This window comes from Danio aesculapii, chromosome 18 (genome assembly GCF_903798145.1).
Source record: "Danio aesculapii chromosome 18, fDanAes4.1, whole genome shotgun sequence".
NCBI lineage: Eukaryota > Metazoa > Chordata > Actinopteri > Cypriniformes > Danionidae > Danio > Danio aesculapii.
This window is the reverse complement of record NC_079452.1, coordinates 16,193,095-16,265,183: the sequence shown is the minus strand read 5'-3', so window position 1 is coordinate 16,265,183 and position 72,089 is coordinate 16,193,095. Positions and strand designations below refer to the sequence as shown.

Below are 72,089 nucleotides of genomic sequence, written 5' to 3'. Positions count from 1 at the left end.
TAGCAAAAACATCATCGTCGCCCTTAAAAATGAAGGACACACGAGGACAGTGTCCCAGCATCCACTTGAAAAACACGTGCTCCTTAAGAGTCAGGTTGTAAAAGGAGTCGTGGAAATCCCAAACAAGAAGGTCTTGGAAATGCTGAGACTCCGACAAAATGAGTTTGTCCAGATTTGGGTCGTCTAAAGACGACCGACCCAGCAGGAAGACGGTTCGTACCTTGAGTCCATCATACTCTCCTTCTCTGCCCCAGGTCTCCCGCACAGCTTGCCGCCTCTCGAAGTGTTTCGGCGTGGATTTGATTGCAAAGAGTAGAAAGATTTGATCATCTTCATTATCCCGCGCACACTTGTCTGGTTGATCGATAACTAGTGGCGAGTCTCGACACTCCATACCTCGAAGGAAGTCTCCGTAGAGCGGAGGGTATGTATTAACATCCTGAATGTTCATCTTTAGCAACTCAAAACTCTCCGGACTGCAGTGAAACTTCTTCCGTGGGTCTGTTGTATTGTCGGCGGCGTCCAGCTGCCTGAGAAAGGAATGGAGTTTTCGGTTCCAAAAGGCGCCGTTTTTGGGGATTCTCTTTCTGAAATCTTTAGAAATAGTCAGCGGTGGAAGTTTGAATGGTGCAACACTTTTGGTTCGTTTCTTGATGGTGCTTATTAAAACTGGTGTTGGCTTTCTGGGAATGGAAGCTGTAACTGATGTGATTTTATCTTTGGCGGTTATTTCCACATCCACTAGTTTGGAATAAAACAAAACAAAGCAAAGGCTGCTAGCTAGTGCCACAATCAAGAATTTCATGTACTTCTTTCCCATTTTACAACTGTGCTAAGAGAAGCTCACACTTGAGATGCAAGAAAGGATGTTGGTCGATACAGGAAATGGTGGGGATTCACACAGCAGAATTAACCTCTCAAGCGCAGCGTTGTCTCTTCATTTGTTCGTCCTCGGGGATCAATGATGGCTGACCTCAACATTTGCTATTCACAGCCATGACAAACATCTTGTTGGATGCTTCATGTAATTACGTTTATTGCATCCCCAGTGGTGTAGAGTTCAGCCGTGAGCCTAACAGATACAAGGAAATAGAGGCTAGTGAAAAAACACACACATGGCATATCACAACATCAGCTAAATCTATCAGAAACCTCGAAAAATATGAGCTATTTGTAGCTAGTTGCTTTTATTTTTAACAAATTTTAACAAGCATTTCACACAGCACTTCAAAAGCACCACTATGATCTGAAGATCTCAAGTGTCTGTTGTTTGCGTGTGGAAAAGCATTGGTTGTGTGAAACTTTAATTTCAGTTCTCAAAAACAAAAACCAAGTGTGAATTTTGTTCTAATCTACTCATTTACGAAACAGCATGCTTTTATTTCTTCAGAGGGACACATAAACATGCTGAAAATGAAAACACTGAAAAGGTTTAAAATAATTTAAATTGGATTATTCACCCAAAAACTCCCTTCGGTTTTAAACCTTTTCTTCTTTCTTCTGTTGAACACAAAAGATGATATTTTGAATGCTATTTGCAGGCAATCATTGATTTCTTCAATGGGGGAAAAAATCCTATGAAAGTCAATGGGTACCAGCGATCAGCATTTTACTAAATATCTTTAAAAAAAAAAACAAAAAAAAAAAAGAAACAACTGGTTGACAAAGTGAAGAGTAAATGATAAGAACATTTTCATTTTTGGCTGAACCATGCTTTTAATCTTAAAATCATCTTTAGAGTTATGGCCAGGACAAAGGTTTAACACAACACAAGAATGAGTAAATAAAAGCAAAACAGCATTTTATAGGGGACCTTTTATGCCCCTTTTAATAAGATGTCAAATAAGTCTCTGATAAGGGTGTATGTTAAGTTTCAGCTCAAAATACCCCACAAATAATGGTTCATAACACTTTTAGGCTTCGATCCTAATTGCACCATTTTGGTGACTGTCGCTTTAAATTCAAATGATTTTGTGTTCTTTTAAAAAGAGGGCGGAGCTACAAATGCCTGTGTCAGCATAGTGGCAGATTCAAAAACCAGACTAACGTCTTATGCTAATGAGGGAGTGATCACTAGTGGGCGGGGCTTTCCCCCTCTGATGACATATATAAAGGGAGAATGTCAAAGTGTTTCTGCAGACTGTTTTTATCAAGTGTGATTATAAAAAAATAAAATATTTTTTACGATTAGAGGCTGGTTATATTCACAGTCTGACTACGTTTACATGCACATCACTAATCGAATTATTTGCCTTAATCGGAATAAGACAATAATATGATTAAGGTGTTTACAGGAGTTGTTTTTGAATGTTCCTTTTATGATCCCGTTTTACATGCTATCAGCTTGTTAAGGGTGACGTCATGTGAAGTGGCTTCTGAGTCCAAGCGCTATATCAAACTGTATGGGGAGACTCAACAAATGATTATAATAAACATTTACAAAAGCGATGTATTACTTAAAAAAAATTAAATAAAATCATGATCACTATGCCTTATATCCAATGGCCAGAAAGTGATTCATTTTTAATAAATTGTTAAAATATTGGTGTCTCTGATGCAACAAGTCCAGAGACTCTAGTACGCCATGATTTTATATACAATTTACATTAATGTGTAATATGACCAAAAAGGGGTCATAAACAAATATTCTCAATTCAAATCAGTAGCGGCTTGGACGCAGAAACAGTATTCCATACTTCATGACTGTCGCAAAATATGGCGAAAAGTCCTTGACAGTAATAGTTTAAGGCTTTTGCATGTCTTCACTTTAATGATGCAACTAAAACATCCACATACTCCACATCTCCTAATCTGATTTCTGTTTAGCTCGATTATGACCTTAATCAGATTATTAAAAATAATGATAAATTTAAAATCTGTTTACATGGTAGACTCTTAATCAGAGTATTGTCTTAATCGTATTAAAATCACATTATACTCACTGACTACATTAACATGGATGTCCGTAATCGAATTATTTGCCTTAACCTGAATAAGACAATAATATGATGGTGTTTACAGGAGTTGCTTTTTGAATGTTCCTTTCATGATGCCGTTTTACATGTTATAGCACATAATTCGATTAACATCACCACACTATCCACATTTGCTCTGAAGTTTCGTGTAATTTCGGGTGTTTCATTTTTAATGTCGACTTGAACTGCAGTTCAGCAATTTCACGTTCATTCAGGAACATTTCATGCATGCCTCTCGTGACAAACGTATTGCAAATGAGTATGAACTGCTGGATGAGTGTTGTTTTAATTAAATTTGGCCCGTTTCCACTGAGTGGTACAGTTCGGTACGCTTTTATGGCCGTTTCCACTGTCAAAAGGCGTACAGACAGTACCGTACCACTTTTTTGGCACCATTTCGAAAGGGTACCAAAACACAAGAAAGGGTACCTAAGGGCAGAGCTAGACGCGCAGCTGAACGCTATTGGTTTACAGAGATACCACGAGCCATGGTCGACTCTGGCTCAAACAAACCTTGTCGTCGTCTTAATGAACAGCCACAAAGCCAAAAAGAAGAGCAGATTTACCCTGTGCTACGTAGTTTTTTTATGAGCCAGTTTGAGCGCGAGCGTTTTCGCCTTCTTGCTTGCGCTCCCCGCGCGTCTATATCTGAAATAACAAACTTCTTGAGCTGATGATAATAACGTGTGCTTGATTATTGACGTGCTTTTGAAACCCGATCCTGTCAGACACTGACAAACCTGGGAGTGACACGCGAAAAAACAAAGGAGAAGCCAGAAAAAAAAGGAGCACATTATTTTTTCAGCACACACGAACAAACTGCCATGTTTACCTATTATCATCATCACCTTTTGGACTATTATGAACTCAGAATCATGGAATAATTTTCTAACAAGAGGCTAGACGTGCTGCTGAAGATTAAAAACATTTAATCATGAGAGGTTTGCTCTGACTGTAGGCTATATTTCGTGTTGTTTTGAACCTAAATAAGGACTAAATGTATGCTGTGTGTAGTTTTTTTATAAGTGGTAACATACCGGAGACTGTAAGGGTCTGTATGTGTTCATATGTTGCATTTATTTTATATAATTGCAGACGTTACAGTAGGCTATTTCACATATCATTGATCTGCAGTTATGATCAAATTATGTGAAAAGTTAGTAATAAACATTTCTACACAAGTATTTATGTGTATGAAGCATCTGTTTTGGGAGAAGAGCTTCTCATATGATGTGTGAACGACCTGTACAGCTTTACTGTGACAATTGAGCGAGAATGACGTCGACTGAAACTTTCTGTCGTACACAACGCCCACCAAGAATACCATTGGTACCCTTTTAGCAGTGGAAACGCAGTGTTTACATGTCTGAACTGCACTTCAATAATACTATTAAAATCGGCATACTCTATGTGTCTTAATTCCATTTCTGTTTAGTTTGATTAGGACCTTAATCGGATTAAATAGGGTATATGTCGAACGTCACGTGACCAGTCAACCTGTCTTTATTTGATACTGGTGCAAAAATTCACAAAGTGTTATGAATGTTATAAAGTGAATATGTAGATCCATATGGCAGACTAGGTAACGTTATAGCATTAGCTAGTTAACGTAGTGACATTGTACAGCATTTCAATTCCGCTAGCTTACATACCTTCATAATCCATGTAATGATGAAGCATACAATTTAAATCCTTTGTCCAATTTGGTGGCCGGACATTTAGATGATAATGAGCATATCCGGTGGACATCTGTGATGCTTAACTTTAGTAGCTCCTGGAGGCTTCTTGTATAAAACAACGCCATATTAGCTGAGAGTGAAAAAGTGTTCTACCCAGGTTGACTAGAACGCAAAAGTTGCGCATGTACCCTATTATATAACATATATAAAACACTACTTACTACTCACTACTGTCAATAACAAACCGATGGCGCATATGAACTGGCGATGAGCGGAAGTGTTCTCCCCAGGGATCCGGTTTGGTCACGTGACGTTCGACATATACCCTATTAATTAAAAAAGTTTCTTAATCGTTGTCTTAATCGTATTAAAATCATATTACTGTTGTCCATGTAAATGTACTTGCTATGTTTACATGGACGTCAGTAATCGAATTATTTGCCTTATCGAAGTTTGCCACTTACATTTTCATTCAGGAACATTTCATGCATGGCCCCTGTGACAAATTGATGTATTGGATGAGAGTATGAACTGGTGGAAGAGTGCTGCTTTAATGGAATTTCATACCACACACCATATTGGAAGAAAAACAATTTTCGCATTTCGCAGGTGTCTGTGGTCCTTCACGGACTCTGTAGGTGCAGAGAATAGTGTCAAACAGCTGTGTGCAGTGAAAAATCCTACTTGACAGTAATAGTTTGATTGTGGTGTTTACATGTCTGTACTGCACTTCAATAATGCGACTAAAATCGGCATACTCCACATCTTAATTCAATTTCTGTTTAGTTTATGACCTTAACCGGATTAAATTAATCTGTTAACACGGTAGACTCTTAATCAGAGTACTGTATTAATTGTATTAAAATCTGAATATTGGTGTCCATGTAAACGTACTCAGTGTTGCCTCACAACGGTGTTTAAACTCCTTATAAAGTGATTTTTGCATAATAGCTCCCATTTAAATAAGACTGGAGCGCAGATGGAGTTTTGTACTATTTAATGTTTACATACATTAGCAGACTTTAATTTTTGAATGTGGATCTAAAATTAAACAACCTCTTAATTATTGGGGAAAAAAAAGGTCTCTGGTGACTAATTAGACAGCGCATGCTCTAGACTGAAGTACATTTCTCTCCCGTGGGAGTAAACTGAACTCAGGGACACGCAATACAATCAATCAGAACAGAGATAAAGTGAACACATGATCTGTGTAGAAACTCCTTACGCATTTTTTTATGCTAGGTGGATTAATTATTAATGTGCAGCTTATGTTTAAGTTTTACCCATTGATACTCTATTTAAAGTACACAGCAAATACAACATTAGTAGTAAATTGATTCCGGCTATAAAATTATTATTATTTTTTTTAAGTAAGCTGACTAGGGCTTTATTTATAAAATTCAATTACAGAATTGGTTTAAATTCAGGTTCTTTAAAAGAGGTGTTTTTTTCCCCAATGGAAATTATGTCTGCAAATTGTATAATAGCCTACTGTATATACACATTTCTAGTAATTAATTCTGTGTTTTTTTTAAGTAAACTATTTATTGAACAAGTGAATAGCATTTGTTGTAAACTAATGTCTGATTTCTGCTTTTTTCCCCCTTTTAAACACTTTTATAAATATTTAACCCCATCCCACCCACTCCATCCATCCATACATACACATAGCCAGTGTCCTTGTAAAACATATAACAGATGACAGAGTGAAAAAAATGTAATTAAATAAAAAAAGATTCTTAAGTAATAATAATAATAATAATAATAATAATAATAATAATAATAATAATAAAACAGCATGGGGCAAAGTAAATTAAATAAGTAAATAAAGAGACAAATAAAATAGTTACATTAGTTAGTTACACCAACAATAATGTGCTACCTACTTCTTGGTTATTGTAAGTTTAGTTGTGCTGAGGTTGGACCAATGAGTCTAGTTTAGGGCATGACAATACCGGAGTAAAACTGCACAAGTGAAAGCTAACTCGGACCATATATTGATTTCTTATATAATCACTTCAAGAAAAGTTAAATCATTTTAAAATACTTTAACAGTGGCCTCCAAAATGCAGTGAATTCTAATATAGTTATTTTTTTCTAGAAAGTTTTCCCCAAAATTGTCACAACTGAAACACAATAATATACAATTTATTAAAAAGAGTAAACCAATGTAATAAGAGTGATTATACCTACCTTATAAATGGTTTGCTTTTTTAAATAGACTTTCACAGGTGTAAAAACACTAACAATTAAATTTAACAATTTTTACAATTCCAATGTATTTGATTTGTTGTGTTTTGAAGATGATTTCAATTTCATGTTTTCATGTGTTCAATGAAACTTTGAACACCCTCAAAATATCTTGGTTGATAATTCAATATAATTTATTTTTAACAAAATGTCACATGATGGTAAAGTTTGGGTAGTGACCACAAAATTTAATCTGCCACAGCTGAATTAGAAATAATTGTGCTAAAAAAAAAAAACCTTTGCTGCTCAAATGCAGCAACCACATTTACCAGATGGGCATCTGACAGTACATATCTGATAAGAATGCCTACAGCCATTCTACACTGCCTTAAAGCAAGAGGCATGCACATATGCGATCGTTTCAGAAAAGTTAAATAACATACTAAATAAAATGAGTGATATGCTTGATAACATGACTTGGCATCCCGTTAAAACAATACAGTGCTCAGCATATATGAGTACACCCCCACAAATCTCTCATTTAAATGACCATTTTCTATAGGATGCTTTACAATATTATATTTGTGCATATACATTAGTTTAGTCAGTACTGAAGCCAAAACTAGAGCTAATCTAACAAAATAACTTACAAGGATGGTTTAAAAATTAGTAGCCCAAATTTATGTTATTAAAAAAATATTAAATAAACTCTTCAAAATTAGCACAAAAAAACTTAAATAAAAAAGAGAAAAACTAAATATACACAATTTTGTTGAAATGTTTTTGCAATATTTTGCATGAATTTAAATGTATTATCTTTCCATCTCTAAAGAGGTTTGGTGACTAAAATATTATTTTAATAAATATATCTGTTTAATAAATCGGTTTTGTTCAAATGCACTGAAATATAGTACCCATATTCACTGAGAAATGGATAAAAATATTCATTTTCAAAATGGGGTGTACTCATTTATGCCGAGTAATGCGATACTACTATTATTATTATTATTTTTATTATTATTATTATTATTATTATTATTATTATTATATATAGTTGAAGTCAGAATTATTAGGTCCCCTTTGAATTTTTTCTTTTTTAAATATTTCCCAAATGATGTTTAACAGAGCAAGGAAATTTTCACAGTATGTCTGATAATATTTTTTTCTTCTGGAGAAAGTCTTTTGTTTTATTTCGGCTAAAATAAAAGCGGTCTAAAAATTTATTTCAAACTATTTTAAGGTCAAAATTATTAGCCCCTTTAAGCAATTTTTTTTTAAATAGTCGACAGAACAAACCATCGTTATACAATAACTTGCCTAATTACCCTAACCTGCCTAGTTAACCTTATTAAGCCTTTAAATGTCACTTTAAGCTGTATAGAAGGGTCTTGAAAAATATTTAGTCTAATATCATTTACTGTCATCATGGCAAAGATAAAATAAATCAGTTATCAGAAATGAGTTATTAAAACTATTATATTTAGAAATGTGTTGAAGGAAAAAATAAATAAATAAATCTCTGTTAAACAAAAATTGGGCAAAAAAAATAAACAGCCCCCCTGACTTCAACTGTATACACGCACATTAAAGCCTTTAATTTAAAAAGATTACTCTTCTTTAGGGAGGGGCAGATTTAGTGATTTGGGGACCCCAAGCAATTCCAGCGATGGGGCCCAAAAGTTTGTACTTTATTCTTAATTGATTTAGTAATATGACTCAATCTGCTTTTCTCTATTTTGTCTTAATGCAAAATAATAACAAGATGTAAAGCAGCTTGTAAAACTTTAAATGATTTGTTTAATCATTTCACAACTAAAATAATAAACTAGTTTTAATTAAATGTTTGTAATTGTATTATGTTTTTAAAACTAAATCTTTACCTAATTTGACTACTGGACTGCTCCATGATTGAGGGTGGGGGACACATTTGCGCAGAATTAATAAAAATGTAACTTATTTTTGTAGACTCTCGTCATACAAAATATTAAATAAATGTTAAATATTAAATAAATGTTATAAAATTTATACTTCTAGGTATTTTTTAGGGAGGCCTTAGATTTCCTGGAGCCCAAATCCGCCCGTGTCTTTAGTCACTAGAACATCTTCACCACAATTTTTGGCAGTGATAATTTATACACTTTTGAGACTAAAGCTCAAAGACACTAATCAGAACATCATTCACAAACACAATTTTGAACTGAAATAAATGTATATATATTTGACTAATACTTTCTTAAATGCAGAAATATTTTGAATAAAACATTTAAAGAGAATAAACAGTGACATTCCTTAAAGTTACATATAAATTAAGAGATTTGAACACCTTTACCTCAAAAAGACTGAACCATGTACTCTATGTACTGTAGCTATGAGAAAGCACACCGGAGTAATTCCTGATCAAAAATGTCGAGGTGTGGTTAAAACCAGTCTCAGCTAATACAGCAAGAAATACAGCCTTGATAGTCACATGAAAACATGGCACAAGAGTTCAGATGCAAAAACCTCCAAGTGCCATCTGTAATTTTCTGACAAGGAGCGTTTTATAAAGCCTCTTATGTTTATGTTCAGTTATTTCATGTTGAATGCAATGAAAATAACTCATTATTTACCATAACATTTACATTTCTGAACCAAGACAGAGAAGCCTGAGACAAATTAAAGAATTTTAGATGGCAACTCTTCATATATATGGTGTACTATTACCCACCCAACCCGGCCATGCTGTTTTATCATTTTACCTGAACGTTTCAGCGACACATCATTCATTGCTGTGGTCGGGAATCTTAATCAAATTAAGATGAGTTTAAAAAAACATTTGGTATACAGTTAAAGGGGATGCGAATACACGTAAATTAGGGAAGTTTAATCAGCAAAACAAGTGAGTATACCGAGGGTATACGCAACTATTGATCCTCAGAAATCGTAATACCCAAATGGCTAGTGGAAAAAAGTAGGCATACTGATTATATGTGCCCGACTATTATACTATAGCCCCGACTACACCACTGATATATACATACTGTACACACACATACATACATATATATACACACACCCCATGCTTAAAAATAAAATATGTTTGATCATCTTTTCCCTCTCTCTCAAACATACTTATTCAAAATACAATTGTAGGTTTCAATAGATGGGAGGATCTTAGTAAACTCAATTGAAAACTCAATTTTGAATGTGGAACAGTTTGCACCAATTCCGTATAGCCACCCATATAATGAAAATAGAAAAGTAGTGAGGTTTACCATATCTATCTATCTATCTATCTATATCTATATATATATATATATATATATATATATATATATATATATATATATATATAATTAAAAAGTAAAAAAAAAGTCTAGATATTAGCAAAAAGCAAAAGGAAAGCTGACTGCTGTATATTCAGTCCACAGCCCTTTGAACGACTTAGACCACTGCATTTCTGAGAAGGTCTGAGGTTTCAAAATAGAAAGAAAGAAAAAAACAGCAGCCCACCAGGTTTAGACACATCCTTTTAGCTCATAACCTAAACATATCTACAACATACACACAAACTAGTTTATAAACGGCGCTTATTAAAGTATTTTCAGGCAAAATAAACTTACACAACCAACAAAATACCCGTTAACTAGATTTATAAAACCTAAATGTGAAGTGAATAAGCAGTTTATTACGTTATTAATACCACTATATCCATCTTATCTGGATAGTAACAATGTTAGATATCTGAACACGTGAACTAGAATGTATCATTAACAGCACGTTTAAAGGTAACTTTAATTTACACCACGCGTCTATATTAAAAGCATTAAACAGTACAGTGAGGAAAAACGAAGTATGACTTACCTTGTGAGCATCTATAAACATTTTTAGTAAAAACTAATCGCTTTCCTTGACGAGAGGGAAGCGCGTTGTAGCCAGCAGCGCCTCCACCGCCGTTTGCTGTTTCCTACTGTCAGCAGACTCAAGTGATCAAACGCGACGCGGCCTCACCCCTTTTTCCATCAGCAACACCTTTCTGACTGTGATTGGTGCTTATCAACCAACACACCTGTGCAATCACCAAAGTCATAAAGCGTGTGCGTAAGCCAATACAAGCGTTTGGAGGTTTCAACATTTAAAACTAACCAAAATAGCAGTATTTACACACCAGTTTTCCTGCTGAAATGAGTGAGAGTGCAGACATTATGGCTCCTGATCGCAAGATTACCTAATAGACACACCATCACTTTCCCAAATTATTTGCATTAGCATTTCAAAGATATTTTTATATTTTTATAAAGACATTTTTATATTTTTAATCCTCAATAATATAATTTCAGAATAGTATTTAGCAATTTCTAATCAGGAAATCGTATTATTAGCCAATGACTATCGATTGTTCAATCAATTAAATATTTATAATGTTGTTTTAGCCATACTTTATTCAGAGTAGCATGGTAAACAACGTTGTCACTGTTCAAAAATGAACGAATGTGCGAATATAAAACAACTTTACTTCAATGTTAAGTTACAATATTTTAAGTTATTATTATTTTATGTAATCTCTAAGTATTTGACTATTTAATTCGCCTCTATTTTGATGTCTTGCACCATTTCCATTTGCACTGTAAACTGATGGGTAAGAGCTCGTCTTAGTCCTCCACTGTGGTGAGGAAGTGGTTGTTTTGGGGAAGGAAAAAGTGCTGCGTGTGGACGTCTCGTCTGTAGGTTATTTAGTGAACGTAAGCATGTGCCTTGACAACTTTCAGCATTATTCATAAAACAAATCTGTGGTGCGAGGATTTTAAAGCAATTTAAGCAGGGGTGAATTACAGACGGGTTTAGGGGGTATATGCATACGGACTTTAAGTTTCATTCAGCCAGCCCCAGGGCTTCCGGTTAATTGTCATCCCATAAAAAATCGCAGCGTTTAAGATCTGATTTCTTCATGAAACAGCAATCTTCTGGCTGAGATGCTAAATAAAGTGGGTATCAGACCAAACAAGAAGCACTGCGTTAAATTATATTTTTCCGCACAATGACTTTAAAATATGGAAATGATTTTTATCCCAGTATTTTCAGTGGAATTTATGCGCTAGCATGCTGCTAATGACAGTGCCTGCGCTTAAGCTGTCTTGCTCTCTTGTCTTGTCTATTTTATTATGCTTTTTACAACCAAATGGGTGCTCAAGTCTATTTAACTGATTATATTTGAGTTACATTACAACATCGATGCTTAAAAATATTACTAAGTAAATAATTGATAATATAAATATACATTTGACCACCCCTATATGGTATAATATACCATTGTTAATGCATAATCGCGTCAATTAATCTAAACCGATAGACATGGTGTTCACAAAACATTTTCTCTTGTAAAGTAAAATTAGATGCGTTGTTTGTATATAGTTTGACCTACAGTAACCTCTGAGATGGCTAATCCAGCCTGATTTCACAAGGAAACGTTACTATTTCACGTTTAGTGGCTAATTCGTTCCGTTCAGTTCAGTCGTACGCAAATGTAGCTATGATTTTAAAAAGGAGGCGGGGCACCAAACCCCGCCCCTAAACCCAACCGTCATTGGGGGATGAGGAAATTGTACTAAATTGTACAAATTCATACGAATTAGCCTCTAAATCAAAAAGTTACAAATTGCTGTGAGATTTTGTTGGCTAATCACAGGATATTGTTGGTCAGAATACACAAACTATCCCACAAAACTGTGAAAAATTAAATATGTATTGACCCCCCTAATTAATATTTGATCCCCCCTGAAGGACATGAAAACATCAATGGGGGGTCGGTCCCCTAAATAATAGTTTGTAGTCTGACCTACAGTAACCTCTACAATGGCTAATCCAGCCTGATTTTACAAGGAAACGTAACTATTTTACGTTTTGCCAGTTTAGTGGCTAATTTGTACGAGTTCAGGCATACAAAAATGTCGCTATGATTTTAAAGAGCCCATATTATGGGTTTTTGAAAATGCCCTTCCATGTAGTGTGTAACACAGCTCTAAGTGAAGTGAAATATCCAGCTAAGGCTTAAATCTGTAAGTGTACAGTGTTTAAAACTATTGATTCATCTATAAAAGAGTCGACTCATAGTGCTTCAAACGAGTCGTCTTGATAACGAGTCATTAGGTGTTTCGCGATGACGCAGCCACGAAACACAAGCCTCGCCAGTAGTTACGCGCGCAAACCAGGGAGATTTGAAACCTGCGGCCCCGCCCACTAACACAGAAAAAACACTAGACAAACACACAGACGCCGCCGGTCCAATGAAGTCACGCTGTGCTCAGATGGATAATATTGACAGTCTCTACCCAAAGATGAAACTGTGAAGAGTCAGTGGTTGAGGTTTATTCACTAGTGTAAGTAAGTGCGATTAAAATTGTTGCCTTGTTTACTCTAGCTTGCAAATTATGTATTTATTGTGTTTTGTTACTTGTTAACCTGGTACAGTACACGCGGTTACTCTTTATATTCTCTTATCACATGTAAGCCACGTTGAAAACGCGACGCGTGCCGCTTTGTTTACGGATTTAACGTTAAAGGCTTTTGTGAGCTCGCGTTCCACTGCCGTTTGTCGTTGCTATGGCGATCGTAAGCTAGGAGACAGGAGACTCGCGTCGCTTTCCCTAGTTCTGAGGAGCGTTGTGTGTGTGAGAGAGAGAGAGAGAGAGAGAGAGAGAGAGAGAGACTCGCGTCGCTTTCCCTAGTTTTTCTGAGGAGCGTTGTGTGTGTGTGTGTGTGAGAGAGAGAGAGAGAGAGAGAGACTCGCGTCGCTTTCCCTAGTTCTTCTGAGGAGCGTTGTGTGTGTGTGTGAGAGAGGGAGAGGGAGAGGCTAGGAGACTCGCGTCGCTTTCCCTAGTTCTTCTGAGGAGCGTTGTGTGTGTGTGTGTGAGAGAGAGAGAGAGAGAGAGAGTGAGACTCGCGTCACTTTCCCTAGTTTTTCTGAGGAGCGTTGTGTGTGTGTGTGTGTGTGAGAGAGAGAGAGACAGAGAGACTCGCGTCGCTTCCCCCAGTTCTTCTGAGGAGGGTTGTGTGTGTGTGTGTGAAAAAAGCCTTACACTATGAAGCGCGTGTGCACTGTGACTACTTTTATATAGTTGATTACCAGCTGGGCATTTCACTCTGTCTCGTGCTGAAGCCTGTCACTGTCGACCAATCGCAGCAGGCTGTCATCGGTCCAATCAGCGCAGATAAGCTTCGCGCTGAGGAGGGGGTTGGGAACAAATGAATCGCTGAACGATTCATATGGGAGTCGTTGGGACAATTAGGTAAAAATAAATGCAGATTATAAGACCATCAAAGTGTTTTATGACCTTGCATGCATATTAGACTGTTGTTGGAGACCCTTACAACCTAAATATGACCCTATTTCATGTATAATATGGGCTCTTTAAAAAGGAGGCGTGGCACCGAACCCCGCCCCTAAACCCAACTGTCATTGAGGGATGAGGAAATCGTACTAAATCGTACAAATGAGATCGTACAAATTCATACGAATTCACCACTAAAGCAAAAAGTTATGAATTGCAGTGAGATTGTGTTGGCTAATCACAGGATATTGTAGGTCAGAATGCACAATGTATCTCAAAAATTAAATATGTTGCATTAATAAAATAGATGTCATTTAATTTGATTCACTGAAGCATGTATTACACAAAATATTACAGAAAAAAGTTGACCCCGTGATCGTTAATGTATAATTCGCACCCTAAATTTAAGCAAACATGAAAGTAAATACGATACCTGGCAAAAGTCTTGTTGTTGATCCCAGTTATAAGAGCAACAAATAATAACTTGACTTCTAGTTGATCATTTGGAAAAGTGGCAGAAGGCAGGTTTTTCTGATGAATCATCTGCTGAACTGCATCCCATTCATCACAAATACTGCAAAGACCTACTGGAACCCGTATGGACCCAAGATTGTCACAGAAATCAGTCAAGTCAGTATTGGGGTGTGCGAGAGATCTGCAGAGTGAATGGCAACATCAACAGCAAAGAAGCTCAAGGTGGTTCAGGATTGGCCAGCCCAGTCACTAGACTTGAACATTATTGAGCATGTCTGGGGTAAGATGGAGGGGAGTCCTGCAAGAACGCTTTCTTTGCCATTCCAGTTGACTTTATTAAAAGTTATTTGAGTCATTGCAGAGATGTATGGAAACTGCCTTATGGCTTGCTTTAAAAACTGAGAAGGAAATGACCCCAGAAACCAAGAATAGCTTATTTGGATAAAAACAAACCACAAATAGCCTACTGCAGAATTATAAACATTGTGCACATATATCACTTTGTATGGAAGAAGATGCAAGTCCTGCCTTCCAGTTAAAAGAGCCAATTGCTAACTGCTATAGTCACTTTGGTGCATCTACAATCAGGTGTCTTGAGTTATCGCTACATTTTGAACTTCTTCATGGCATGAATATGAATGGAGTTCTAACATACTATAAATTCTTTCTCATGTCTTTATGGGCCACTTTATTAGGTACACCTGTCCAACTGCTCATTAATGCAAATTCCTAATCAGCCAATCACATGGCAGCAACTCAATGCATTTAGGCACGTAGATATGGTCAAGACGATCTGCTGCAGTTCAAACCGAGCATCAGAATGGAGAAGAAAGGTGATTTAAGTGACTTTGATGGTGGCATGGTTGTTGGTGCCAGACGGGCTGGTAGTATTTTAGAAACTGCTGATCTACTGGGATTGTCACACACAACCATCTCTAGGGTTTATAGAAAATAGTCAGAAAAAGAGAAAATATCCAGTGAGCGGCAGTTCTGTGGTTGCAAATGCCTTGTTGATGCCAGAGGTCAGAGGAGAATGGCCAGGCTGGTTCCAGCTGATAGAAAGGCAACAGTAACTCAAATAACCACTCGTTACAACCGAGGTCTGCAGAAGAGCATCTCTGAACACACAACACGTCCAACCTTGAGGCGGATGGGCTACAGCAGCAGAAAACCACACTGGGTGCCACTCCTGTCAGCTAAGAACTGGAAACTGAAGCTACAGTTGACACAGGCTCACCAAAGTTGGACAATAGAAGATTGGAAAAATGTTGCCTGGTCTGATGAGTCTCGATTTCTGCTGAAACATTCGCATGGTAGTGTCAGAATTTGGTGTCAACTACATGAAAGCATAAATCCATCCTGCCTTGTATCGACGGTTCAGACTGGTGCAGGTGTTGTAATGGTGTGGGGGATATTTTCTTTGCACACTTTGGCCCAATTAGAATAATCTCAGACTGGTTTCTTGAACATGACAATGAGTTCACTGTACTCAAATGGCCTCCACAGTCACCAGATCTCAATCCAATAGAGCACCTTTGGGATGTGGTGGAACGCGAGATTCGCATTATGGATGTGCTGCCGACAAATCTGCAGCAACTGTGTGACGCTATCATGTCAATATCAATATGGACCAAAATTTCAGAGGAATATTTCCAGTACCTTGAATCTATGCCACAAAGGATTAAGTTCTGAAGACAAAAGGGTGTCCAACCCGGAACTAAAAAGGTGTACCTTATAAAGTGGCCATTGAGTGTGTACAGTATGTATGTATGTGTGTATATATATATATATATATATATATATATATATATATATATATATATATGTATATATATATGTGTGTGTGTGTGTGTGTGTGTGTGTATGGGAAGTTTGTGATTTATAGCGCTCAAAGCTCAATTCAGGGAGTTTTTTTTTTTGCAGAATTTGCTATTTAGAGCCAACAAGCCATTGTCGGGCACTACAATGAGCTTTCTCCTAGTTTTGTGACATTGCCAACCTTAAAATTTACAAAATTCCTGCCCCAGGCCTGATTCATGAGCTTGTAGTAGTGAATGGGAACAAGTCAGAGCTCATAGAATATTTCTGAGGGAGGGGCTTTGAACAGAGATGTCAACAGACCATTTTCAGGAGAATGGAAACTGTGATGGAGAATAAAGGTGTGAAATGATAATGCAATTTTTTTAAATAACCACTGATTAGAGCGCACCACATGTCATCATGTTGAATAATTCAAGGCTAATAGTTGCTTCACAAACAATGCTGAGTACTGTGTAACTACTGCTACAGGGTGAAATGCAACAGTCATAACAAATGTCAGAGTTAAGTACAGCTTAAAGTGACAGTCCACCCAAAAATAAACCCAAAAGAAGATATTTGGAAGCCGGTAAGAATTGACTTCCATAGTATTGGCTTCTCCTTGTACTTATGTTATCTGTTTTTTTTTTTTTTTTCAAAATAAAATTAAATGACACAGGAAGAAGTATTGAACACATGAAGAAAAGGAGGTGTAGAAAGGCATGGAAAGCTTAATGAGCAGCTGAAATCGCTTAGTAGTTCTTCAGCAACCCTCTGCTCTTCCTCATTGTAAAAGAATATTTGCTGCTTCAGTCCAACATCTACATTGTCAGGATGATGAAGATGAATCCAGGGTGGACATTTCAGTAAGACAATGATTCAAAACACAGCCAAGGAAACTCTTAAATTCTTTCAGAGAAAGAAAATCAAGCTGTAGAATGGCCCAGCCAATCACCTGATCTGAATCCAACAGAGAATCCAAATTAAGATCGGATTTGATAGACGAAACCCACAGAACCATCAAGATGTTTACACTCTGTTGAAGTCCCTTGATGTATGTGTTTAGAACTACTTGAGGATAAGTGAATAGTAAATATTAATTTTGGGGGGAACTATACCGTTCAGGTCCTCACAGAGCCTAAGAAATATACACATTGGAAGTTACACCCTAGAATATCAGCTTTTTAATGCTATATTTGATCATAGGACATAACCATTTTGCAATTGGGACAGTTCGTTTTAGATTATGTTGCAGATTTGAAAAAAAAAAGCAATTTAATTTTCAGTGTACAAGTGAGTTTTTGGGATTTAAGGATTATATACAGGAATAGATGACTTGCTTGTGCCCAAAAAATCACACAATTCCATACTATAGTAGTATGTGCTTCTTCATATTACTTGAAAACAGTACGTCAATCTTTCACTGAGATCCTGAAGTGCACATTTAGTGGATACTTTACAATACCATAAGGTCATGGCAGAGGATTTACACATAATCATGTTTACAATGACAACATGGACAACAGCAACTCAGGAAACACAGGTGATCAGGCACTGCATACCAAAATACCTGCCCTGAGGCACTGCAAATATGGGTGCCAATTATATTCAGACTTTCCTTGAACAGGACTTTAATAATAGAGTAGACCAGCAACAGAAAGAGCTCTGAAAACACATCCCACCCTGCTTCAATAGCTCGCAAAACACCCCGATGAGAGACTAATCCAAAACTTCAATATTACCTACTGCCCTATTATTACTGGTGAAACAACATTACAACGCACACATTGTGTGTGTGGGCTGGGTGTGTGAAGGTATGCAAACTATTTGCCATTTTATTGTCCCATGTCTACCACAAAAGATACATAGTTTTTCTTCTTCCCTAAGACATTTTTCACAGTATTTCCAATATTTTTTTCTTCTGGAGAAAGCCATATTTATTTTATTTCAGCTAGAATAAACGCAATTTAAATGTTTTAAATCCATTTTAAGGTCAATTTTATCAGCCCCCGTAAGCAATATTTTTTCAATTGTCTACAGAACAAACTATCATTATACAATGACTTGCTTAATAACCCGAATTTGCCTAATTAAAGTTAAGTCTTTAAATGTCACTTTAAGCTGAATACTAGTCTTAAAAATATCTAGTAAAATATTATACACAGTCATCATGGCAAAGATAAAAGAAATCAGTTATTAAAACTATTATGTTTAGAAATGTGTTTTAAAATATATCTCCGTTAAACAGAAATTGGGGAAAAAAAAAACTGGGGGGCTAATTATTATGACTTCAATAATAGCCCACTTTAAATCAGGGTTTCTGCAGACTTCACATCATATTTAAGACGTTTAAAGACCTTTTTAAGAGCATTATGAATGAAACTTCAGACTTATACAGAACCAAACACTAGGGATTTTGCCTGGTTGGTCCCACAAGATATTATTTTTTTAAATCACACTACCTGACAAAAGTCTTGTCGCTTATCCAAGTTTTAAGAATAACAAATAATAACTTGTCTTTTAGTTGATCATTTGGAATCAGAAGTGGCTTATATGAAAGGCAAAGTCCTCTAGATTATACTTATTTTACCCAAATAAAATACGATCATGCCTTGATTTTTAATTATTTAATTAGGACAGTAAGGTCTGACTTTGCTTAGACAAAAGTCTTGTCACTTAACAGAAATAATGTCCAGTATAGAATATAAAGTCATGCTGCAGTGGAAAAAGAATGAATATTGTGTATGACTCCCTTGAGCTTGGAGGACTGCATCCATACATCTCTGCAATGACTCTAATAACTTATTAATAAAGTCATCTGGAATGGCAAAGAAAGCGTTCTTGCAGGACTCCCAGAGTTCATCAAGATTCTTTGGATTCAACTTCAATGCCTTCTCCATCTTACCCCAAACATGCTCAATAATGTTCATGTCTTGTGACTGGGCTGGCCAATCCTGAAGCACCTTGATCTTCTTTGCTTTCAGGAACTTTGATGTGGAGGCTGAAGTATGAGGAGCGTTATCCTGCTGAAGAATTTGCCGTCTCCTGTGGTTTGTAATGTAATGGGCAGCACAAATGTATTGATACCTCAGGAAGTTGATGTTGCGTTCCACTCTGCAGACCTCTCGCACACCCCCATACTGAATGTAACCCCAAACCATGATTTTTCCTTCACCAAACTTGACTGATTCTGTAAGAATCTTGGGTACATGCGGGTTCCAATAGGTCTTCTGTAGTGTTTGTGAAGATTGGGATGCAGTTCAACAGATGATTCATCAGAAAAATCTACATTCTGCCACTTTTCCAAATGATCAACTAGAAGTCAAGATATTATTTGTTGCTCTTAAGATTGGGATTGACGACAAGACTTTTGTCGGGTAGTGTATATTTACAGTACTCACCCCATGCCAAACTTTTTAATTTGTTATTTCTAAGCCACATATTTTAAATAATGTGTCAAAACAAGCAAATACTAGTTACATACACATTTTTTCCCAACATAACTTTTCTTTAAAAAAACGAATTAATAAATAAAGCCAAATATTTTGGTAAATAGAGTTATAAATATATTTTTAGATGGATTGTTAGTGATTGGATTGGGTAGCTTTGCATGGACATAGGAAAATTGAGACCTGTTTAATGATTTAAGACCTACAATACATTATTTCAGTTAATTTAAGACTTTTTAAGGTCTTAATTTTAGTTTTTGATATTTAAGACATTTTAAGATGCCGCGGAAACCCTGTTAAATTTTCATTTGTGATCTGAATGTGAACAAAATTCCAACCAGAATAACACACACACATTAAAAAAACATAAGACATGGCCAATCCTAGTTTAAATCAGAAATGAACAATTCTAACATGTCAAATTGTGTAATTACAAATAAACGACAATAAATTAATACCAAAAGTAATTGTAATATATAATAATTATCAAATCAAAAGTAATTTTACTCCATCAAATAGTCATTTTTAGGAGGCAATGAAATCACAATATAGTCTGAATCAGTCTTTCTTTTACTCTCTTATGTCAAAATACAAAAAAAAAAAAACGAACAGCATTTCAAATCATATTTCGAGATTAGTCCATGCACAAATCAGCAAGCAAAAATATGCAGGGATACAAGATTTGGTATTTAAAATATATCTCCACTAAAGAGGTTAATAGATTGAACAAAGGGTTGTTTGTGCTCAGGAGTACAGGTGCTCTACGTCAGCCAGAGCACAAGGCACTTCTGAAAGTAGGCGTGCACAGCACACCAAATATTAATGTAGTTGGTTTTACGTCTCGTGCACAAACTCCCCCAAATCAAATCAAATCCCATTTAAACACCCAGCCTTTCTTTATTTAGTGTTCTTTAAGGGGTCTGGTGGTGCGGCTGTGTCCATGTTTGAGCAGCATGCCATGTAAGAGAGAGATTTGTTTGAGGTAAAGTGTGGAAATTAAGGCACTGAGAGTCGAGTGGCTGGTAAATGAGAGAGATGGTGATAGTCGGCCCAAAAAAAAAAAAAAGCAGAAGCGAAAGGGAGGTTTTAGCGAAGGCCGTTTTCTTCGTCCTGTATGTTCTTCTTGATACGAAGCAGCATGGTTGTAAGCCACTGATCCAACCGTGAGATGGTGTCGTACTCCTTCACCTGAGTGAAATTATAGTGAAAGCGAAAATGATTGACAGCATTAATCAATTTAATTGATGTGATGGATATTTTAAATAGGCGTGGTGTGTTGAAAGAACTTGTTTCTGCTGAAACTGCTCTAATAAGACTCTCGCATGACACATTCAATGGTCAACTGAAATGAGTGTTAATTTTGTTCTTTTAATTTTTATCAAATTAATTTAACCTCTCCCAATATTTTATTTTATGTTTAGTCATGTTTCAGCCGAGTAAAAGTCTGGGAATTTTAGTCAATGAAAACTCATAATGGTTAAACAGGTTATCACAATTATTCTGCAGCAAATTATACATGCTATTTAATTTAGTGAAGCTACAAACAAAGATATTTGGATGGTCACGTTTTTAAAATAGCATATTTTTCACTCATTTTTCAAACAATGCAGTTTTTAGTTGCAAAAATTTCAATCTCTTTACGTAATTGTCAAATTGGTCACACTTTACAATAAGGTTTTATTAGCTAATGTTTTCACTAACATGAACTAATTATGAAAAACACTTGTACAGCATTCATTAATCATAGTTTAAGTTTTACTACTACATTATTAACATGCAAATTCATGCTTGATAACATTAATGCACTTAGCATGAATTAACAATGAACAACTGTATTTTCACCAACTGACATATACAATACTGTAATAAATGTATTGTTCATGTTAGTAATTGCATTAATGGCTCATTTCTACTGACTGGTACAGTACGGTATGGGTCACCTTTATCAGGCTTGCGTAACCAACACCTGGAATTTATGAATGGCTGTATTTAAATTTGTCATGTTTCGTCAGATGCAAACATCCAAATTGCGTATCACTGTAAATCTCGTCACAAAGCATGTTATTAGGACACGGGGGTTACAATCTAACCTGCACACCTAATGTTCAAGCTCGTAATATATATATTTTATTTGTTAATTAATAACTACCTTATGTGGAACTCTGAATCTGCGTCTCATTTCAGAGTCTGCTACTGTCCACTGGAGGTTGCATTTTGGTTGCGGTTGCGTACTTTGAGAGCCCTCATGCCTGAATGAATGAAAATTGCCGTTTTCCACCGAGGCAACCCAAGGTGCTGAAATATAACTGGCTAAACTGGCATTGGGCGGGTTACAAGAACCAAAACAAAGACAAGGTTCCGGCATGTAACACACATTTAAAGCAGAATATCTGACTTCAGCATTGTTTTCTGATAAACAAGAATGCTCATTTAGCATGTTTCTTAAATATCTGCAAACATATTTTGGTATTTTTATGCTCTAGAAGAGTCAAAAACGTACAGCCCCTTTAACTAATACAACCTTATTGTAAAGTGTTCACAAGGTACACTAACCTTTTCAATCTATTTTCCTGATTTATATTATTATTATTTTAATACCAATGAACACACTCTGTTCGTAATATTAATTTAAACGATTACAAAAATGTTTTATATTAAAGTAACAATCATTTGCGTATAAAAAATTGATTCAGCATCCAATACTGCATTTATTTATTAGGTTTTATTAAAGGTCCAGTGAAGTGCTTTGAAATGCGCATTTTCATTCGATGTTTGACGTAATCTCAATTGAAACACGAAGAGAGAGCGGGATATAGTGTAGCCCCTCCCCTTTTTTCAAAACAGCCAATAGTGTTTTGTTTTATCACCGCTCTGGCAGTGAGAGTGGTTAAACTCAAGCACATCAAATGAAAAGCAAATGAGAAGCATCTTGAAGGGAGCAGGGCATGTCAGATACTAGAGAGCATTTGACTGGTTATGATTTGATGAAAAACTGAAGTATGAAGTACAAAACTGTTGATCCATTTAGGTGGAAGAGACAAACTACACGTTTATTTCAGTTTTACATCTTCTAAACATGAATTTTGTCCCTGTTTTTGTTTGCACTGGCTAATAGAAAACTAACAATACTGACACTAACATCTAAAAAACTTTATTTTATGGGACCTTTAAGGGTTGTGTGAAGAAACACAGAATTGCTGTCTGACACTATCACATAATCAAAATGGAAGCGGAGATTATTAAACCGGTTTCCAGATCATCACTGAAGCCAGGATACTGCAAGAACACTTTACAATATGGAATCCGTAGTTAATGTTTTTGTATTTATTCACATGAACAAACAATGAACAATAGATTTATTAAAGTATTTATTCATGTTTGTTCATGTTAACTCACGGTGCATTAACTGATGTTAACAAGCACAGCGTTGGATTATAATAATGCATTAGTAAATGTTGAACTATGTATGGGGATTGTTCACTGTTTGCTCATTCATGTAAGTAAATACATTATCTGGGTGTCCCATATTGTAAAGTGGTACAGATAAAGCAAGAACACATTAATGCTTTTTAAGAGAACAAGAGGAAATGAGGAGGATTTAAACTCTTGAAATCTGGCAACCGTAAATATGAATAGGAGCAGTTTTGTTCAAATTGCTTCTAGTTTTATTGTGTTTTTTCTTCCAAGTATTTTTTTTATCAAAGATACTGTCTGTTGTGTAGTGTTTAACAAATATTTGGGAGAGGGGCCTTATATGACTACAATATAATCCTTTTTTAAGTCATAAAAAGTCTTGTATTAACCCCCGGTAACACTCCAGGGCTTTTCCAACGAGTTCCACTATAGTAGATTAAAGTTGACAGGTTGTGTCTGTCACCCCCTCTAAGTTATGGAAAAAATTTTGACAGATCTATGAATATTTTTTTCTGCAATGTGCACTAGCACAGAGGTTGAGAAAAAAAAAAAAAAAAGAAAATGGCAAAAAATTCTTACAGCATCTGTGTACGCATCCACATTCTGCTCCTCAAAGGCGTCTAAAAGTTTCTGTTAAAAACAAACAAGAACCAAAAAATTAGGCACATAATTCATCCATCATCCTTCCATCAGGACTACAGTGTGCTCCTGTTATAAAACTATGGAGCCAGATCAGTCTCAAAAATAATGCATTTACAAAATAAAATTCATACATGCACAGCACAATTCACATTTACAAAATCTAATTTGAAAGTTCAAAATATAATTCATAAACACAAATCTAATTCGTAAATACACAAATCCAAATCGTAAATTCAAAACACGATTTGTAAATATCCAAATCGCATATTCAAAACATGATTTATAAACACACAAATCTAATTAATAAATTCAAAACACGATTCGTAAATATCCAAATCGTAAATTCAAAACACGATTCGTAAATACACAAATTCAATTCGTAAATTCAAAACACGATTCGTAAATACACAAATCCAATTTTTGTAAATTCAAATCACGATTCATAAATACACAAATCCTATTCGTAAATTCAAAACACGATTCGTAAATACACAAATCCAATTCGTAAACACACAAATCCAATTCGTAAACTCAAATCACGATTTATAAATACACAAATCCTATTCGTAAATTCAAAACACGATTCGTAAATACATAAATCCAATACTTAAATTCAAAACACAGTTCGTAAATACACAAATCCAATTCGTAAATTCAAAACACGGTTCGTAAATACACAAATCCCATTCGTAAATATGCAAATCGTAAATTGAAAAAACGATTCATAAATACACAAATCCAAATCGTAAATTTAAAACACGATTTGCAAATATCCAAACCGTATATTCAAAACAACATTTGTAAATATCCAAATTGTATTCAAAACACGATTTGTAGATATCTAAATCGTAAATTCAACACGATTTGTAAATATCCAAATCAAAAATTCAAAACACGATTCATAAATACACAAATCGAATTCGTAAATTCAAAATACGATTCATGAATACACAAATCCAATTTGTAAGTTCAAAACACGATTCATAAATACGCAAATCCAACTTAGAAATTCAAAACACGATTCATAAATACACAAATCCAATTAATATCTTATAATAAAAACTATATAAAAATGAATAAATATACAAATCGTAAATTAAAAACACAATTTATAAATACACAAATCCAAATTGTTCACGAATTGTGGGTTTTATATATAGATTGTGTTATAAATGTACAAATTGAATTTTGTAAATGTGAATTGTGCTGTGCATGTAAAAATTTTATTTTGTAAATGTATTATTTTTGAGACTGATCTGGCTCCATACAAAACACACGTCAAATTTACAATACTGCAACATTTCTTTTATACAAATTGGATTTAAATTAACAACATTACATCTGAGCTCTCTTTCAGCAGAATATTTTACATATCATTGCATTATGGTACACACACCAACTTAGACATGCATATTCAAGCATACAAAAATGCTTTGATCTTAAAGTAAAATGACATGTAAACATTACTGACGCCCAAAATGACTATTATAAAGGCTGCGACAGAAAATTTGTTTACTGATTTATTTTGTCTGTGCACTGTGTTGTGCCAGGCGTGACATTTAAAAGCTTCAAATAAACTCAAAAGCAGTTTTTAGTTCAAGCAGATACCAGAGCGGTTTAAAATACTTTCGTCTTGCTTTCCGCAGGCACACAACATTCATTTTACATACTGTACTGTTCCCTCAACAATAAAATTTGCAAAGTCATGCAAGGTTCAGTAATTGAGTATGGCGAGTCGGAGTGCAATAACTCTTAAGGTTTATTGTTAGATATTAAATGCAAGCTAAACATTATACATGTATCACAGTGAAATATAGCAGTAAAAGGGACTTCAAGGGAGTCGATGGATAAAATTGTAATAATTAGTATGTTCGGAAAAGCATTTCAATTTCAGCTTTATTCAATTCAGATCAATTCAAGTGTGTTTGTATACCGCTTTTTACAATAATTATTGTTTCAAAGCAACTTTACAAACGGTGCACATTATTGCATTACAATCAGATTAAGTTCTTATATATAAACATAGTTAACCTGCAATTTTATAGCATATAGGTTAGTGTTTCTCAACCACGTCCCTGGAGGACCACCAGCACTGCACATTTGTCCTGTCTCCTTAACCAAACAAACCTGATTCAGACCTGTAGCTCATTAGCAGAGACTGAAAAACCTGTAATGGGTGTGACAGACAAAGGAAACATTTAAAACATGTAGAGCTGGTGGTCCTCCAGGAACATGGTTGAGAAACACTGATATAGGTGATGTCAATGTGTACATGTTTAATGAAGTGTATTTGTGTATTTAGTGTATGAGATGTACTGGAAGTCCTTTATAGGTCAGTGTTTCTCAATCACGTCCCTGGTAGACCACCAGCACTGGACATTTGTCCTGTCTCCTTAACCAAACAAACCTGATTCAGACCAGTAGCTCATTAGCAGAGACTGAAAGACCTGTAATGGGTGTGACAGACAAAGGAAACATTTAAAACATGTAGAGCTGGTGGTCCTCCAGGAACATGGTTGAGAAACACTGATTTAGGTGATGTCAATGTGTACATGTTTAATGATGTGTATTTTTGTATTTAGTGTATGAGATGTACTGGAAGTCCTTTATGTAATATCTAACCATTTTTAGTGCAAAATTTGTGTACTACTATTAGATTAATTGAAGGAATAATTATGGAATAATTTAATATACATTCATATAATTTTCAATACAAACAAACAATTTTATAAAACATTTAAAAATAAAATTAAAAAGTACATCAAATTAACCAATAATTAAAACTTTAAAAATATTAATGTGCATAAATGAAATTCGTTATATTTACAGTGTCCTAAAATGTGATTCCACTTTTAAATAAGCTAGCTTTATCATAGAAATATAAATCCACTATTACGGTGGTTGCTACACTGTAAGATACTATGGCTGCAAAATTTATTGTTTCAGCATTGATATCGCAATGTGCACATCTGCAATCGACCCATCACAAGAAATGCAATGTTGAGTATGTTATAGTTATAGTAGTAGTATAGTATAGTAGTTATAGCTGAGTAGGAGCTACAGAACACACTTGATTTTAGTGTCACTGCTACATTTAGCCATAATAGAGTGAAGGCTTTTAATTGCATGTGTTTTTAAGGCCTGTGACTGAGCATTTCAAGAGAGTTTAGAACATTTGTGCACAAAAAATATGATGTTTGAAGGTGTAACAAAGATTAATTGTATTTAATTATTCATATTCATATGATTTATGCATTCATGAATTCATTAATAACATTATGGATATAAAGTCCCAAAGTGTAGGTTAAACCGTTATAAGAAATCCTTTGTACCTGTATCAGTGGGTTTATTTAATAAGAGTCTATCTTAATTACCATTATAAATTTTGTAACTGTTGTATTTTGTATTGTTTTTATTGCTTGTTTTTAGTGAATGTCTGCAGCAATATGGCGATGCCCATAACAAATTTCCTGTCAAGGACAATAAAGTTTTACTACTACTAATGTTTTTGTTACTTATTTTTCTCTTGTTTCTAGTCCAAATGTCTACAATTCAAAGCAAAAATGATAATTTTGCTTGTTTTAAGGAAAAATTAGGTGACAACAAATCAATATTTTTAATTGACATAATACATTTTAGATATCTGGACTAGAAACAAGATAAAGCAAAGTAGGAAAAGCATTTTGTGCATGGTGATTAGCCAATTTTTGTCCCTGAATACTGTTCTGAAATAGAGCTATTCAAATCATCTGGTGAAACTGAATTCATATCGCAATATTTATTGTAGAAAAATAAAATATCGCAATATTAGATTTTTCCAATATCGTGCAGCCCTATAAGATACTGAGTAAACAAGTAGTCAACTGAATCTGTATGAATGGTTTAAGCTAAGGATGTTCGTTGTTCATTCTGACACAACCATGTCCTTTTGTTATTGAAGTCCTAACAATTCTGTTACATTGGCGAGCCACCAAACCTTAATACAATATTTTTTTTACCAGGGAACCACGTCATTTTAAATCAATCTAGAAAGGAAATTTAGCATGATAATTAGCAGTAGAAGTAAGATTCTAATGGAACTGAATCAACCCAATGCAATGTGGTGGCGAGTGTTGGGGTAACACATTACAAGTAACGAGAGTTTTGTAACAATATTACTTTAAGTAATGAGTAAAGTAACGCATTATTTAAAAAAAATTAAGCAATAATATTGGAGTTCTTTTTTTTATGTAACGTGAGTTACTTTATATTTTAATTATTTAGCTTTCAAAATAATAAACAATAAACTGTTTAATTTAAATTAACATAGTAACCACACACTCAATGAGAGAATGCGGTTGGCTCCAATAGCCCAGTGGTTCGTGCGTCGACATATAGCACCCAGGTGCTCACGGCGACCCGAGTTCGATTCCCGGCTCGAGGTCCTTTGCGAACCCGTCCCCTCTCTCTGCTCCCCATACTTTCCTGTCTGTAAATCTCCACTGTCCTATCAATAAAGGTGAAAACCCCTATAAAAATAATAAATAAAAAAAATGAGAGAATGCGTTTATTATTCTGAACACATCAAAGAAAAGGAAAAGGGGATTGTCTCAATGAACAGTGATTTTACATAACTAACAAGACAAAAAGTACAGAGCTCTCTAATTAAAAAAATGAAGTAAAAAAAGCCTGCAAGTTCTGAAAGAGATCAAGCCTTAGCAAAGGTAAAGAAAAGTAACGCAAAAGTCATGTAACGCATTACTTATTGTAAAAAGTAACCAAGGAAACCAACTAGTTACTTTTTTGGGGAGTAACTCAATAATGTAATGCATTACTTTTGGTAGTACACTGGCACAGCACTGGAATTGAATCGTATCTAATGCTGTCAGCTTCATTGGCTATCTTTGGTGAAAAAGATTATAATAATACAAATAGAATAAATACGACAAATATCATTCAAACAGACAAACAAAGAAAAAACAAAGATGTATTACACTAGACTATTACATTAATATAAGTTAATAATTTTAAATCTTTTTCTGGCAAAGTTGAACTAAGCAGTTCTTAAAGCGAGTTCACTTCATAAAACAGCCTTCTACAAACATTAAAAGCAGGACTTTACTATTAACATTATTATAGTATACTATGACTAATATTATACGATACTATTAACACAACTGAAACATTAGCTGTGTTTGGACTGGTATTATGGTTTCTAAACTAACAGAAAGTAAAGTGCTTAACCTTGTAAGTCTTTAAAGTAATTGAAAACTGGTGTGTGTTTGTATTTTACAAGTCTGACAAGATGCTGAAGTACTTAAAATCAATCACATGATGTACTGTATGGTGGCAGCGTTGTGTTATACAGTATGGGTTGTTTCTAAAGTAAAACAACATTGTAAACAAAGTTGTAAATTTAAAAAGTTGTCATAATTTTGTGGAAATTCTAAAGTAACTGATCTGAGTTGATGCAGTGTGGTCACAGAATTATTTTGGGTAGGGATTGTGACGCACTGTGACTTTGTTTAAAACAATAACACATTGGGATTTTCCAGGGATACTGTGGCAGTGTCTTAAATTTGATGAATTGATAAAAGCTTGAAGTACTGTGGAGAGTTAAACTATTTTAAATTGCAACACAAAGATCCAATGTAGTTTGGTTTTGTCTGACAACATTGTTTCAAACTGTTTTTGGCGATCTTAAATGATATATTATTCAGCCACTAAAATAATAAAGCATATTGAATTCATAAGGAGACTGCACGGTGATGCAGTGGGTAGCATGTTCGCCTCACAGCAAGGTCACTGGTTCAAGCCTCGGCTGGCCAGTTGGCCTTTCTGTGTGGAGTTTGCATGTTCTCCCCGTGTTCGAGTGGATTTCCTCCGGGTGCTCCGGTTTCCCCCACAAGTCCAAAGACATGCGCTATAGGTGAATTGGGTAGGCTAAATTGTCCGTAGTGTATGTGTGTGAATGAATGTGTATGGATGTTTTCCAGTGATGGGTTGCAGATGGAAGGGCATCCGCTGCGTAAAAAAAATATGCTGGATAAGTTGGCAGTTCATTCCGCTGTGGCGACCCCAGATTAATAAAGGGACTAAGCCGAAAAGAAAATTAATGAATTCTGTAGGAATTTTTATACAATTTAAGAATGGAGGAGCTGATTGCTAAATCACATTGCTAAGCATGGCTCAGTGGGAACATTTTGATTATCTTTGCATTATTCAAGAAAAGACAGAGGCTGAAAATGAGACTCCATGTCTGGGTAATTTTTACAAAAACTGCAGGACAGTAAAACATTTTGGAAGGAACAAAATACCAGGTATTCATTCCTGTATTCATGAACATTTGTAGTTCTAAGAGTTCCTCCAAGTGACAAAATTCTTAGAAAAGTGGGTGTTTCGCCTTGCAGTTAAAAAGAAGATTCACAAAGCATTCATAAACTACCTTAACCCTTTAAAAAAGCTCATAAGGTCAATGGTGTTAGGAGAAGGGAGGACTTTTAACAGGCTTAGGAGTTTTTTTTTGCAGGGGATAAATTGACCAAAAGACTACGAGGGAGAAGGAAAGTGTTGATGACAACGGGTGACAGTCAGTTGTTAAGGAGCAACAGACTAGATCATGTTGTGATCATGTTCATGACTGATCCTATTAGAACCAAACTAACATCTCCAACACAGCGCAGAAATGCAACATAAAAAAAAAAGTAATTATCATATTAATTATCACTTTTCCACACATCTCCTCTTTGCAGATTACAGTGATAAATGAGCTGTGGAGATATACACTGTATTGTATGTAGTAAAAAAAAAAACAATTTAACTACATATATTATATAATCTATGTGTGTATGTGTGTGTGTGTGTGTGTGTAAGAGAGAGAGAGAGAGAGAGAGAGAGAGAGAGTTTAGGGTAAAATTGAAAAAAGAAAAAAAAAAGAATAAAGTGAAGACTTGCAGGCTGGGACACACTAAGGCGACGTCAAAGGACTAGCCTAGACGGAAACCAACTGTTGTCACTCTGAGTTACCGCATCTAGTCCTGTCTGGACCAAAGAGCTGCTCATATAGACGAGACGAGATGGCGGCGCGTTCGGTTCGCGAGGCTCAGTGTCTCTCCAGTTTCTTTTATAACTTATACCTGTATCCTGCACTTGCTGCTATTGCACTGCTGGTTAGACCTAAACTGCATTTCGTTGCCTTGTACTTGTACATGTGTAATGACAATAAAGTTGAATCTAATCTAATCTAATCTAATATAGACGGCAGCTGACTGAAACGAGCTGGCAGTAATGTTTTCTCATTTCACAAAAGAAAACCAGAACGTCCGACACTAACGTACAAAGCGTAAACAAAGTATCGTTTAGTACCTTTTGCACATTCACTATGAAGGGTTTCGCTTATGCAAATATGTCTGATAATCTATTTCGTTCGCAAATATGCAGCAAAATTATTGAATCTATTTATATTGAATCGTTTACTAGGGTACATTCCTTCAGTTTTTAATCTCGTGGTCTGATTTATTGCTGAAAAACCAATCTGACCCATCTCTTCCAACATCGCCGATTCTATATGCTGACAGCCCGACAGCACTTAATGGCCGACTGTCAACTTGGTGTATCCCAGCCTTAAAGCAGACTTTTAAAACTTCCTCTTTCTCCATCTTCTTGGAAAACCAATCACAATCTTTAAAATTAAATAAAACCGTTTGCCTTTTCCTTGCTCAGGGTTGTGTGTAGGAAGAAAAAAAAACTGATAAACCTTTCTTATAAACTTAAGACTTGTCATGGCATCAATATATTGCTGCTCTCTGGTGATTTGAGGTGCTTTTTTAGACCCTTTGGATAAAGGCATCTGCTAAATAATTAAATGTATCGTGGTCAGATGGTTAAACAAATGAACTTGAAGATACGATCAAGAATATTGGGAAATTTGATCTGGCTAAACAAGATCTTTTAGATTTTTTTACTGGATCCTTTAGTTTTTTTATGCTGAGGTTTACAAATTTACACAGGGTGATGCATGCGTTTGCTTAGGAATGTGCTTGTCTGACACTTTGTCTGGAGCTTAAGTGAAAAGACAGAACAGCAAACAAGAAAGGAAACAGGCATTGCTTGAAATCTCAGGTGTGATGTTTGTTAACTAAAAAATATCTGAGACAGAATGAATATTGCAGATGTTAAAAAAAGGCATTGGCAATCCAGACATTACTCAAAATGATAAGTTCACCTTGATTAACCCTTACCGTTTTTATGAGATACCTCATAAAGAGACAACGCTTCCCTCCTTTGACAAGTTTTTATGGCAATCTGTGTTCTTACAACAAGGAAAGCCCTAGCGTATCTCCAGAAGGAGTTACTGGACTTCTGGGTCTCCCGTGATGGAGTGAATTTTCTGATGAATGTCCACTCCAAAAGGAAGTAACACCTATACTTTCCTATGTCTTTATGATTATTAATAAAGTCGAATGTTTAAGGGCCTATATTATATGATGACCTTAGTGTTCTCCCTCTTTAGAGTAACACTGGAATGATATGCGTGTCATTGCTTTTTCTGTATGCCAATGATTTGTTTCCTCAGGATCTTCAGGCACATCGAAGAGGTCTGGACATTTGATGCTACTTGAACAGCTGTCGCTAGATGTCAATTCTACTGTGTTAGAGAATAAATTATTTTAAGATTCTTTACGCTTAGTAAGCCATCAGTGAAAAGATGTTTATTGTACCATTCTGATAAGATGCCTGCAAGAGAGGAAGACAACCTTGAAGTAGATAAGTATTCTTTGTGTATGTGTGTGAGAAACATCCTCCTGTTGTGTCTGATCTTTGCATGCTTGACGCCAAAGTAAACCATTGGAGATATTGTTCAGAATTGTGCACACACATTTGGACACTTTCCAAGTCTATCTGTGTTTCAACCAATCAGGTTAAAACACCTATATGTATGACGCAGTTAGTGACGAGTATAACTGTTGTTGATCTGAGTGTTGAAGCTGGCTTCTGCTGATGAAACTGCAAACTAGCTTCAGTAAGGTTTCTTTGATTGAATCTTTGACTTCGGCTCTTCTTCATCTGACAGACCAGTGATTTTTGGGTTAAAACTGTCAGCTCCCAAACACCCGGATGCAAAATACAAAGACAATCAGAGAAAGTGAAGATCAGATCACTTGTAAAAATTAAGCAGTACTAATCTAATCACTCATGTTTTGACCATTTTTTATTCTCTTCTGGTTGAGAAAGATCATTTTACACACACAAAACTTCTAGTTGTGTCATGGATATGCAGATGACCCACTGATCTCACCATTTCTGATTAAACAGTGGAATTATCCATCCCGGTCGATATGGATGAAGTTATATACATGCGTGTATGTGAAGTCGGGTAAGGCAAAAAATTGTATAATGATGGTTTGTTTTGTAGACCAGTGGTTACGAAAGTATGGGTTGCGAGACAATGGGGGGGGGGGGGGGGGGGTCGCTTGGTGATTTTTAAAAAATATCATACATGTTAAAATCCTATTAGAATGACCATATTTTATGCATAACCTACAGAAGATAAAGATATTATTTTAATAGTTACACAAAAAACATCATGTAAATAAAAAGCCTTCAGCCTTTCAATTCTTTTTCCACTGGATTGTGACCCCTGGGGTTAATACGCTAGATTAACGACACAGCAATAGTGTAAGTAGCAGAAGGCTGATTTTACAGTACAATGTTAAACTTTGACACCTTTACAGCACTCACGTACATTAAAAATAAAGACTAAGACTGAACATAGGCGCTCCAAGTGGCGGTCTCCAAAAATAGTCTATTAAAATAGTCAAAAACCAAAAATAGTCTTGTGCTATAAACATTGTGCCCGCCATTCTTATTAAGTGAGGTTAATATTAAATGAAATAAATTAAAAATGACTATGAAAAAATGATATGGTTAGACTGTTGCACTTTTTGTGTTGTCAATACGCTTGTTTATATAGTTTCTATTCACTTTATTCTTTGCGTATGAGTGGGCGCAGCCATTTGAATCTTTTTGGCTTAAGACTTCCGGTCTCATTCACTTCCATTCATTTTTTGACGTTAAAAACAGCTCGTTATGCTGCTTGATGTTGCAAACTGATATTGTCGTATTATATTATGCTTCTTTGTCTGTATTTTCATGAACACACTTGTAGAGCAAGTAGATTGACCATTTTCTACCAGTTTTAAAAATTTTAAACTGCTTTTATTCTCGCTGAAATAAAACATAAGACTTTTTCCAGAAGAAAAAAAAATATATAGGAAACACTGTGAAAAAATCCTTAAATATCCAGCTTAAACATAATTTGGTAAATATTCAAAAAAGAAAATGAAAAATTACAGGTAATAATTCTGACTCGAATAATTGAAGATTTTACCTACAGTTTTGATTATTTACTGATTAATATTAATGTAATTATTTATTTACTTTGAACTAGGGCTGAACAATAAGTCACATGCACAATTTTCTATAAAGCCGACTTTGTAATCTGCTGTTAATCTCCAGCAAATGTGTTAAACCGGAGAAGCATATATATTTCTGTTGAAACCTGTATTAAAAGGGAGATAAAACTTGAACACATTAAGATTTTTTGGCTTAAAAGCAGAGGCTTGGTTCTTTATTTTGATGATTAGGAGTTTATAAATGTGACCCACTCACCTACCGACCTTAAAATGTTTTTAAAAAATTAAAAACTGCTTTTATTCTAGCTGAAATAAAACAAATAAGACTTTCTCCAGAGGAAAATAATTATAGGAAATACTGTCAAAAATTCATAGACATAGTCAAGACAATCTGCTGCAGTTCAAACTGAGCATCAGAATAGGGAAGAAAGGGTGATTTAAGTGACTTTGAATATGGCATGATTGTTGGTGCCAGACAGGCTGGTCTGAGTATTTCAGAAGCTGCTGATCTACTGGGATTTTCACACACAACCATCTTTATAGTTTACAGAGAATGGTCAGAAAAATAGAAACTATGCAGTGAGCAGCAGTTCTGTGGATGCCTTGTTGATGTCAGAGGAGAATGGCCAGACTGGTTCGAGCTGATAAAAAGGCAGAAGAGCATCTCTGAACACACAACACGTCCAACCTTGAGGCGGATGGGCTACAGCAGCAGAAAACCACACCAGGTGCCAGTCCTGTCAGTTAGGAACAGGAAACTGAGGCTACAATTCACACAGGCTCACCAAAATTGTACAATAGAATATTGGAAAAATGTTGCCTGGTCTGATGAGTTTCGATTTCTGTTGCAATATTCGGATGGTAGGGTCAGAATTTGGCGTCAACAACATGAAAGCATGGATCCATCCTGCCTTGTATCAACGATCCAGGCTGGTGGAGGTGGTGTAATGGTGTGGGGGATAATTTCTTGGCACACTTTGAGCCCATTAGTACCAATCGCCTATCTGAGTATTGTTGCTGACCATGTCCATCCCTTTATGACCACAGTGTACCCATCTTCTGATGGCTACTTCCAGCAGGATAAGGCACCATGTCATTGACGCGAACCATCTTAGACTGGTTTCTTGAACATGACAATGACTTCACTGTACTCAAATAGCCTCCACAGTCACCAGATTTCAATCCAATACATTTGGGATGTGGTGGACCATGGATGTGCAGCTGACAAATCTGCAGCAACTGCATGATGCTATCATGTCAAAATCTCTGAGGAATATTTCCAATACCTTGTTAAATCTATGCCACGAAGGATTAAGGCAGTTCTAAAGGTAGTCCAACCCAGTACTAGTAAGGTGTACCTATTATTACCTAAGAAAGTGGCCGGAGAGTGTATTTTAGTACCACATTACAAAATATTTATTATCAAAAGGTTGGTGATTCAGTTAGGAAAAACAAATAATAGTAGTGATGTTTGAAATTAATTTATGATAAATGTTTAAAATTTAATCATTTAAAAAAAAAATAATAATGTCACTGCTGTTTTATGGCAGGCATGGTTTCGCAATTTGAAAAAGTCAAGGTTTTATATAACATAAGTGAGGGAATTATCCATTTAAGGTCTTACATTGTGGAATGGTGAATAATGGCCTTCTAAGAAACCCTAAATACACACTTAGGGTAAATTAAAGGTTTGTCATTTACAAGCACTTGAACTTGAGATTAAGTTTTACCTTCATGAGTTTGCATTCACGAGAATCTGAGAAGGCTGGAAACATTTCTTCGTATTTCTGAAGGGCAAGCTGCAAGGGGTGACATCAAAGACAAGAATAATGAGGGACTGAAAACAAAACACCTGCTGTACGTCAGCTAGCCCTAAACAGTGTGATTCATACCTTAGCGTTCAGCATGTCAACACAGAAGTGACAGAGTGCGGCTTTAAAGAAATAGTCCTTTGCGCTGTATTTCAGTAAAGTGCTGTCCATCGCATGTGTTGCAACCTAGAAACCCAAAAGAAGCAGTTTGTCAACATTTTTCCTCAAAAAATGCTTTTTTCCCCCCTTAATTTGCATTGTAGTAATATTTGGGTATTTACACACGTCATTGGCTATTACATGTCATAATATGTGACATATTAAACAACATTTGACAGCATACAGGGTCCTCACTCTTTCATGACGAGCAGTTTCAAGGACTGTTTAAAGCACCAATAATTTTCAATTTGTTGAATGCAATACTGGTAATGTTCAAATGTAGTTTGTGAAATATTGTTCAAATGTGCATTATTTTTTATAGTTCTTGTACAAGATTTCAATTTAAGATTTTAAATTAATAATTTCTTTATATATTTATTCCGTTTTGATTGCTTGAATACGTTACGGTGTTATTTTATCACTTTCAAGAACCTCTGTTTGTTTTTAAGTACTTTTCAGGGCTTGAATTCATGTCTGAATTTCAAGCACTTTCAAGAATCGTAGAAACCTTGAGTATAATATAAATGCACCAAATAATAAACTGCACTGTAAAAAAATGCACCAAAAACTCTTCTAATAAAATTAATAAATAAAAAAAATGTCATTAATTTTTTATTATAATATAAAATCATTTTATAACGGTTCAAAAACCATCAAATGGTTAACAAAATAACTACAACTTTACCGAAGTTTATTTAAATTAACTTTCTATTAAAAAATGTTTTTCTGTTTCCAGAAATACATCTTTAAAAGTCTTATAACACTACATAATTGGCCAATCCAAAAAAACATATTTTTTAAAGATAATTTGCAGCTACAACATTGACACCAAAACTATTCTATTCTAATAAAATAAATAAATTAAATAAAAATGTTATAAACTTTATATCATAATATAAAATAATTTTATAAGCGTGTCAACCCTGAGCACAATACTGTAAATAAAATACACTATTCTAATAAAATAAAGTATTTAGATTTTTTTAGAATAAAATCTTTTTATCATAATCTAAAATAATTTTATAAAACTTCAACAATGATCAAATGGTTAAGAACAAAATAACTACAACTTTACTGAAGTTTAATCACATGGACTTTCTATATATATATATATATATGTGTGTGTGTGTGTGTGTGTGTGCGTGTGTGTGTGTGTGTGTGTGTGTTTTATTCTTTATTGGGTCCAGAAATACATCTTTATAAGTGTTTTAACATAAAAAAAATTTGATCTGTAAAAAATGTTCTACAGATAATTTACAGCTACAACATTGACATTATGGTGTTTATATTCATTTTCAAAAACACATTTGAGACAAAGAGTTCGGAGTAAAGTTAGGAATAAAACATTTTGTCTCATCTATTTGTTAGATAATGAAACCTGACGCAATATTTGAAGTGATAACAGGACTAAAGTGAAATCTACTGAACGTGGGGATAATAAGTTTTCAACATGTCACCATTTTTCTCAGAAAAACATATTTCTAAAGGCGCTTTCGACTTGAAATGTTCACCAGATGTTGGTAACAACCAAAAAAATCTATTTATACAAAGAATACAATATTAATTAGTTTACGAATTAAGTTATGTGTAATACAATGAAATGCTGCAGTAAAAAAGTATTGAACACATGAAGAAAGGGAGGTGTAGAAAGGCAAAGAAAGCCCAGACAGCAGCTGAAATCTCTTAGTAGTTCTTCAGCAACCCTCTGCTCTTCCTCATTGTAAATGAATATAAGCTGCTTCAGTCCAACATCTACATTAGCAGGATGATGAAGATGAAACCAGGGTGGACATTTCAGTAAGACAATGATCAAAAACACAGCCAAGAAAAATCTCATATGCTTTCAGAGAAAGAAAATCAAGCTGTAGAATGGCCCAGCCAATCACCTGACTTGAAGCCAATAGAGAATCCAAAGTAAAGATCAGATTTGATAGACACAAAACCATCAAGCTTTCTTGAAGTCTGTGAAAAACTCACACCTGAGCAATGCATGTGACTTGTAAGGTGTCTTTAAGCTGCCAACACCAAAAAGCCTTTTATTTAAAGTATTAAATACATTTCAGCAGTTTCTCTTTGTGTCATTACATTGTTATTACACATGATTCATTTTTCAGATCCATTTTGTTTTGTTTTATTTTTATGTTTGTATTGTTTGTGTTTTTACCAAAATCTGGTTCAATTCCATGTCAACAGCTCCTTTAGAAATATTATTCCCAACAAAAAACATGACATGTTAAATGCTACTGTATATGTTGGTACCGAATATCCTCATTTTCATATCAGAAATCAATGTTAGCTACACACTGACACTAAATTTGCATACGGAAATATTTCTCTTTAAACACTGATAACCCATATATATGCTTTTAATAAAGGATCAATTGTAATGAAACCAGTCTGTGTTTTGTTTTTTTTTACCTGTTCATAGATCTCGATGGCTTTAGGGTACTGTTCCAGTTGAGCTGCATAGGTGGCAACTTTAAGAAGACACTTGTTGGCTGAACTTTAGCATGAGAGACACAGCAAACAAATTAGCAACAATGTGACATTTCTAGAGCATGACTCAGTTACATTAACAGAAAAAACCCCAGAGATCACGTGATAGCCAATAATAGTGACTCATGTCATGAACTGCGTAAAAGGCCTTGTCTCTAAATAATGGTCCGTTAAATGTGAGATGGGCCAAAACCTGTAAAATCCCGATAACGCAATTCAAACCATTCGCTAATTTGTGTTTATAGGTAACCAATTTTCTACTGGTTTCCTCTGAGTAATCATTTAGAGTTGATAAGTCTTGTGCAATAGGAGTAAAAATAACTTCAAATACGCCATACCTTGTGGACTCCTCGCCTTTATAATAGTCTGCCGCCTGTTCGTAGTGAGCAATGGCCTAGGAAAAGATCATAAAGAGACAGAATACAGTGAAAAAACGTGATTATTGTATCTTGATTAACCTTTTAACAGTCACTCTTCCACAGCTGGGACATTTATCAGTGCATTTTTAATCAAAACTGAACTGAATTTGCTTATTTTGACTAATATACAATGCGGATGAACTCAAAATGTGGGGTGACAGTTAAGGCATTAAAAAAGATTCATCTGATTAATAATCGCTTGGTTTATAAAGAGAAAACAATCAATGTGGCTAAGTCTGACCTTGTCAATGTCGACCAGTTCAGTCTCATAAACTTCAGCAATGGTGACGTGGTGTTTCGCTGCGATTGTAAATCGGCCCTGAAAGTTGTGAAACACAAAACAAAGAAAGTACAGTGTTTTAGAGGATCCTCTACAGGATTGATTTCATTCCACCAAGGCCAGAACAAACAGGTGAGATAAAAACCACTGATATTTCACCTAAAGGAAATTATTTGGCTTTCCTTATCTTAAATTTCTATCTAGTTCGTCGGTAAATTCCTCCAATGAACAACTTTTTAAAGTAACAGATTATATTGATAGTGCAAACAAATGCACAAAGGCAATGTCTTTTTTTACGTTAATAAGCAGCTACTTGTTGTTATTAACTGCAAATCATTACAGTTTTTTTGGACTTGACATACAATATTTTTCACAAAGTAATGTTTGGAGAATTTGACATTTTCAGTTTTGATCTAGAAGAGATGTATAAAAAGTCTATACAGGACTGATATGGTAAATTAAGACCTTTAAAAATCACTTCCTTTTAAAAAACTGTTCCCTTTTTATTAAAGCTATAACTATAAAAGTTATTTTCTTGATCCTAAACGGAGCAAAAATACTGATTTTGCCAAGTACGATGGGATCCTGGATTAACATCTATGTTAATCCTTGAACAGATTTTTGTAGGAAAATGTAATCCAAACCTATTCCCTAACCCTAAACCCAACCATAACTAAATGATTCCCAAAATAATAGATGGATAACAATCATGTAAAAGTGCATAACCCGAACCGTAAGCCTAAACTTAACATAAACTGTAAACGTATCGCTTAATTCTGATTGGCTGATTGGAATGTTGTTCCAGGATCAACAACATAGATGTTAATCCAGGAACATGCCCTACTTGGTGAAATCAGGTTCACCATTAGATCACTGTCCAAAAAAACTTTATAAAATTAGGACTGCATTATTTCTGAACATAAATGTTTACCTCTGTACTAACCACCGATCACTTCTTTCATCTGAAAACGAACATATTTGCTAGTAAAATGAACAAACTTGGTTTAAAAACATTTCAGAGCTATAGTCATGTTGTTTTTTTAAACAAGTAAGTTTTATAAATGTACACTGTTTGATCAATCACACGTTTATTTAAAAAAAATTAACTACTCTTACTTAAACAAGGTAATACTATACACTTTATTAGACAAATTGTTTCTCAATTTGTATTAATAATAAAAATAATGCAGTAAATGCAGCAAAAACATGGACAAAACATGGATCATAAAAAAAAAAAAACATTGATAAGTTGCTGACCATATACAATATGGTTTTGATAAATAAATGTAAATAATGAATCATTGGGTCAAAGTGCCCCAGAACATGAAAATAGCATGTAGATATTGAATGCATTATGACGATTAATAACTATTTCATAATTATTTATAAAATGTTGATATTTCCCTGTATGCTATCTTTGGATTACCACAAATTAAAGCTTTCCATCAACCACTATCAACTGTAATTTTCTAGAAGCCTATAGTTAATACAGATAGTTTAGTGCATAGATGTTCAAACTAGGGCCAGTGGGACAAAGTTGGCCTATGGTAACCTTTGAATTGGCACACCATCCCATCTGAGAAGAGAAGGAGAATGATCGGGAGCTTTGGGGAGAACGTCACAGAGATCACCATTTTAAAATAAATGTAACCTTTTTTGTTTGTTTGTATTACTGTTGAGCTACAAAAAAAGAAATCTCAAATTAAACATTTTAATTAAATGTTGTAAATGAATCAGATTTTCAAAAATGTAAATACGGTCTCTCCACAAATAGAGGACAATGCCCAAAATAGCTTGACTTGTGTATTCGGCACTGAACTCCTTTGTGTAATAAATGTGATTGTTTTTGTTTTTACTGTTATAAGTTCATTATAAAGGGTGACGCAGTGGCGCAGTAGGTAGTGCTGTCTCCTCACAGCAAGAAGGTCGCTGGTTCGAGCCTCGGCTGGGTCAGTGGGCATTAGGGGTGGGCGATATGACCTAAAATTAATATCACAGTATTTTTCATCTTTTGAACGGTGACGGTATAATATCATGGTATTACTTTCAATAGCAAAATAATATACATCTCAAGGAAGAACGGACAAAAGAAAGTCTCACTTCTATCACTCTTTAAAAGTTTTGGTTTGGGTCATTGTAAATGCTCAGTCTCGTTATGAGCTGATCTTCATTTCTCTGTGTTGGTGGAATAAAGCAGGCGAGTCAGCCGCACCAATTTATGAGCAGACAGAGCAGGATTCTCGCGATGACCACCAGCGCAATTCCGCTCTTTGTTATGAGCCGTAGTTTCAGTGTAAACTTAGTAAAGGTGAGTTTCTTTGGCGATGGTGTGTACAGTGTTAGATTTTATATTTAGCGGACATTTGCGCTGAACACGCGGTGAATGCAACGCATCAAGATTCGGGCACCTTCTCCGAAAACACTCGATTGATCTCAGCTGGCGGATCAACATTTACCTCATGTCATGATCGCTGTCATCTGCGCCATTATTATTATTATAACTTTAGGTGAGGTTTGCAAACCTGTGCACTTTTCACTCTTCAGCCGTTTGCATTTCCTGCAGTAACAAAAGCTCCCTGTTATCTGACAGCGGGAAGCGTTGAGTGATTGACAGCTAATATGAACCAATACAGCAGCAGGGTAGAGCGATTCAGCAAGTTTATAGAGAAAATCAAATCAGATTGCACTACAACCATTATATTCAGACACACAAATGCTCCCAAATATATTATGAGGGCGCATAGATTACATTTCGGGGGCTCATGCAACCAAAATGGTTGCAATTTCGAGCCCTGTAGTATAAGGACATGTATTCAGACCACAATTGAACGTTTGAAGAAAATTGAATGCCTTATTATTTAGAATTAGCTATTATTGATGTAAATGCAGCCGTTCAAGGCGCATAATTGATTTATTACGGTATTGACGGTATTAGAAAATCCATGTCGTGGCGCAATGTCACACCGGTGATGACTATGACACCGGTGTACCGCCCACCCCTAGTGAGCATTTTAGTGTGGAGTTTGCATGTTCTCCCTGTGTTCGCGTGGGTTTCCTCCGGGTGCTCCGGTTTCCCCCACAGTCCAAAGACATGCGGTACTGGTGAATTGGGTAGGCTAAATTTTCCGCAGTGTATGAGTGTGAATGAGTGTGTATGGATGTTTCCCAGAAATGGGTTGCAGCTGGAAGGTCATCCGCTGCGTTAAACATGTGCTGGATAAGTTGGCGGTTCATTCCGCTGTGGTGACCCCGGATTAATAAAGGGACTAAGCCGAAAAGAAAATGAATGAATGAAGTTCATTATAAAGTGTATATATTATTTTTTAATTATACTGCATTAGTTCATATAAAGCAATGTTTTCTATTTTTTTTTTTATATTAGGAAAATAAATGAGAAAATTACTCAACTTTAATGTAATACCATTTGCTATATTTACATTCGGCCTACAGCCAAGTTTGGTTTTTGGCCCTTCATAAAAAAAAAAGTGTGGGCACCTCTGGTTTAGTGTGCACTAAAACACATGAATGATGTTACTATGCCCCCTAGTGGTGCATCAAATAACTTGCAGCCATGTATATATTGAACAATTTTCGTCTTTTACAAATGAAAGGAGTTTAAATTATTTTGAAGCACATAAGCAGCTCTGCTAGTATTTAATCCACTGTCTACAAACACAGATTTCAGAAATAGTCTTACCATGTCTGTATAGATCTCAATGGCCCTGTTCAAGCAGTTTATGGCCTCTGTGGAGAGAATGACAGACAACTCTTAATAAACTGCATATATATAGTCATTTAAAATACTTTTTAATCAAAATCAGGCTTTGCTTTGAAAAAGAAAAACAGAATAACGCATACACACACACACACTATTTTTTATTCTAATGTCCATGAATTTATTTTTATTAATTGTGCTCAAACTACTGATGTATACAATGTTTTTGTTAAGCAATAAAACCTGAAAGAAAACCTCTCAACACTGTTAATAATATGAACCACTATTAATACAGGGCTTCTGCAGGTTTCTTCAAGACTTTTTAAGACCTTTAAAGTCATTTATGAATACAATTTTAAGATATTTTCCATGATTAGGGAAATTCATTTGGAGAATTTGCTGTAAAATGTCTAACAGCCAGGCCCGGATTGGCTAATTGGGAGGACCGGGAGAATCACCGGTGGGCCGGTCCATTTTTTGGCCGCGAGGGTCAGTGTCCCTAGCTGCTTGCACTTTCAGTTGTCGCACTTTATTTATATATTTGACCATAGCCTCACTCTTTTTATTCATTATTTTGCCGCAGCCCTGCTCTTTTTATTTTCTCGCAGCCCCGTGAGCAAAATGCAGCCTGCAGGTCATTCGACCCCAAACAGCAGCACCTTGGTGAAAATAAGAATTAGAATAATTAATATTAATGAATATTACACCTGCTCAATAAAAATTTGATTATTCACTACATTAATAAATCTGACATAACTTGATCAGAAATCCAAAAAGGGGAGAATAAATAGTGACAGTACAATACTTGTTTTTTATTCCAGACACACCATATAACAGCCCCATTGTGGTCAGCACGTTGCATTACGACACAGCCGACCCGTGTTCGAACCTTACCTGAATAACTTATATATATTTTGTTAAGACATATAATACTGTTTGGGTTACTTATGTAGGTGTAAATATTTTATTTTTTGTGCGATAACTGTTACAAAGGACTGGATATCCATAAAGAATTTAGCACAGAATATATACTCAGATATAGGAAAGGACATTGTGATGTTTTGAAGAATAGTGCTGGAGATTTAGCTAGCCTTTAATGTTCTCATATTTATGAAAAACATTTGAAGTTCTAAAGCAGCTGTTTCCTTGAAAAAGACGTGATAGTGTCATTTGAAACTGAATTGGAAATGACATTATTTTTATTATAGTCCGTGGGCCGGTCTAAGGCTTGAAACCCCATGGCTAAAAAAGGAGTCCCACTCCAGCCCTGCTAACAGCTGTTGTGAATTGTATGTCTTTGCAATAAAAAACTTAAATATATATATATTTTAAAGTTGAGATGGATTATTGGTGATTGGGTGTCAGCCCAAATGAGTAGTTTTTACTTGGACATAGGAAAATTGAGTAATTATTAAAAATCATTAAAATTATTAAAAATCATTTTTAACACAATATTTCAGCAAATTTAAGACTTTTAATGTCCCGTGGTCACCCTGTTAATAATTATTAGGATATTATAATATTTTCTGTAGATAACATGGAGTAATGATGATAAAAAATAAGTTTTAAAATACATGGATACATTTCAAATCTCATAAATTAAAAGGATAGCTCATCCCAAATACGTAATTCAACCATGATTTACTCAACCCTCCAAATCTCTTTGAGTCTGAACACAAAGGCAGACATTACTGAAGAAGGCTGGAAAACAGCGGTCATTGACTTCCATAGTACTTTTGTTCCTACTATGGATAGTGGCTTGTTTTTTCAGAATATCTTGTTTCGTGTTCAACATAAGAAACTCACTAAACGTTAAAACCATTTAAATATGAGGAGATGTTCATTTTTGGGTGAACTATCCCTTTAAGTGGATCTATCTGAATATTTAATCCAGATGACATATTTAACATCACTAACATATTTATAAAGTCAGACAGATTATATGATTTATTTGTACTTGTGGTTTCTGTTAATGCACTTTTCACACATTTAGGAAGATTTTCATTATATAAAGTCATTTATGAATCATTATTTCTTTGTGACAACATTTGTATGCAGATGTAACATACAAATGACTGTGCATGGATGCTTATTGACTGAAAATGAATCCTAGTTGCTAGCAGCTGGATGTTTAGAAGTGTAAAACAATAAATGTGAAATCTGGAATAAAATACCTTGGGGGTCTGACTTTTTAAAGGCATTGCCGGCATCAATGAAGTTTGTGGCTGCATCATGTTTACTCTGCATCTGCAGGTGTAGAAGAGCCGCCTGAGAAAAAGCGTTTCCTGCAGCTGACAAACACATTCACACAACAGAACACAAATATTAGTACAGACGTTAATATGTTCACAAATTAAATATGTTTTGATCCGTTTACACTTTTAAATTAAGTCAAATCAATACAATGTTTAGTTTTGTTTCAGTGTAGTCTGTAAGTTTATGTCTCTTTATCGCCATCTATGTTTTAAATGTGCACCTGCAGAGTTTTGCAGAACTATATTGGTTACATGGGTTGAGCACTGGCGAAGATGAATGTGTTTTGCTGCGTACATTCATTCATTTTCCTTCGGCTTAGTCTTTGATTTAATAGAGATTGCCACAGTGGAATGAACCTCCAATTATTCCAGCATATGTTTTTACACCGAGGATGCACTTCCAGCCACACCCCAGCACTGGGAAACACCCATACACTCACATTCACACACACTCACAATATGGCCAACTTAGTTTACCCAATTCAACCAGAAACCTTCTTGCTGCGAGGCAACAGTGCTAACCACTGAGCCACCCTGCTGTGCATATGAGGTTGTCAATCACAGCACTGGTGTCGATACTGAACTTCAAGATTCTACGTTTTGACAGTTTGACCAAAGCAATCATTTTATTCTGACCAGCTGAGGGTTAGGGTTAAAATGCTGGCTAGGTTTAGTTGCATGTAATTATGCATAATTACTTGTAATTACACTAATTAGGACAAGAAACGTGTGTAAAAATGACACCAAATAAAGGATTATAAAAAATTGTGCTCCATACCTATGATTAAATCTAATAATCGCCAATTAGATCATATCATATCAAAATGTGCAACCTATTATTGTTATACTTTGTTCTGAAATTGCTAGTCTCAACAACACCAGCAATGCACGACTCTAGTATGAACAAATTAAGTATCTATGACTCAGATCTGCAATTGCAATAACATACACACACACACACACACTGCATATTTGCATTATACATTGTCTCTACATGCATCTCATATGTTTAACAGTTTATCATTTATATACCCCAATCTATTCCTATAGTACAGTCTTTCTGAACAACGTTCCTGAAGGACCACCAGCTCTGGACATTTTCCATGTCTCCTTAACTAAACAAACCTGATTCAGATCAGTAGCTCATTAGCAGAGACTGAATGACCTGTAATGGGTGTGACAGACAAAGGGCCCACCAAAAGATGCAGTGTTGGTGTTCCTCCAGGAACATGGTTGAGAAACACTGGTCTAAGATACACAAGTAATATATATATATATATATATATATATATATATATATATATATATATATATATATATATATATATATATATATATATATATATATATATATGTATATATATATGTACATGTACATATATATATATATGTACATGTATATATGTGTGTGTGTGTATATATATATATATATATATATATATATATATATATATATATATATATATATATATATATATATATATATATATATATATATATATATATATATATATATATATATATATATATATATATATATATATATATATATAGTATTTAGCACTGTAGGTATTGTTTAATTTGCACTACAATATCTTCCACTAACCATTGTTACATTCCATTATATTACTCTCTTCCTATTTTTATTCTATTTGCATATTCATGTTTCTCTATTGTGCCAAAATCTGAGCTGCAAAACAGACTTTTGTTGTTTCAAAACAATGACAATGAAAATCCCTTCTATTATATTCTAGTCTACATTTAGATTGAAATTATGAAGTCTCTAATTGTCATATCATTCAAGTTTTGCTTAAATACATTGTTCTTTTAACCCAAAACACTAGTGAAATTCATTAGGACTAGTCCTCTCTTACACTGTCATTCATTCCAGCTTTTGTGATAAAATGATCCCCCAATTTGTAGTTCTCACATGTAATGGCCTCTGACAAGTAATATGTTGATGGCTAATAATGCCAAGTAATAATGCTAAGACAAACAGAGAAAGTCAAATGTTTCCTGTGAAAACCTACCAGTCCCTATCTGAATATAAAACATTAAGTTTACTGTTGAAAACAGGGCTAAGGTAAAGACATAGTTGAGAATACTGGGTTATTTTATGCATATACTTGCTCAAAAAAATAAACAATGTTGGGACATTTTTAACCTAAATATGCATAAATAAACATTACGGACTAAAGCTTTATAGCTAAAGGTATATCTTTACCACTCCAGTTCTTGGCCATCTTGAACATGTTTGCAGCCCTTCCATACAGATCACATGCGTCCTCCATCTTTGAAGAGCCCCTGGAAAAATATAATATATTTCTGAATGATCATTTTTAACCAAATAAAAAACATTTAATGGTCTTACAAATGCCTCAAATCACAGCGTCTTAAATTCAAAGTCAGGCCATTAAATATTTTATCTTGCATACACTTCAATCAATCAACTGATCAATAAATAAATTTGATGATGGTGAAACAGATGCTCAAAACAGCCCAGCAAGTTACATAAGATAATGAAATATGTTTTATTGTCTAACTGTAATTGTTATTAAAAGGCACTTATGATTCTTTCCATACATTTTAACACCTTAAAACCCCTTTAGATTTCAACTGGAAACAATGGCGAGATTTTAATTTACAGTACATTTACTAAATATTAATGTAAGAAACTAATCTAAAACTAAAACATTATTCATATACTGAATACAAATCTATTAAATCTAGCTGATTCAGCAGGTTGGCACCTATAGAACTGCAGAAATAATGGTGTTGCCTTGATTACTGCAATAAACAAAGCAGCATGATGTCAAATCTAGTAGGATATCATTGATTTCATAAGCTACACAGCATCCTGATATTCACAGATTTAATTCAGGCAAACTTTAGCAAACAACCATACATTACATAATCAAAAATGATATAAAATTTTATACTTGCAAAATAGCATTGAAGACATTTTAATACTTTTTAAGGGCCTTAAATTTCTCTACATTGATTTATCAACTTTTAATACTTTTTAAGACCCTGAGAACACCCTGGTCATAGTGGAGTGAACTAAGCCAAGCAAGTATCTTTTTTTAAATTTCCTGACGATAAAACAGCATGCAAATCTCAGTGATTTTGCAGCCCACCGCAACGTGACGTAGGAGTGCAGTTTTCCCCACCCACCGAATTGATCGACAGGTGCCATGTCTCTATATTAACATGTATTTACATGTCCACAGAACCTTTTTCGCAAAGAAACTGAGATTAAAACATATGTTCTAACTCTCTGTGATCATCTGCATCTCAATAAGTAATTTTATAAGTTTAAAATGTTTTTAAAAAAGAGCAAGTTTGTAATAAACACCGTAAAAATCGCTGTGTAGTTCTTTACCGCTCTAATCACTACAACCGCATGGTGTCAGTAAACGCACAAATTTGTGTGTGTGTGTGTGCTGCAAATGACATTTGTGTGAGACTCATCATTTCAGAAAGGCTTGAATAGACTCAACCACAAATACATCAAATAAACTTACATGGTATTTTTGACTCATGTCTAGGCCCACAAGGGGTCTGCGCGTGCAGATTTTCTGCAGATTTCTAGCCCATCATTAATTCTGTTTATTTACTTGAGTAAATGTGTATAAATATATATATTTTTAACTTTTCAAATTAATTACAGTTATATTATTGACTAATATGAAAATGTTCAGCTGATTTATATACAATGAAGTTTGTACAGTAATATTTTCTGTCTTTTAGTCGAGATATTATATGAGAGACTTGCTTTGTTTACCAAATAAAGTGAATCTAACTGGATTTGCATTTTAAACATTGAAATTTAAAAAGTTAAAAAGATAATATTTCTTATTTCACAAGTTAAGGTTTTAGTTATGATACTCCCAAAATAAATCTGCAGAAATCCGCAGACTTTTACCAAAATTCTCAGCAGAAATGGCAAAAAACGTCCACAGATTCCGTCTGGCCCTACTCATGACCTTATTTCAGCTTCATCTAAGGCCCGTTTACACTGTCAGGTCTTGATGCCCAATTTCGATTTGTTGCCTATAGACCTTTTTCTTAGAACGCAAAATTACCCATTATGCTTTGCGTGTATGCGCAAGGAGAATGTTAAGAACTTCCGGTCGGCAGTTGATGCGTATAAACAGTCACATTTACACAGTTTTGAAATGATAGTTTTAATCGATTTTATTCACTTTTAACGTGTTTGAACTAATACTGCTGTCGATTAGCGCCACCCCCTGGACTGGTTATTTAAAAAAATGCGATCTAATAGGATGAAAAAACAACTGCTGCGAGGCATTTTCCCCTCCATGTCAGACGGCATCCTGTGCCATTTAAATGAAGCATCACCATCGCTAAAGTGATCATTTTCTCTTTCTTTCAAATATATAACCAACCCAAACACATGTAATTCACCAAAATGTTTGACACACACATGTAGCCTGTACTGTCCCACTGACACATCGATTGAAAAAGTGTCACAAAGTGAAAATAAAGTGACATTTTGAAATGACAGAAAAACACAAACTGTGGTAAATACTACACAACACAAACTAACTCAACGAAACATAAACGGCTCCAGATTAGAATCAACTATTGCAAATCAGCTAGCAGAGTATCAGTAACGGACTTTTATTGGTCATTTTTGTAAATTCCATGACTTGCATAACAGTTAAGTTTCATGCCAGTAATCTGGTTTGCTCTATAATGCAGTGAAGTATTGCCTGTGTGTGTGTGTGTGTGTGCGTGCGTGCGTGTGTGCGCATTGAAGAGCCGCTAAACTAACAGGTCGGGAACACACACACTGTATTTCTGACAGCAGACACACGAACTAGGAGTATTTCTCCTGCGCTTAAACCCCACCTGACAGATTATAACGGCTTTAACACACATCTTTCAAAATTGTGTGTCACAAAAACACTCCATAATCCACTCAAAACACTATTAAACCCCATTTTATGACCGCAAATTACCGGTTGTAAACGCTGTAAACAGAAGTTCTAACCATTCTACCAGAAGATGCTGGTCGCTATGGCGCACTCCATGCATCAACCAAGAAAAAGGTCTATATCAGAATTTTTGCCTGTCCGTTTACACATTCTTTTAATTGCGACCCATATCTGATTCATGTGTCTACACTTGGCATACAATTTACGACGTTGTGCATGCATAAAGGAGGGTTCTAGCATCTGCGCCACACTAGCCACTTTTAGCTCGAAGTTCACCCAACTTTAAAATAGTTTAGAGGCGTAGGAGGAGGGAAAGGGTCGTCATCGCAGCTTGCTCCTATTGTTTATCTATGGCGTCCTCCATTATTTAGAGGGATTCGTGGGTACAAGAGAAATCTCAGGTCTGGTGGGAGCAAATTGTGGCGACTGACCACTTTCCTCCTCCATGTTTGCTCTGTTGTTGTTGTTGTTGTTTACAGTGTCGGCGTCTCCACACACGCTCTTCCTTCTACATCATTAAACTGCGGAGAAATGGCACAATGTCGCAAGTTTAATGACATACAAAACAGTCTGTTTACACGACAGTCGCATTGTCACATATCCGATTTATATTTGATTCATTTCCACTTATGAAGGAGGCCTGAAACCAATCTCTGAATATCCTAATGCATGTGTTTTTTTTGTGTGTGTTTACACAGTCATAGAACAGATCTGATCTGTGTCACATATGAGCAAAAAATTGGGTCACATTTAACTGGCAGTGTAAACTGGGCCTAAGTCTGTCTCTATCACTGACGGCTGTTTATCAGACGTAACACATGAGAAGCAGACACGCATGTCGGAGCGGTGGGCGGGAAGAAGCAACTCACTATAATTTAAAGCCACAGGCTACAAACAGCGACATAGTCCTCAAGACACTAAAATGGGCAGATTCTACATTATACAATAAATAATCTGATGGGTATATTGAGATGAAACTTTACAAACACATTCTGGAGACACCAAAGTCTAATCTTACATCTTGTAAAAGAGGTAAAATAGGTGTCATTTAATGCATCACGGCAGTTTTCTACTATAGGGGTATAGTTTAGAGATTTGTATAGTAAACTTAAACTTTAAAGCATCAGTAATACATCATATTTACATTTAATGAGTATATTGGAGTATTGTATTCTATTAAAGTGTTCTTATTTATGTGTATTTAAAAAGTACTTCATTAAACCTACAGAAACGGTTATAACGTTATATTACACGGAATGTAATCTATATCATGTATGATAGATAATAATCAAGTTTTTTGCAAAAATTTATTGCTGATTAAATGTTCCAGCTGTTATTAGTTCGTCTTTTCTCGGGTTAATGTGTTGTTTAAATATGTCCAGTGATGTTGTAACTGGTTGAAGTGAAAGTCAGCTGACAACCAGCAAAGCCTTCAGTCACATTTCAGTCTCGCCGCCTATTTCATAATCAGTTTTATGGAAACATTATGTCAGGTCACAAGACAAGATATGACAATTCGCTATATATATACTTGTATATTCAGATTTAATTATATACTTGATAATACTGACAATTTGTTACGTTTCTAACAGTCAAACTTTGCGCCACAAACTTTGTTATATTACGAATTCTCAGCGGGGAAACCCCGAGATTAAAGTAACTTTACATGCTTTAACATGCAATGTGGTTTCACAATTCACTTATTAATAACCTTAAATGGCGGAACAAGAAGTTGTTTAGAGTTTTTCCACTCTTTTAATAACTTTTATAAAGTTCGTTTTTGACAGCTAACTCACTAGCATGCTAGCTGACTGTTTAGCCCGGCTGGCCTGTCAGAACTCAGTTATAAAAGTGATAAAAACCTACCCAAACAGAGAGCCAAAGAAGGACTGCGAGGATTTGACTTTTTTCTCGGCTTCTGCCATGAGAGCCGTGGCTTCCTTCTCTTTACCGGTGTTATCCATGAATATTGTTTACAGTTCAACTTTAGCAGCAAACTCTGGAATCCAGCCACATCAACACATCTCTGCGGAAACCTCCAACATGTCCGTCAGCCGCTTCATTTCAAAATAAAAGCTTAATGACATTAATTATTCAAAAATAATATCTATTTTCAACTATGAAGGTGTTGCATTTCAATATATTATCGTAAATTTAATAATTTATTTTAGAAAATTACAATTGGTCAGAATAACATGTTTTCATTTGATCTGATTTAGGATTGTTCCATGATTTTAACATTGAAATTATTGTTATTATTCATTCATTCATTTTCCTTCGGCTTAGTCCCTTTATTAATCAGGGGTTGCCATAGTGGAATGAACAGCCAACTTATTCAGCATATGTTTTACACAGCTAATGCCCTTCCAGCTGCAACCCAGTAATGGGAAACATCCATACACACTCATTCACACTCATACATACGGCCAATTTAGCTAATTCAATTCACCTAAATCGCATGTCTTTAGACTGTGGGGGGATAATTTAGGATTATTCCATGATTATAATATTGAAAATATTAATTTCTTGACTCTTTTTATGTTAAAACATTGGAACTGAGTTGTCTAAAAAATAATATAATGTAAGAAAAAGGTTATATATGTCAATGGCAACTGCATGGTTAGTTTGAAAAGTTTACGTTACAATTATTATTATTATTAAAGTAGAATATATATCATAATATACATATCAACACTAGTTACATATTTTAGTTACAGTTGTATCTTGCTTTAAATTGCCTTTCAGATTATTTAAATGTTCAGATTAATCAAAGTTCTGTAGTTTTAACTAGAGATGAACAAATAACATCTATCAAAAATTTATTTGTTAACCTATTTTAGCTGTTTTCTGCATTCTGAGTGGATCATCAAGTAAACCAAGTTGCTTCAGTCCAGTAACAGATCATCTTGAAATAACAATATAAAAATATTATCATTTTATAGACTTTAAAAACAGAAATCTGGACTGAATTATAACTAAAGGCTAAAATTTTCAGGTGGGCCAGCCCAGCTCTGGCCCACACAATCAGATTTTGCTTGGCTCACATGCCGCAATGAATGACTGGACCAAGTCTGGCTTCCAGACAAGGGCCAAGTGTAACCCCGCCGGTCCTACACCACCCAACCCGCTCCGAACTGGTATCGAACCAGAATCGGTTGCTCTAACAAGGAGGCTAAAGACCATGTCCTCTAGTGTCTGTCGCTAGAGCACCTTTAGAGGTCAGAGGAGTGAGGTTTACCTGCACAGCACTTACTAGCTGGCCTCTGTTACACTCAACCCCATAAACCTCACTTCCATCTGGGTTACGGCACCAACGTAACCCAGCCGGTCCTACACCACCCAACCTGCTCTGAGCTGGAATCGAACCGGCGACCTTATGCATGGGAGTCAGTTGCTCTAACAAGGAGGCTAAAAACCATGTCCTCTAGTGTCTGTTGCTAGAGCACCTTTAGAGGTCAGTGGAGTGAGGTTTACCTGCACAGCACTTACTAGCTGGCCTCCATTACACAAGCATGGGCCATATCTGGGTCAAGTCTCAGCCAAGTTAATAACTCATAACTGGGCCAGATAGGTTGGTGTATCATGATTGCAATGAAATTTATAAACACATGAAGCATTGCGCTTTAGACACACTATGGCACAGATGTCAATTCCAGTTCCTGGAGGGCCGCATCTCTGCACAGTTTAGCTTTAACCCCAATTAAACACACCTGATCAAACTAATTAAGTCCTTCATGCTTGTTTGAAACCTACAGGTAAGGGTGTTGAAGCAGGGTTGGAACTAAACTGTGCAGAGCTGTGGCCCTCCAGGAACTGGAATTGACACCTGTGCACTATGGGCGTGCTTTTTCTCAAAGCGGCCTGATTGGTCGATTTTTTTCTTTACTCAACAATAATTTTAATGTATTTCAAATGTGGGTCAAGACAGGCCAAACTTACGTGGCCCACAAATCATTTTTGTAACATCTGGGCCAAGTACTACATTTTAAATCTGGCCCAAATCTTGTTTGCCACCCTAAATACGGTGCCACCTCTGCCAAACCCGGTCCATGTTTGGCCCACATGCTGTATGCCAGTGCCAGAAGAATGCCTGCTGTGGCAGCTTTGTGCCAAATCTATGCCAGAATTCTTTGCTACCTGGGGAGCTACAAGGCTAAGGCTACAAAAACATTTCAAAGGCTAAAAAATTAATTTGGGTTAGCCTATGCTTTGATTTCAGGCTGTTTGACAAATAAAGTACTATTTCAAAGGGGTTTGGTGATTTTTTGTAGGCGCTGTATATAAAATATGAGCCAGTGGAATTTATTTGGGTAAGAAATATAATATGGAACCATATAATAAGTAGAAAATGCAGTAAACTTTCCTCTAGATAAAAAAAGAGTGGATGAATATGCACTTACTGGGACATCTAGTCGAAGCTTATTATAAATAAACAGTAATTCATTTAAATAGTGCTAGGCAAATAAATCGCATCGAAAATAAAAGTGTGTTTTGACATAATTTAGGTGTGCTAATTTAATTAAATTAACACACTTAAATTATTCATTCATTTTCCTTTGGCTTAGTCCCTTTATCAATCAGGGGTTGCCACAGCGGAATGAACCGCCAACTTATCCAGCATATGTTTAACACAGAGGATGCCCTTCCAGCTGCAACCCAGGGAAGCATCCATAGACACCCATTCACTCTCATACGCTACAGCCAATTTAGTTTATTCAATTCATCTATAGCACATCTTTGGACTGTGGGGGAAACCGGAGCACCCGGAAGAAACCCACGCCAACGCGGGGAGAACATGCAAACTCCAAACAAAAATGACCCAGCTGGAACTCGAACCAGCGACCTTCTTGTTGTGAGGCGACAGTGCTAACCACTGAGCCACCGTGTCGCCACATTTAAATTGTGTCAACACTATTTTTTGTGGCCTTATGCTTGTATTTCCTCACCTAACCGTTAAATGTGTTATTATGGACGGTGTTTATTATGATAAGCTTCGACTAGCTATGTGCCAATAAGTGCATATTCTCCAATTTTTTTAATCTAGAGCAAAGTTTACTCCATTTTCTACTTATTTTATGTATCACAGTAATGCAGTGCAGTGTCCAGCAGAGGACGCTCTCAGATTGCCAAATCCCGCGGGCCCGGGCAGGCAATGTTTTTGTGGGACATCTTTGTGAGGAATTCCCTATGTAAACCTGGTGACGTACATGCAGACCCCCGTGTGCTGGTCTGAGAGGGAATCCCGGCGTGGAGGCGGCGTCCACAACATGTACAGATTTCTGCGTGTTTTTTTGTCCGTGTGGTTGCTATGTAGTCAAGAGACTGCCACGTGTTTTGATAACTTTACGTAACAGTTTTTTTTCCTCTCTTAGAAGTACGAAACGTCTCACAGCTCGCACAGACAGACTATTGTGAACATCTAGACGGTCGGTAAGAGCCATACAGAAAATTACATGTTGTATCCATAAACTGTATAAAATCCTGACAGGATAAAATAGTTTTGTCCCACGTCACGTGAATGTTATTATTCTGACACGACTGAACATTTACTTTCTCAATTAAACTGAAAATAAGTTATGCTTTCTGATAATCTCTCTCGCTCTCTCTCTCTCTCTCTCTCTCTCTCTCTCTCTCTCTCTCTCTCTCTCTCAATTCAAAAGTTGCTTTATTGGCATGACAAATGTTACAAATGTATTGCCAAAGCATTTGAGTTTACATAAAAAGTAATATACATATATAATAAACAGTACACAGATAGTAGTAGTAGTAGTAAAAAAAATAAAAATAAAAAATAAATATATATATATATATATATATATATATATATATATATATATATATATATATATATATATATATACATATACATATTATAATTAAATAAAATATAAATAATATATCATATTATTCAATGCATCATATTTATGGTGGCTTGAGAAATCTCCCTAGCAACCACTCAGAACACCTAAGTAACTGCCTCACAACACCTTATAAACCACTCAGAAGACCCTAGTCATGGCCTAGCGAATGTTCAAAACACCCTAGCAACCACCTAGCAACACCTTAGCAATGACCTAGAACACCTTAGCAACCGCCTAGCAACACCTTAGCAACCACCTAGAAGCCAATCAGAACATCTTAGCAACTGCCGAGCAACACCTTAGCAACCACTTAGAACACCCTAGCAGTCGACTAGCAACACGTTAACAACCACCTAACACACCCTAGCAACACCTTAGCAATCACTCAAAACACCCTAACAACGCCTTAGCAACAGCCTAGCAACGACTCAGAACACCGTAGCAACTGCCTAGCAACAACTCAGAACACCATAGCAACTGCCTAGCAATGACTCAGAACACCTTAGCAACCGCCTAACAATGCCTTAGCAACCAGTTAGAACACCCTAGCAACCACCTAGCAACACCTTAGCGACCACCTAGAGCACCTTAGCAATGCACTTAGAACAACCTAGCAACCGTCTAGCGATACACAAATAAGCAGACACATATATACACACACACTACCTGACAAAAGTCCTGTTGCCTATCCAAGTTCTAGGAACAACAAATAATAACTTGTCTTCTAGTTGATCATTTGGCATCAAAAGTGGCTAATATGAAAGGCAAAGTCCTCTAGATCCTTCATCTTACCCCAGACATGCTCAATAATGTTCATGTTTGGTGACTGGGCTGGTCAATCCTGGAGCACCCTGACCTTCTTTGCTTAAAGGAACTTTGATGTGGAGGCTGAAGTTTGGGAAGGAGCACTATCCTGCTGAAGAATTTGCCCTCTCCTATGGTTTATAATGTAATGGGCAGCACAAATGTATTGATTCCAGGCGGTTGATGTTGCCATCCACTCTGCAGATCTCTCACACGCCCCCATACTGAATGTAACCCCAAACCATGATTTTTCCTTCACCAAATTTGATTAATTTTGTGAGAATCTTGGGTCCATAAAGGTTCCAATAGTTCTTCTGCAGTATTTGATTTGTGGTTTTATATATATATATATATAAATAATATTTTATAGTATATATACACACACTCACAGTATAGATTTGTTCCGCACACTGTTACCAGATGGTTTTGTTTAGGGAATTTGCAAAGAGCATCAGCTGAAACTGCAGATGATTATAATGATTTATGTTTACTTGCTCAATTTGAGAGGTGGATCTCAAATGCTTGAACGTTCACACATGCTTTGTCACTCTGTCAGCGCACATGCATACAAACTTGCAGGGTTAAAGAGATAGTTCACTCAAAAATAGTAATTTGTAATTAATTTACCCATGAGATTTACAGTAGGTGGCATTTACTCTTTACCAAAATTATCACAAAAATCAGTCAAGTTTAGTGAGGGACAAATCATGGTTTGGGGTTACATTCAGTATTGGGGCTTGCGAGAGATCTGCAGAGTGGATGGCAACATCCATAGTCTAAGGCAGGCATGGGCAAACTCGATCCTCGAGGGCCGGTGTCCCTGCAGAGTTTTGCTCCAACACTAATCAAACACACCTGAACACCCTAATTAGTGTCTTCAAGATCACTAGAAAGCTACAAGCAGGTGTGTTTGATTAGGGTTGGTGCAAAACTATGCAGGGACACCGGCCCTCCAGGATCGAGTTTGCCCATCCCTGGTCTAAGGTATCAAGACATTTGCCAATTACATTACAAACTACAGGAGAGGGCAAATTCTTCAGCAGGATAGCGCTCCTTCTCATACTTCAGCCTCCACATCAAAGTTCCTGAAAGCAAAGAAGGTCAGGGAAAGCAAAGACGGTCAAGGTGCCCCAGGATTGGCCAGCCCAGTCACCAGAAATGAACATTATTGAGCATGTCTGGGGTAAGATGGAGGAGGCATTGAAGATGAATCCAAAGTATCTTGACTTTATATTCTATACTGTACATTATTTCTGTTAAGTGACAAGACTTTAGTCTAAGCAAAGTCAGACCTTACTGTCCTAATTAAATAATAAAAAATCAAGGCATGATCATCTTGTTCCGACAAGACTTTAGTCAGGTTGTGTAGATGCTGAAGAAAAAAAAGAATATACATCTTGAAAGAAGAAACATTTTCGGGACTGAACTATCCCTTTAAGGGTTGAAACAAGCCCTAAAGAAAGTCCAAATAGGGGGATGTTAACATCTTCCATAAAGAGAAAGCGTTAAAGGCCTGAACTTAAGGAAACTTAGCAGACCCGAGGAAAAGAGATATTAATAACTCCTTCAAGCCCATCCCACCACATTCTTCACCACTGAGTCACACTGTAAACCAGCTAGCATTGGAGCGATGGGTGGATTGCCTCTGTTTCTCATTTGTGTTGCTTTCTGTGGTGAAATTGAGGAAAGAAACTGGGAGATACCCTTCCTCTCTTTCTTCATAAACCTGAACGGTTATTATACACACACAACACTCTCACCGGTTGTGGGATTGTATGAGGGTAAACATAGGCATGTGAGAAAAGTCATAACGGAGCCTCTGGAATGATGCATAGCTGGAAAATACAAGCGAAGAGAGGAACGGGCGCTTGTGCTGCTAGAAGATGGAAAATGGTGGTATGGGGTTTTGGCAGGCAGTTCTGTGACTCACTGTTTATCTGGCCTGTCACTGAGCAACTGTACAGCATATGTGTTCACAAGTCTTTCCAGCCTTCTAGTGTGCCTCTATTCCCAACAACTCAAGATTTATGTAAGGCTCTTTTCACAGAAACAACAAGCTTTGAAGGCTTTTGAATAGGCTTTGAAACTTCTAAAAGTTTCGACAATTAAGGGATTTTTTTGCCCCTATACAAAATCCTGGAACATTTTAAAATATAGACTAACCTTGATTTGTACATTTTTGAGAAAAAAAGGTACATTATTTGCATAATACTGTCAGCTATGTTTGGGACAGTTCTTGCTTTCTTCAAAATTTAAGCTTTTTTTTTTAACCATTTTTTTTTTGAAAGGAAAAAAAACATTTCAAACCATACATACAAGTCAAAAGATTTTTATTTAGCTCAATACATTTACTGTGAAAACATTGGTTAACTGAAGCAGTCAGTGGAACTGTTTACAGTAGTCAAAAGAAGAAATTTTCCACATTTTTGCTTGTAAAATATTGAATCAATATATATTTGCGACATTCGTTCATAGTATGCATAGAGCTCATTCAATACAACAAAGAAAAATAATAATAAAACTGATCACATATAAAGCAAATTTCCTTGTAAGTTTTAAAGACAAAGGCAGCATCGTGCTAGTAAACTGATTTCCACTTTCGAAAAACAAAGTCTCAGAAAGATTTTCACTTGCCTTCTCATGACTGCTGTCGTAGAAGTTTCAGAGTTTTGAGTGCTTGCTTTGGTTTCACATTCTGATTTAGTTGTCGACACCAGTAAAAGCCATAAGAAAAAGTGTGTGAAGCCAAGTCTACATATTTCTACGCTAAATGTGTTATCTTCAAAACTTTGCTTGCTATCCCATAGTTCTAGAGCCATCAGAAGTATGGAATGAGTGTTTTGCGTATCATTGCTGGACGTGATGCTGTATGACTTTACCGTCAAGAATAAAAATGGTGACAGATGCAACATTCCTTCCAAATGACTGAGACCATTCTTTGGTTTATTGCAGCGCTCTTTGGCTTCCAGCTGGGAATCTTTGAATTGTTGCAACTGAACCAAGAATACAAAGAAAGACATTAATTATGTGTTATAAAAAGACAAATATGGCATCTAAATACAGTGAATTGGGATGCACAGCAGCTGATTTAGAGCTGGACAGCATGCGGGAAGACTGGACAAGTCCTTGTTGGTGCGATTGTCTAAGCATCAGAGCCTTTTTGCCGGCGCTTGGATGGTGGCACGAGACGGGCAGGCAGCTCAGGGGGCAGCCCGTGACCATCCAGTTTCACTTCAATCAGATGGCTGGCCAAGGCAAACTCCTCATCATCCAGCATGCCGTCACGATCCACATCCGAGAGCTTCCAGATACGACCCAAAACAGAGTTGGGGAGCCGTGTGCTAACCATCCAATCCTTGGCTTTGGTGCCACTTAGTTTGCCTTCATTCGGTGCAAGGTTGTAGAAGATCTCATCATACTTGGGCTTGTCTTTCGTCACCACCCATTCCTCATCTTCTTCACCTACTTCGCCATTTTCATCTGCAACCTCTCCAAAGGGGTCACCTTCCACAAATGGTCCGGCACGGGTTCCCAAGAAAGCTCCACCTTGGACACCGGGTTGGACCCCAGCCTCTATTTCTTCCTGCCTAAGAAGGGGCATCAGTTTGGCAATGTCACTAGACAACAGCTCATCCAGCATATTCATCAGGTTGGGCTTCAGGGCTTTAAACTTGGTGAAGTCATGTGCCATTAGTTGCTCCTAAGGAAAGTCAAGCAATACTTTGTCAAATAAGTAAAGTAGTGTTTTAACCTCGTGAAAAGGAATCAGGTGGTTGCACAAACCTGCATCTTGGCACAATCAGGGAAGTCTCCAGGAGAGATGTGATGTTGTAGTTGGATCTTGGAGAAGATGACTGGGAGCTGGTAGATCAGGTTCTTCTTTTTATTGTCTTTTCTGAAGACCGATGGCATCTCTTGTTTCAAGTAACTGATAATATGGGCATGTACCTGTGATTAAAACACAGATTAGTGATGCCTCCCATGGGCAAGTTGTCATTCAGCTTGCAAAGCATTCAGAACAAATGCTACAATATATGTACTACTCATGTCATTCCAGATTTCAAAAGTAAAAGAGAACTAGATCCTATTGACTTTCATTATATAGACACCTTAAACATTAAAATATCATTGGTGCTCCTAAGAAAAGTCATGGAGGTTTGTAATGACATGGGTGAGTAATTAATGACTATGCCTGTAAGTGTTTGCATTAGGTCAATTTTAACTTCTGACGTCACAGATCCAAAAAGTATTCATTGTTCATATATTAGCATACCCTCACAAGACGGGCCCTCTTGACCAAGTCATTAAGTTTGCGTAGTGCTGCGTTACGTGGCAGATTCTGGATGTCAGCAAACAGATCTTCCTCCTCCAATTCGAACAGCTTGCGGTTGTCGGTCACCATGAGAGGTTCAGACCAGAAAGAACCGATGTACACTCTCAGAACCTCAGGAGTACCAAACACTTTCCCCAGGGACCACATTAAAGCTCCGTACACCCGCATGAGCTGCTGGGTATCGACCATATCAGCCTTGTTCAGCACAACACGGAGTTTGTCTTCATTGCCTTTGAGAGCTCCGATAGCCTCTGAGAATTCATCTGAGATCTCTAACTTGTGGGCATCAAAGAGAAGGATGATTCGGTCCACACGCTCAGCAAACCAGCGGAGAACTGCTGGGAAATCATATCCTACAATATAAAAAAAATGGAAGAAGTAAATCAACTAAAAAATGACTAACAACTCTAGCGTGCAACAGTGACCACACTAATTTTCTCTCAAAATGCTCTTCTCTAAAGGGTTTGTGGTGATGCAATCCACCAGCTCTGAACTGATTTGAAGGAGGAAAGATTTAGAAAATCTGGGAAAAAAGTAAAAGACTGTAAGGGAATGAACTATGATCCCACGAGACACTGACAATGAAACAAAACAAAACAAAAACAGAACAATATCCTATTTTACTGGCTACAGGTATACATTTACAATATTTGTGAGTTTATTAATACAAATAAATGTAAATTATGAGATAATATTATAATATCATCTTCTCTGGTTGATGGGTCTCTTTTCAGTTTAAACTCACAATGGGTTGTGGATACTAGAGTATAGTTCTAGGATACTCTAGGATCAGGGGTGCTCAACCCTGTTCCTGAGATCTACCTTCCTGCAGATTTCAGCTCCTACCATGACACACACACCTGAGCCAATTAATTTGGACCTGAACAGAACTTGATATATACAGGCAGGTGTGTTTGATATGGGTTGCAACTGAAATCTGCAGGAAGGTAGATCTCCAGGAACAGGGTTGGCCACTTTTGCATAACATTGAAGCTCAGGGTGCAGTAGGTCTGTCATGAATGTTTTGTACCAGGGGTAGCCGACCTTATTACACTAGTGCTACAGTTACCTGGAGGACTACCTCCAACTCACCTGCCTGTTAATTTTAAGTAATCTTGAACATTAAGCTTTGATTCACTGGCTCAGGTATGTTTGATTGGGGTTGGAACTAAACCCTGTTACTCTTGGTACTGGGGTGGACAACTGTGGACCTGAAGGGCCACTATACTTCAGAGCTTGGCTTAATCTCTAATCAAAAAGAACTGCATGTAATTTTCATAAAACCTTGAAAACAGGTTATATTTTTCATGTGTAGTTAATAAGGGATTGACCTGAACTCTGCATGTCTCAGCACAACCCCATTTGCCCATCCCTTGTCCAGGAAAAGTGTTGCCCATCCCTGGTTTGTATATTATTGCTATTTTTTCTATGGCAAGGGAAACAAACTTTCTCAATCTCTTTCCTACACACTACACTTCCAACCTGGCTTCAAAAAACCTTACTGTGGTCTTTGAAATAATCCCAAGAGCAAGAAGGGACCCTTCTTGCTCTTGGGAAGACCAAAAACGCACTCAGTGCACTGGAAGGAATGCTGCTTTGTTTGTGTTTGGCTGCTTGATAAATGCCTCAGACGAATTAGATTGTCAACTTCTTCAAGCTTCGAGACTTACACCGATAGGATTGCGCTTTAAATGCCATGTGGTCAGACATTTAATTCATTTGATGTGCAAATTTTCACAGTGCATTTTGGGTATTGTTGAGTATACATTGGTTGTTGACCTGCTGTGCATTGTGGGATTAATTAGGTGCACTTCATAATGTCCACTATGTGTTCAAACACTACCAGAAATGGCTGCTGCCTCAAATATAGCACTATTTGAGGGTATAGAGGGCAATTTTGCATACAGCCTCCTCCCAGAGTCCAGACTTTTGTGACACAGTGCCACTTTGACTATAAGGGGAGATTGCTGTGGAGTTTGTCTCAGAGTGGGATCAGCTGAAGACATATAGTAGGTACAAGGGGCACTACAAGGTACAATGGGATGCCCTAGAACAGGGGTGTCAAACTCGGTTCCCGGAGAGCCACAGCTCAGTAGAGTTTAGCTCCAACTCAAACCTGCTAAATAGTTTCTAGTAGTCCTGAACACCTTGATTAGTTGGATCAGGTGTGTTTGGTTAGGGTTGGAGCAAAACAAGTTTGAGACCTATGTTCAAGGTGATGATGCACAAATATTTTGTGAACAATATACTGTATGCTAAAACTGTTTGACAACAGTTGAATCCTCAGATCCTCCTACATCCCCCTAACATTCCTCTGCATTCCTTCCCTTTCCTCTCCCTGTCACACCTTAATGGCTCACTTTCCTATTCAGTGTGACATTTCAACTGCTTTTGGGCAGGCAAAATTTTAAGAAAAAGCAGACATCAAACAGACGCGTGCAACACTGATAAGCTAGGATTACCCAACAATGTTCTCGGTGGGAGAGCCTAGAAATGTAGCATATGTTATTTTATTTACCTCAAATCAATACCATACATCTTATTTACAATAACTCATATTAGTACCCAATACCTGCAGTTTCTCTGAGGGTCTTAATGGGTTTTTTCCACTAGGTAAACATTTTTGAAAGATATTTGTAGCATATTGTGAGTTTGGAAACTGTACATGGGACTAATAATGATTCTCAGCCCAAAATTGAGACATTGATGACCATTATTTGACATTTTTCAAAGCCCCTTTCCCTGTTTTCCAGCCAGACTTACCTCGACTCACTCTCTGTTTGGCCCCAGACAGGATTCCTGGGGTGTCAATAATACTGATGCTCTCCAGGACCTGGTTGGGCAGCTGAGCGCACTGGAATCTGTCAGAGATAGAGATTGTCAATTGAACTCAGTACTGCAAATTTTCTTCCAGGCTGAATGGGTAAGTACAGCCTCAAGCTCATACAGTACATTCTGTTGCATAATTGCATATATTTTTAAATCTATAGATCATTAACATCAAATGGCGTACATAAAAAAAAAGACAAGCTTGTGAATCTGAGGGAATATAATACAATAACTAAAATACAAGTGGCTAAAAGTCTCATCTATGTCTTATGTACAAAACCATTGCTACATGATCCCTTAGAATGTCACAACACAAACATGCAAGGTCTCTTAAGTTGAAATGCCTATTCTTCCTGAGAAAAGCTGCAAAAAATGTCGATTACTCCTATCACAGCTGTTGTGTGTGATCTAAGAAGCAGACTTCTAGCGTCACTCCTCCCAGGCTGGTCCATTGTGTGGAAGTGGTGCTCGAAACACACAGTGCTTCCTGAGGGAAAATGACCTGCGCTGCCAAAATCAAACAATACTTGCCACTAATGATCTGAGGCATAGAAAAACATAGTCTCTTCCTGCTTTAAATGAGTTTAACGAGTGGACTGCTTCCCTGGGCAGGAAGTTGGAGAAAAGAAGTTCTCAAAACATGCTTGCAAAAATACACCCAAAGAGACCAATGGAAAACTCAATCTGATAAAAACAATTCAAAATTCTCTAGATTAGAACAGCGCCCCCTTTGGTGTTGACGGACAACTGCGAGCTAATTATGTTGAGAACTCTTGGCATGGTTAATGAGAAGACTGAGGTATTCAGATGACCTGGACCTGAACTTCAGCTTAGTTTCCTCCCACTGTTTGGCTACTGCCTGGTATTTCAATATGAGACGTTGCTCTATCTACCACATCATTCAAATTAGCAATAGTTGCTACAGCAAGTTTCGCTGCCATTATTGTTCTTATAGAGAGTTAGATGCTAAATATTAGGGTGCTCTTTTTATGTCCACATCTATTATTGAAAATTAAAATGCATTTAGTATTGGTAATGACTTGAATGATGCATGTTTTATACTTGTGAACATTGGATTATTGGAGAGGCATGACATGAAAATGTCAGAGTAATTTGATACCGAAGAAAACTCTGGGTGTGCTAGGTTGTTTCAATTCAGTTTAGGTCAAATATGGACAAAATATACTTTTTACTTGATTGTTACGTCACATAATATCTAAGAAATAGTAAGTTCAGACCCATTATCCCATTAAAAACATCATACTTCCTTTAATAAATGAGTACAGATCACTAAGTCCTCTCTATAACCTCTGGTGAACTCAGGCTATGCTAAATCATCAGCTCCGCTTCAGGCACATTAGCGCTCATTGCCCTCTCTTGTGATATCTCTCCCTTCCACAAGTTTTCCACAAATAAGGAAAGTCCCTCCTCCCTTAGAAATTTGGCACGGACACTTGAAATTCCGTAGAGTAAAAACTAACACACAGTTTCTCTGTTATCTTCCCTGCGTGCCCAGTGTAAGCAGACACATTCTTTCACAAAACCAACCCTCATTTCTCATGTACGTACATAGCGGCTCAGTGTAACCTCTGCTTGAACAAATCCAGTCACCTGTTGAGGAAGGTGTTTCCGAAGGGGTTGAGTTTGCGGAAGGGCTTGTTGGGATCCACGATGAGGGCATTTCCGGGAATGAGCCCCTCCACGTCTCCGTGCATGATAGCGGTGAAGCAGTCGGTGGTGGGCTCAGGCCCTATGCGACTCCCAGGGACGTCCTGTTCAAGCAGATACCTGTGTTGACAGAACATGGTTACCTTGCTGATAGATAGGCTTTAATAACCTTGTGGTTTTTTTATGTCTGCTAAAATAAACAAAACACAGTGGCACGTTTCCATTTAGTAAATTGTCTAATATCAACTCAAATCAATGATATTATATATACAGAATATGAATGCAAATACATAAGCAACTAAGGCCCTGTTTCCACTTGATATTAGAGTCAGCATGAAATCAAAATTTACTCTTGTTTTTACATGTATATAGTAGTCTTTGTTATAAACAATGTATCTGTGCATCTATCTTTATCAATCATAATCTTTAATCAAATACTATAACCTTCCCTCCCCCCTCGCAATGACTTTTCTTCATTTCTGGTCAAATGGAATGGCTTTAGGGCTTGGCTATCAGTCCTTTAAAGCGGGACAATCTGTCCCTTAGGGCAGAACTATCTCTTCATTAGGGTGAGGCTATCAGTCCTTTAGGGCGGGGCTATCTCTTCATTAGGGTGAGGCTATCAGTCCTTTAGGGCGGGGCTATCTCTTCATTAGGGTGAGGCTATCAGTCCTTTAGGGCAGGGCTATCTCTCCTTTAGAGTGAGGTTATCAGTCCTTTAGGGCGGGGCTATCTCTTCTTTAGGGTGAAGCTATCAGTGCTTTAGGGCAGGGCTATCTCTTCTTTAGGGTGGGGCTATCAGTCTTTTAGGGCGGGGCTGTCTCTCCTTTAGGGTGAGGCTATCAGTGCTTTAGGGTGGGGCTATCTCTCCTTTAGGGTGAGGCTATCAGTCCTTTAGGGCAGGACTTTCCTCCAGGGAAGGACTATCTGTCCTTTAGGGCAAGACTATCTCTACTTTAAGGTGGGCCTATCTCTCCTTTAGAGAAGGACTATCTGTCCTTTAGGAAGGGACTATTTCTCCTTTATGGTAGGGCTGTCAGACAATTTGGGGCACTATCTGTCCTTTAGGGCGGGGCTATCTCTCCTTTAGGGTGACTCTATCAGTCCTTTAGAGCAGGACTATCTGTCCTTTAGGTAAAGGGTATTAGTTCACTAATGTGGGACTATCAGTCCTTTAGGGCAGGAATATCTGCCCCTTCAGGTAAAGGCTATCTCTCCTTTGGGGTGGAGCTATCAGTCCTTTAGAGTGGAACTATCAGTCTATTAGGAGAGACTATCTCTCTTTTAGGGTGGAGCTATCAATTCTTTAAGGCGGGACTTTCTCTTCTCCAGGGAAGGACTATCTGTCCTTTAGGGCGGAACTATCTCTCCTTTAGGGTGGGGCTGTCAGACCATTCGGGGCGGGACTATCTCTCCTTTAGAGAAGGACTATCTCTCCTTTATGGTGGGACTATTTCTCCCTTATGGTGGGTTATGTCAGACCTTTTGGGGCAGGACTATCTGTCCTTTAAGGCGGGGCTATCTCTCCCTTAGGGTAAGGCTATCAGTCCTTTAGGGCAGGACTATCTGCCCCTCTAGGTAAAGGCTATCTCTCCTTTGGGGTGGAGCTATCAGTCCTTTAGGGTGGGACTATCAGTCCTTTAGGGCAGGACTATCTGTCTTTTAGGGCAGGACTATCTCTCCTTTAGGACCTATCAGTGTGTCTCATTTCTGCCCTGTCTTCCCAGGAGACAGTGGTTTAATTTGATGCAATTATGTCTGTTAAATTTGGCTCCTCTTTGTCATCATCGGGCATCTAAAAAATATCCTGCACCAGAAGATGCCATCGGTGATTCTGGTGGACTGCAATCCTCTACAACTGAGTTCAAACTGGCCTCCAAATCTTCCTCCATTTTGCTAGCAACACCCATCTTCCAACAATGCAATCAGTTCCCAAATGACTAAATCATGCATTGCCCTACATTTTTTAGAACCTGCCGACTTTAACAGGGGTGCTGTAACGTGATGCCTCTGAGGGCCCTGATCATCAGAGATGGAGCCTCCCACCGAATCAATATTATTGATGCTCCTGGATATCAATATGCACTTTCAGTGGTCAGTGTAGACACATTACCATTTGGACCTGGTATTAACATGCATTCTCTATCTTCTCCCTTGGCAGAAGTTGTGTTTATGTATTGTTGGTGGTCCTCACTGTTGGTCACTGCCCTGCCCTGCCCTCTGGGTATAACCCTGCCATGTATTAATACCTTAGATGTCGCCCAATTCAAAGGCCTCATGTTTCAGCCTGATTGCATCATTGCATCATGATGAAGGCTGTCTTAACTCCAAGACTCCTTCAAATGCATCATTTAATTGCCGGGTTCCGAAAGATGCAACTAATTATTCATTCACAGACAATTACACCAAAAAATGTAAGAACTATTGGCTCTTATGTGAGATGTGAGAAAAAACAAGCTCTAATTACTTTACATCCCGTCATCCACTTGTAATATTTGTATTTCATATTAATACTAGTTCTTGACATGACTGCAAATAAACAACCCAAGCTCATTAACCACTCATTAACCGAGCTCTTGTCAAAAGTTACTTTAGCACTTAAAGAGATAGTTTATCCATTCAAGAGTTCACACTTAGCTGATAATCAATAAAGCGTATTTGGCATGCTGTCCCGGGAGAGAGCCCTGAGCTTGTTATATCCTCGAGCCCGGAGCTCCCTCCCGTTAGAAGGGCGAGAGCGGAGGTCGAGCTCAGGTAGGTCTCGAGGACTCCCCTGCTTGTCGCCGCGTGAGAGGTGTAAACTAGGGTTGTTTTCGGTGATAATTTGGTTTAGTCGATTGGCTATTGTTTATGTTTTTGGACGGTGGGAGGAAACCGGGGGACCCGGGGGAAACCCACGCGAACACGGGGAGAACATGTAAACTCTGCACAGAAACACCAACCAGCCCGATAGGAGGTTGGATCAGCGGTGTTCTTGCTGTGAGGCAACAGTGCTAGCCACTGGGCCACCCTGTCGCCCTATCGGAAAAGCGGGGAGGAAGTAGGGGTGGAAGGGGGGGAAGCTTCAAGACGAAGATAACTTGAGTGAAAAACTCTGGTTATTTATAATGCTTCCATAATCATCTAATGGGTCAGATTACGGAGCTAATGAGGAGCCAGCCGTGTTGATCATAAGCACGTGATCCTCTCGAAATTAGTTTATAAATAAACCACACAAAATGAAAGTTCTACAATTTACTCACCCTTGTTTAAAGGCTTTTTGACTTTCTTTTTTCAATCATAAATAACATTTTGTAAACTTGTAACCTTATCCTTATGAAAAGTCAATAAATGTTTCCATCCAAAGATGCAATTTTGCATATCTATCCAAAGATTTACGCTCAAAACTGGAATATCGAGACCACTTTTTGAGCATGCAGATGCTCACGACAGATCTGGAGGTAATAATACTAAACCACAGTGATGACTGACTTTGGAATTAATTCAGTAAATGGATTCCTATCATTGTTTATGCACATTTTTTTCTTATCAGATACAAATGTCCCGGAGCATCCGGAGGAAACCAACACGAACACGGGAAGAACATGCAAACTCCACACAGATATGCTAACTGGCCCAGCCCGGACTCCAACCTGCAACCTTCTAGGACTGAGCCACCGTTTTGCTGGTTTCCAACCACTTGAAGGTAAATATTTTAATTTATGGGTGAACTATCTCTTTAAAACCTGTGGTGAAAGGATGTCTTACTTGATGAAGGTGGTCTTTCCCGTGGAGTACTGCCCAACGACCAGCACCATGGGTTTGTTGTCAAAGTCGGCGTCCTCCAGACTCGGTGAGTGGAAGTCATGAAAGCCGTAATATTGCTCCAGAGGCAGGAGCTTTTTTCGGTAGAGTGACTTCAGGCCCTCGGTCACTGTCCTGATCACCTCGGGGGCCTTCTTGACATTCTTACGTCCCCAGCGTGACATCGTGCAACTTGTGAGAGTACTCAGAGTTTCCTTTGCAGGCAGTTAATTTATGGCTTGTTTACGTGTCCTTTGGGGTGACTCTGTAGAGTCTTCTCTTGCTTACGGTATTTTTTATAATGTTTCCAAATGTTCTGCCTTGAAGGTTTAAAGGTTTGGAGTTACTAAGGGATGTTTGGAGTTATAAAGTAAACTATATAGTATGTAACCCTCAGCTTTCGACCTTAGGAAGTTTTTTTTTGCCTGAAAAGAAGAAAGAAGAGAACATTAAAACTACTTTATGATTGATTCTGTATTTTCTCACACTCAAGTTGTGAGTTGAACAAACACAGTGCTGAAGTTTTTGTGGGACAACTTTATTTATGTTCAGTTCACTTTAATCACAATCATCTTTTGTAAGATGTTTGGACAAAACTGTGTAAGTATAGTGTGTCCACAAGCATATTGGGGTGGTATAAAGACAATAGGTCTCTTTTAATTTCCTGACATTAAAATAGGATCCAAATCCCTCCCATTTTGAGGCCGACTGCAACGTGATGTAGGGGTGCGGTTTCCCCACCCATTGAATTGATTGACAGCCGTGTATTAACATGTCTCCATAGTAACGCGTATAATCATATCAACAAAGCAACTGGGATTAAAAGATCTGTTGAGCGCTCTGTGATCATCAATCATCATCAAATATGATCAAGAATGAGTTTAAGTTTACCATGTTTCTAAAACATATGTTTGTAATGAATTACAGTGATTTTACCATCTTTATCACCACAGCCGCATGTCAGTACAATTATAAAAGAAAATGCTTCAATCCCGGTTTGTGGACGTTAAATCAGGTTTATTTTGTACATTAACATAACGGATATCCATACAGCAGTGGAGATTAACCTGTATCCTGTCACATTTGCTGTGTAAAAACAGTGCAAAGTTAAATGCGCACGCTGTTTTTGTGTGTCTGTGAACGTTGTAATGACATTGTGTGTGACTCATCATTGCAGAAAGGCTTGAATTAACTCCACAACAAATACACAAATAATCATTGGGGAAAGTTCTTACTGTAGTATTTCTCACAAATGTTATGCGAGATCTGCTTCCTTTATGTCTGTCACTGTGCTGTTTATCTGACGCAGCCCAGGCAGAGATCAAGGATGCCGGGGTTAAACCCCTACTCTTTCTGGATGGACATTTTGGAATTTTTAACGACCACAGAGAGTCAGGACCTCATTCGAAAGACAACGCTCACTGAGCAGTATAGACTCCCCATCAATATACTGGGGTGTTAGGACTCACACAGAGCGCAGGTTGAGCTGCTGGTCTCAATAACATCAAATAATCTTACATAAAGAAACATTTTCTAGACAAGTATATTTCTGTTTTGTTTTCAGAAATAAGTCTGAAATTAAGTGAGTTTATTCATTAAACAAGCAAAAAAGCTCAAAAAAGGACTTTTGCTGCTTGTTCAAACTACTTATTTAAAATAAGTTGAAATTCATTCATTTTCCTTCAGCTTAGTCCCCTATTTATTAAGGGTCACCACAGCGGAATGAACCGTCAACTATTCGAGCATATGTTTTACACAGTGGAAGTCCTTCCAGCTGCAACTCAGTACTTCCATACACACTCATTCACACAGACACACACACACACTGGCTAATTTAGTTCACCCAATAGAGCATGCCTTTTATACTGTGGGAAACCGGAGCACCCGGAGGAAACCCACGCCAACACAGGGAGAACATGCAAACTCCACACAGAAATGCCAACTGATCCAGCCGGGACTCAAAGCAGTAACCTTTTTGGTGTGAGGCGACAGTGCTAACCACTGAGCCACCATGCCGCTTCTTGAAACAACTCAATTTTTAATTTTGAGGGACAACTTAATTATTTTATGTTCAATCCACTCAAATTGTTTTTACTAGTCTAGAAAATGCTTTTTGATTTAAGACTTTTTTTATATTTAGTCTAGAAAAACTGCAGTGAAGCTTTGATCTGATGCTCAAAATGTTGATGTTTGTTGTTTGTTCAAGCTACTTATTTAAAATGAGCAGAAACAACTCAATTCCTGAGTTGTTTTGGGATAACTTAATCCTTTTATGTGCAATCCACTTAAATTTATAACAACTAATATGTTAACTTAATTCCTTCATGTTGTCCCAACTTAAATCGACCGTGTGGATCCGAGCAGTTTTTACAGTGCATGAGAATGTCTGGCTAT

The 72,089-nt window shown here is 36.7% G+C and overlaps 3 protein-coding genes across 4 annotated transcripts in view; all 3 read right to left on the bottom strand.

The window, feature by feature from the left end:
• The window catches only part of b3gnt2l (UDP-GlcNAc:betaGal beta-1,3-N-acetylglucosaminyltransferase 2, like), a 15,489-nt gene extending 4,694 nt beyond the window's left edge, over window positions 1–10,795 (bottom strand). Inside the window, exons 1-2 of the mRNA XM_056478217.1 lie at window positions 10,688–10,795; window positions 1–1,072 (exon numbers count right to left, since the gene is read on the bottom strand). The exon at window positions 1–1,072 is cut by the window's left edge and continues 4,694 nt beyond it. Of these exons, the coding sequence (XP_056334192.1) occupies window positions 1–820 (820 nt within the window). The 5' untranslated portion in view covers window positions 821–1,072; window positions 10,688–10,795. The remainder of the gene's footprint in view (window positions 1,073–10,687) is intronic.
• A 9,628-nt stretch (window positions 10,796–20,423) lies between these two features.
• On the bottom strand, window positions 20,424–52,461 carry napab (N-ethylmaleimide-sensitive factor attachment protein, alpha b). Its single transcript, XM_056478377.1, has 11 exons — window positions 52,284–52,461; window positions 47,681–47,760; window positions 45,376–45,492; window positions 43,184–43,230; window positions 39,448–39,525; window positions 39,126–39,181; window positions 38,710–38,794; window positions 36,214–36,318; window positions 36,052–36,120; window positions 23,865–23,915; window positions 20,424–21,059 (listed from the first exon to the last, which is right to left on the bottom strand). Exons 1-11 carry the CDS (start codon window positions 52,379–52,381, stop codon window positions 20,958–20,960), a joined length of 888 nt encoding a protein of 295 aa, XP_056334352.1. The 5' UTR covers window positions 52,382–52,461; the 3' UTR covers window positions 20,424–20,957.
• A 6,934-nt stretch (window positions 52,462–59,395) lies between these two features.
• The window catches only part of ehd2b (EH-domain containing 2b), a 14,184-nt gene continuing 1,490 nt past the window's right edge, over window positions 59,396–72,089 (bottom strand). For both annotated transcript variants that reach the window (XM_056477984.1, XM_056477983.1), the window contains exons 2-7: window positions 69,660–70,120; window positions 65,856–66,032; window positions 64,179–64,276; window positions 61,356–61,768; window positions 60,866–61,030; window positions 59,396–60,782 (exon numbers count right to left, since the gene is read on the bottom strand). In XM_056477984.1, the coding sequence (XP_056333959.1) occupies window positions 60,225–60,782; window positions 60,866–61,030; window positions 61,356–61,768; window positions 64,179–64,276; window positions 65,856–66,032; window positions 69,660–69,880 (1,632 nt within the window). In that variant the 5' untranslated portion in view covers window positions 69,881–70,120 and the 3' untranslated portion in view covers window positions 59,396–60,224. The remainder of the gene's footprint in view (window positions 60,783–60,865; window positions 61,031–61,355; window positions 61,769–64,178; window positions 64,277–65,855; window positions 66,033–69,659; window positions 70,121–72,089) is intronic.

Excerpts from the sequence above, each read along its gene's own strand:
- napab (XM_056478377.1), bottom strand. The coding sequence starts at position 52,381 with ATGGATAACACCGGTAAAGAGAAGGAAGCCACGGCTCTCATGGCAGAA. Across the intron at positions 43,231-45,375 it reads TAAAAAGTCAGACCCCCAAG|AGGCCATAAACTGCTTGAAC; the intron begins GTATTTTATTCC and ends TTCTCTCCACAG. Across the intron at positions 36,121-36,213 it reads TTGACATGCTGAACGCTAAG|CTTGCCCTTCAGAAATACGA; the intron begins GTATGAATCACA and ends CACCCCTTGCAG.